Here is a 53304-nt window from a genome sequence, read left to right as displayed (position 1 = left end):
CAGACCCCCCCCCCTTCTTCCCAGCAGTTTATTTTAAGCCTTAAAGTTCCTGTCATTTTCTCATCAATCCACAGAATTTCTCTTTCTTTTTTTTGGACTCACTTTCTGTTATGATTTCTCAGAAATCTTCTCTCTCTCTCTGTGTTAAGGCTCACATTTGCGCAACAAATACCCTCTGCCAAGAACTATGTTAAGCTGTTTTTCTAATCTAATCACATTCTGTTACGATTTCTCAGAAATCATGTTTCTCTCTCTCTCTTTCTCGCAATTGCAAATAGTACGAATGGGAAGGGAAAATAAATACACATAAGTATAGGTTGCAGCTCTCTCTCTCTCTCTCTCTCTCTCTCTCTTCCATGTCCTCCACATGTTAGTCCAGATCTGAGTCAGGTCGTGGAACAATGTCACAGCAGAATCAAATCAAAATCACATTGTATTTGTCACATGAGTTTGAATACAATGAGTGTAGATTTTGCTGTGAAATGCTTGTTGATGAACCCAACCTGACCATGCAGAGTAAAACACATTAAAACAGCAACTCAAGAGGAAGGAAATACACAACAATGGAGCTATATACAGGAGTACCAGTACCAGATCAATGTGGAGGTATATACAGGGAGTACCAGTACCAGATCAATGTGGAGCTATATACAAGGAGTACCAGTACCAGATCAATGTGGAGGTATATACAGGGAGTACCAGTACCAGATCAATGTGGAGCTATATACAGGGAGTACCAGATCAATGTGGAGGTATATACAGGAGTACCAGTACCAGATCAATGTGGAGGTATATACAGGAGTACCAGTACCAGATCAATGTGGAGGTATATACAGGGAGTACCAGATCAATGTGGAGGTATATACAGGAGTACCAGTACCAGATCAATGTGGAGGTATATACAGGAGTACCCGTACCAGATCAATGTGGAGCTATATACAGGAGTACCAGTACCAGATCAATGTGGAGCTATATACAAGGAGTACCAGTACCAGATCAATGTGGAGGTATATACAGGGAGTACCAGTACCAGATCAATGTGGAGCTATATACAGGGAGTACCAGTACCAGATCAATGTGGAGCTATATACAGGAGTACCAGTACCAGATCAATGTGGAGGTATATACAGGAGTACCAGTACCAGATCAATGTGGAGGTATATACAGGAGTACCAGTACCAGATCAATGTGGAGCTATATACAGGAGTACCAGTACCAGATCAATGTGGAGCTATATACAGGGAGTACCAGTACCAGATCAATGTGGAGCTATATAGAGAGTACCAGTACCAGATCAATGTGGAGGTATATACAGGGAGTACCAGTACCAGATCAATGTGGAGCTATATACAGGGAGTACCAGTATCAGATCAATGTGGAGGTATATACAGGGAGTACCAGTACCAGATCAATGTGGAGCTATATACAGGGAGTACCAGTACCAGATCAATGTGGAGGTATATACAAGGAGTACCAGTACCAGATCAATGTGGAGCTATATAGAGAGTACCAGTACCAGATCAATGTGGAGGTATATACAAGGAGTACCAGTACCAGATCAATGTGGAGCTATATAGAGAGTACCAGTACCAGATCAATGTGGAGCTATATAGAGAGTACCAGTACCAGATCAATGTGGAGCTATATACAAGGAGTACCAGTACCAGATCAATGTGGAGGTATATACAGGGAGTACCAGTACCAGATCAATGTGGAGCTATATACAGGGAGTACCAGTACCAGATAAATGTGGAGGTATATACAGGGAGTACCAGTACCAGATCAATGTGGAGGTATATACAAGGAGTACCAGTACCAGATCAATGTGGAGGTATATACATGGAGTACCAGTACCAGATCAATGTGGATGTATATACAGGAGTACCAGTACCAGATCAATGTGGAGTTATATACGGGAGTACCAGTACCAGATCAATGTGGAGGTATATACAAGGAGTACCAGTACCAGATCAATGTGGAGCTATATACAGGGAGTACCAGTACCAGATCAATGTGGAGGTATATACAGGAATACCAGTACCAGATCAATGTGGAGGTATATACAGGAGTACCAGTACCAGATCAATGTGGAGGTATATACAGGAGTACCAGTACCAGATCAATGTGGAGGTATATACAGGGAGTACCAGATCAATGTGGAGGTATATACAGGAGTACCAGTACCAGATCAATGTGGAGGTATATACAGGAGTACCAGTACCAGATCAATGTGGAGGTATATACAGGGAGTACCAGATCAATGTGGAGGTATATACAGGAGTACCAGTACCAGATCAATGTGGAGGTATATACAGGAGTACCCGTACCAGATCAATGTGGAGCTATATACAGGAGTACCAGTACCAGATCAATGTGGAGGTATATACAGGGAGTACCAGATCAATGTGGAGCTATATACAGGGAGTACCAGTACTAGATCAATGTGGAGCTATATACAGGAGTACTAGTACCAGATCAATGTGGAGGTATATACAAGGAGTACTAGTACCAGATCAATGTGGACCTATATACAAGGAGTACCAGTACCAAATCAATGTGGAGGTATATACAGGGAGTACCAGTACCAGATCAATGTGGAGGTATATACAGGGAGTACCAGATCAATGTGGAGGTATATACAGGGAGTACCAGATCAATGTGGAGCTATATACAGGGAGTACCAGTACCAGATCAATGTGGAGCTATATACAGGGAGTACTAGTACCAGATCAATGTGGAGGTATATACAAGGAGTACCAGTACCAGATCAATGTGGAGCTATATACAGGGAGTACTAGTACCAGATCAATGTGGACCTATATACATGGAGTACCAGATCAATGTGGAGGTATATACAGGGAGTACCAGTACCAGATCAATGTGGAGCTATATACATGGAGTACCAGATCAATGTGGAGCTATATATATATATGGAGTACCAGATCAATGTGGAGCTATATACAGGGAGTACCAGTACCAGATCAGTGTGCTGGGGTACGAGCTATTTGAGGTAGATATGAACATGAAGGCAGGGTATAGTAACTAGGCATCAGGATAGATAATAATAAGAATAAAACAATGAACAGAGTAGCAGAAGCATATGATGAGTGTAAAAGTGTGTGTGTATGTATGTTTGTGTTGTGTCGGTATGTGTGTGTGTGTGTGTGTGTGTGTGTGTGTGTGTGTGTGTGTGTGGGCAATTAATTAACTATTTATCAGTCTAATGGCTCGAGGGTAGAAACTATCTGGTAGCCTGTTGGTCCAAGAGCTGATACTCCGGTACCATTTGCTGGACGGAAGCAGAGTGAACTATCTATGGCTTCAAGTTTGGGGTCATTTTTGGGGCCTTTCTCTGACACGCCTGATATAGACGTCTGGGATGGCAGGGAGCTCGGCCCCGGTGATGTACTGGGCTGTTGGCACTACCCTCTGTAGTGCTTTGCGGTCGAGAGCAGTACATTTGCCATACCAAGCTGTGATGCAGCCAGTCAAGATGCTCTCGGTGGTGCAGCTGTAGAACATTTTGAGGATCCGATGGCCCGTGCCAAATCTCTTCATCTTTTGAGGGGGAAGAGGCACAGTCATGCCCTCTTCAGGACTGTGTGGGTGTATGTAAGCCATGTTAAGTCCTGAGTTATGTGGATGCCAAGGAACTTGTAGCTCTCGACCTGCTCCACTACAGCCCTGTCAATGTGAATGGGGGTGAGCTCCCCTCTTTCTCCTGTATTCCACGATCAGCTCCTTGATCTTACTGACGTTGAGGGAGAGGTTGTTGTCCTTGTTGTCCTGGCACCACACTGCTAAATCCATAACCTCCTCCCTGTAGGCTGTCTCATTGCCGTCAGTGATCAGGTCTACCACTGTTGTGTCATCAGAGAACTTGATGATGGTGTTGGAGTCGTTCCTGGCCATGAGGTTGTAGGTGAACAGAGAGTACAGGAGGGGGACTAAGCACACACCCCTAAGAGGCCCCCGTGTGGAGGATCAGTGTGGCAGCAGTGTTGTTGCCTACCCTCACCACCTAGGGCCGGCCCGTCAGGAAGTCCAGGATCCAGTTGAAGAGGGAGGTGTTCAGTCCCAGTGTCCCTAGCTTGGTGATGAGCTTGGAGGGGACTATGGTGTTGAACGCTGAGCTGAGGTCTATGAACAGCATCCTCACATAGTTATTTCCCCTCTTGTCCAGGTGGGAGAGGGCAGTGTGAAGTGCCATTGAGATTGCGTCATCTGTGGATCTGTAGGGGGGGCGGTATGCAAACTGGAGTGGGTCCAGGGTGTCTGGGATGATGGTGTAGATGTGTGTCATGACCCGCCTTTCAAAGCACTTTATAATTACAGGCATTTAGGCAGGTTACCATGGAGTTCATGGGAACAGGGACAAATGGTGGTCAGCTTGAAACATGTTGGGATTATAGACTGGGACAAGGACAGATTGAAAATGTCAGTGAAGACACTTTGCCAGCTGGTCAGCTTTGAGAACACGCCCTGGAGTTCCATCTGGCCCGGCGGCCTTGCGATCTGAAAATCGAGGTCGAAGGTTAATAACTGTCGATCTGATGTCCAGTAGTGCTTGACGGTCATATGTGATAATGGTATGAACTCCCTGTACAAGAAAAGTAAAGATGAAACATGGGAAAAAAGTCACAAACTAGCAAAGTGGGTTTGGAACTCATAAGACGTTGCCTTTCTCCATCTGTGCCATCTGTCTCGTTAATGTTACACCTGAGACTCACAAGGTAGTTTCAGATCAGATGTCACTTGTAACACATTTGAACCACATAGCAGGGGGGCATGTGTTAAAGGACGCTCACTGCAAAAAGTGTATTGATTAAATTCCAAGCTGTGGGGGGGGGGGGGGGGGTCGACCCAGGTTTACACTGCATACATTCCAAGCTGTGGGGGGGGGGGTCGACCCAGGTTTACACTGCATACATTCCAAGCTGTGGGGGGGTCGACCCAGGTTTACACTGCATACATTCCAAGCTGTGGGGGGGGGGTCGACCCAGGTTTACACTGCATACATTCCAAGCTGTGGGGGGGGGGTCGACCCAGGTTTACACTGCATACATTCCAAGCTGTGGGGGGGGGGGTCGACCCAGGTTTACACTGCATACATTCCAAGCTGTGGGGGGGTCGACCCAGGTTTACACTGCATACATTCCAAGCTGTGGGGGGGTCGACCCAGGTTTACACTGCATACATTCCAAGCTGTGGGGGGGGGGGGTCGACCCAGGTTTACACTGCATACATTCCAAGCTGTGGGGGGGGGGGTCGACCCAGGTTTACACTGCATACATTCCAAGCTGTGGGGGGGGGGGTCGACCCAGGTTTACACTGCATACATTCCAAGCTGTGGGGGGGTCGACCCAGGTTTACACTGCATTCAGAAAGTATTCAGACCCCTTGACTATTTCCACGTTGTTACGTTACAGCCTTATTCTGAAATGGATAACATTCATTTTTCCCTCAATCTACACATAATACCTCATAATGACAAATCAAAAACAGGTTTTTAGAAATGCTTGCAAATGTATTACAAATAAAAAACAGAAATATCTTATTTACATTAGTAATCATACCATTTGCTATGAGACTCGAAATTGAGCTCAGGTCCATCCTGTTTCCATTGATCATCCTTGAGCTGTTTCTACAACTTGATTGGAGTCCCCCTGTGGTAAATTATTTTTGATTGGACATGATTTGGAAAGGCACAATCCTATATAAGGTCCCACAGTTCATGTCAGAGCAAAAACCAAGCCGTGAGGTTGAAGGAATTGTCCGTAGAGCTCCGAGACAGGATGGTGTCGAGGCACAGATCTGGGAAAGGGTCACAAAAAAAGTCTGCAGCATTGAAGGTCCCAAGAACACAGTGGCCTCCATCATTCTTAAAATGTAAGAAGTTTGGAACCACCAAGACTCTTCCTAGAGCTGGCCGCCCGGCCAAACTGAGCAATCGATGGAGACACGTCAGGATCGAGGGAAAGATAAACAGAGAAAAGTACAGAGAGATCCTTGATGAAAACCTCAGACTTGGGCAAAGGTTCACCTTCCAACAGGACAACACGACCTTAAGCACACAGCCAAGACAACGCAGGAGTGGCTGCGGGACAAGTCTCTGAATGTCCTTGAGTGGCCCAGCCAGAGCCCTGACTTGAACCCGATCGAACATCTCTGGAGAGACCTGAAAATAGCTGTGCAGCGTCGCTCCCCATCCAACCTGACAGAGCTTGAGAGGATCTGCAGAGAAGAATGGGAGAATCTCCCCAAATACAGGTGTGCCACGCTTGTAGCGTCATACACAAGAAGACTCGAGTCTGTAATCTCTGCCAAAAGGTGCTTCAACAAAGTACTGAGTAAAGGGTCTGAATACTCATGTAAATGTGACATTCGTTTTTTATTTTTAATACATTTGCAAAAATGTCTAAACTTGTTTTGCTTTGTCATTGTGGGGTACTGTAGATTGATGAGGGAAAAAAAACGTAACGTAACAAAACATGGAAATATCAAGGGGTCTGAATACTTTCTAATCCACTGTGTCTCAACTGTCCCGTTGCAAAAACTACAGAACAAATACTCCTCCACTAGCATGGTCTCAGATCTGGTTGTGGTCTCAGATCTGGTTGTGGTCTCAGATCTGGTTGTGGTCTCAGATCTGGTTGTGGTCTCAGATCTGGTTGTGGTCTCACATCTGGTTGTGGTCTTGCAACATTGCTCATTGTCAAGCCAATAAATGACAAGGAGTTGGCATGATATCACAAACAGACTGGCACTCCAGCTACTCATCCACTACTATACATATGAAAATCAAAGTTTGATACCAAAAAGTGCATTAACCTCTTTAGGAAAAAGTTTAAATCTCGCCGGTTTCTACATGTAGGTTAGAAAACACAATTTAGATTGCAAGGGTGGGATTGAAACTTCTCTTTTACAGTAAATGCCAGTTCAGTATTCCCTGGTGCATTCATGATACAACTACTTCCCCTGCCGGATATTCACTGCAAGTTCAGGCCTCCATGTTGATTTACCATGGCACCTGGCAGTTAAAGCGATGGGCCAGTCACGGAGAGGTTGCTGGTTAGAATCCCAGCTCAGACTAGGTGAAAACTCTGTCAATGTGCCCCTGAGCAAGGAACTTAATCCTAACTGATCTTGTAAGTCGCTCTGGATAAGAGCAGCTGCTAAATTAATCAAATGTTTAAAAAAAAAAAAAGTTTTTTAAATGTACCTGTTGCACAACGTTCGGCGCAGGTGTTGGTAAGTGGTTCTCCATACACCTGAGCCGAACGTTGTGCAACAGGTAATTCGTATGTTTACCCAAGTAGTTAGATGGTTTGTCATTAAATGTATTAGATAGACATGCTTCTAATATCCGTACATTATTGACCGGTGACTGACAATTTGAAGTACGTTAGCTAAAACGAGGTGACGTCAGACCGTCTATTTAAATAGGCAATAGAAAAAAAGCCTGTCATGTTCATTGATTGGGTTAAGACCAACCGTCACTCCAAAACTAGCGGACCTACAATTCTTTACATTTTGCTTTCAAATGACAGATTTTTGATTTCAACATCCTTTATTTCACCCGTCCTTGAAAATGTTTACATTCTCATCTTTATTTTTCATCTTCACGATTTATTTTATTTTGAATTCAATACATATGGCGTGAAATTGACCCCATAAGAGCGTTCCACAGGGATGCTGGCCCATATTGACTACAATGCTTCCTACAGTTGTGTCAAGTTGGCTGATGTCCTTTGGGTGGTGGACCGTTCTTGATACACACGGGAAACGGTTCGAGTGTGAAGAACTCAGCAGCGTTGCAGTTCTTCACACAAACCAGTGCTCCTGGCACCTACTACCATACCCCGTTCAAAGGCACTTCAATCTTTTGTCTTGCCCATTCACCCTATGAATGGTGCACATACACAATACATATCTCAAGATTTAAAAATCATTCATTAACCCATTTCCTCCCCTTAATCTACACAGATTGATGTGGATTTAACACGTGACATCAATAAAGGATCATGGTTTTCACCTGGTTTCACCTCTTCAGTCTGTCAGCTCCTCGGGATCCCAGGGATTACACGTTTTGGTTTTTGCCCTAACACTACACAGCTGATTCAAATGATCAAAACTGGATGGCGAGTTGATTATTTGAATCAGCTTTGTAGTGTTAGGGCAAAACCCCCAAAGTGCCCTCTTGGGGTCTCGAGGACGTAGTTTGGGAAACGCTGGTCTATATCATGAAAAGAGCAGTACTTAAGTAAACAGCTAATGGGGATCCTAACAAAATACCACAATTCCAAATACTACCTTTTGCCTGGTCAAACTTCTGCGACAAGCGTTTCGCAGTATCTGCAATGACATCTGCAAATCTGTGTACACAACCAATAAACGTTGATTTGACACATTCAGACATGTCTATCCAGTCATTGCAGAGGTGTGATGCATATTCAAAGTATTGGAACAGCTGGTTAGGGGTCTAGAACAGGGGTGGGAATTTTTTTTGTCTCAAGGGCCACATCAGAATTTCAAAATTCAGAAAAGCTGCAGTTATTTGAAAATGGTCCATTATATTTTCTACATACTCTCTATCTAGTTTTAGACGTTTTCTACATACTCTCTATCTAGTTTTAGACGTTTTCTACATACTCTCTATCTAGTTTTAGACGTTTTCTACATACTCTCTATCTAGTTTTAGACGTTTTCTACATACTCTCTATCTAGTTTTAGACGTTTTCTACATACTCTCTATCTAGTTTTAGACGTTTTCTACATACTCTCTATCTAGTTTTAGACGTTTTCTACATACTCTCTATCTAGTTTTAGACGTTTTCTACATACTCTCTATCTAGTTTTAGACGTTTTCTACATACTCTCTATCTAGTTTTAGACGTTTTCTACATACTCTCTATCTAGTTTTAGACGTTTTCTACATACTCTCTATCTAGTTTTAGACGTTTTCTACATACTCTCTATCTAGTTTTAGACGTTTTCTACATACTCTCTATCTAGTTTTAGACGTTTTCTACATACTCTCTATCTAGTTTTAGACGTTTTCTACATACTCTCTATCTAGTTTTAGACGTTCACGAGTGGCCTGGAGTGTTTACATTATTTATTTTTTAACCCAAAAATAATTATTCCCCCCAAAGCGTTAATATTTTTTATTCAAACCTCCCGCCGCCCAGGGGGATGTATGTCGTCCACCCCTCGTTCAGAAGAACTTTAGGGCGGTTGCAGTCAGTGCAACAGGAGTGCTATCAATGTAATAGCCGTTAGAGGGCGCTATTCCGTCCCTTTTTTCTAGAAAACGCCAGCTACCAAGGAAAGGGTGGCTCCACCAAGATACTGGAGGAGAAAAAAAAATATGCTAGTCGGTTAGGTAGGAGTCGCCGCTCGGATCAATCCATTACCAGTACTCGTCCTATTTGAAGACCCCGGGTAAAAGTCGATACGTTTCTGAAACGGTGGTGTTGATAGGTGATGCTGGGAGTAGTAGAAATGACGGGCAGGTAAGAGTTTGGATCCAAGTAAGAACACTCGAATTTCACAGCAGGTTACCATGCTAACAGCTAGCCGGGCAGCTAATGTTAGCTAATTTGTTCGGTGCGGTACTGTATGTGATAAAGTGTAACACCTAGAGTGATTTTGTTTTTAAATGATAGGCGTGGGAATCGTCTTGAAACATTAAATAGCTTTTAAATAAAGTTAACTAACTAGTTAACCTGACTGCTACAGTAGGCTAGTAACGTCAAGTGAGTGGACGTGTGTGTTGTGAACTTGCTAACGTTAGCTACTTCAAACTCTGTTTTTCCCCTCTCTAGCTTGGTAACGTTAGCCTCTTAGTTGGTTAGTTTCTATAACCCTTTTAGGTCGAAACATTCAATCAATTTTAAAATTTAAACCAGTTTTGATTATTTGGATCATTACACGCGGTCTATTTGTAGACGGTGTTGTAATTTCTTGGCACTTGATTTGGGGTGTAAACGTTAGGAATTAGCCAATGAGTGTTGAGGCGACACAGTACAGTACGTGTCTCTGATCAATTAAGTGATAAACCAACACTGAATACCACCAGACAGCTATGATCTATCATGTCTGTCTGACTGCTCTCAGATGACCAAATTAGGACACAGACCCTGAGCAACGTGTGTGTCTCCATGGTGACAGCAGTGTTCTGTGAGTAATATGATTTGCGTAAGCGACTGTCTGAGGGACAAGGCCCCGCCCCTAAAACCATGCTTGTCTTTGTGTCCCAAATGGCTCCCTATTACCTATGTAGTGCACTATCTTTAACCAGCCATAGGGCTGTGGTTAAAATTAGTCCACCCTATAGGGAATAGAGTGCCATTTGGGATGTACTCCCACTCTGCACAACACTGATCTGTAGTAGAGAGGAACGTGTATTGACCTTTGCCAGTGTTATTTCTGTAGACTCTCAAGGCAGATTTCCAACAGCCCAGCAGTTCCCTGTTGGAGTAACTTTCTCTTTGGATTTCTTTTCACATTGCATTGGCCTATTCAAGCCCCCTCCAGGAGAACCTGCTGCTGTGTGGTAGCCAGAGTGCCAGTCTCTTGTCGTTATTGTGCCAACTCCTTGCCAATCACTGCAGTCAGTTGAGTTGCGCAAGACCACAAACAGATTTGGGCTAATTTCACAGGGATTTCTGTGTCAAAGTGATCAACAGAAGAGCAGCAAATAATTCTGGAGTCGTCGTCTGTTCTGATCTTCATACTTTCATTTTTGTCACCATAGCAACATGGCGAACGCCCTGGCGAACGCGTCGTGCGAGCGCTGTAAGAGCGGCTTCGCCCCGGCAGAGAAGATCGTCAACAGCAACGGGGAGCTGTACCACGAGGGCTGCTTCGTCTGCGCACAGTGCTTCCAGCAGTTCCCCGAGGGGCTCTTCTATGAGGTAGACTAACACAGGGCATAAAATGTAGGGTTGCAAAATTCCTGTAATTTCCCGCAAAATTCCCAGGTTTTTCCAAAAATCATGGTTGTAGGATTCTGGATTTCTGGTTTATTCCCTCCAGGATTTCTGGAGAACTGGGGAATTTGAGGAAAGTTGCCACTATTCAAATGTCAAACTGTTCAATGTTTGGGTTTATTGTGTTTGGTGAAGCACCCTTTTTCTCCTGACAGTTTGAAGGCAGGAAATACTGTGAACATGACTTTCAGATGCTCTTCGCTCCCTGCTGCCACCAGTGTGGTGAGTACACACACACACACCACAAACGCGTACACACACATACACACACACACACACACACACATACGCATACATACATACACACACACAGATACATACACACACACACACACATACATACACACACACACACACCAAATCTCTTTGTAAATCCACTGTGTGTGTTCTCATGTTGTATTGGTGGGTCGGTGTTCTCAGGGGAGTTCATCATTGGCCGTGTGATCAAGGCCATGAACAACAGCTGGCATCCTGATTGTTTCTGCTGTGACATCTGCCAGGCTGTGCTCGCTGATGTCGGCTTCGTCAAGAACGCTGGCAGGTGAATCTCCAACCAATCACACTGCACATTATGCAGGGGAGTCCCCAGCCAATCACACTGCACATTATGCAGGGGAGTCCCCAACCAATCACACGGCACATTATGCAGGGGAGTCCCCAACCAATCACACGGCACATTATGCAGGGGAGTCCCCAACCAATCACACTGCACATTATGCAGGGGAGTCCCCAACCAATCACACTGCACATTATGCAGGGGAGTCCCCAGCCAATCACATTGCACATTATGCAGGGGAGTCCCCAGCCAATCACACTGCACATTATGCAGGGGAGTCCCCAACCAATCACACTGCACATTATGCAGGGGAGTCCCCAACCAATCACACTGCACATTATGCAGGGGAGTCCCCAACCAATCACACGGCACATTATGCAGGGGAGTCCCCAACCAATCACACTGCACATTATGCAGGGGAGTCCCCAGCCAATCACACTGCACATTATGCAGGGGAGTCCCCAACCAATCACACTGCACATTATGCAGGGGAGTCCCCAACCAATCACACTGCACATTATGCAGGGGAGTCCCCAACCAATCACACTGCACATTATGCAGGGGAGTCCCCAACCAATCACACTGTACATTATGCAGGGGAGTCCCCAACCAATCACATTGCACATTATACCATGGTAGATGACTATTTAACCAATCACAAATCAACTCACAATAGTATGTTTGTATAAAACAGTGGTGTGAGAAAGTATTTGCCCCTTTTTTTCTGATGTTCTCAGTTGGTTGATATTTGTAAACCCAGGTTCCCTTTATCTAATATCAGGTTTTGGTTGAAGATCTGATAACATTCAGTATCAACAATATGCAAGAGACCATCAGAAAGGAGGCCAATACTTTCCCAACACTGTAGATAAAGTGTAGTAGCAACTTCTACTGTTTCCACCCTTTCCCTGCCTTGTCCCTGTCCAGTGAGACATGTTGGATGTACGTACCCATCCTGCTTTGTCCCTGTCCAGTGAGACATGCTGGATGTACTTACCCATCCTGCTTTGTCCCTGTCCAGTGAGACATGCTGGATGTACTTACCCATCCTGCTTTGTCCCTGTCCAGTGAGACATGTTGGATGTACGTACCCATCCTGCTTTGTCCCTGTCCAGTGAGACATGCTGCATGTACTTACCCATTCTGCTTTGTCCCTGTCCAGTGAGACATGTTGGATGTACGTACCCATCCTGCTTTGTCCCTGTCCAGTGAGACATGTTGGATGTGCGTACCCATCCTGCTTTGTCCCTGTCCAGTGAGACATGTTGGATGTGCGTACCCATCCTGCTTTGTCCCTGACATGTTGGATGTACGTACCCATCCTGCTTTGTCCCTGTCCAGTGAGACATGCTGGATGTACTTACCCATCCTGCTTTGTCCCTGTCCAGTGAGACATGCTGGATGTACTTACCCATCCTGCTTTGTCCCTGTCCAGTGAGACATGTTGGATGTACGTACCCATCCTGCTTTGTCCCTGTCCAGTGAGACATGTTGGATGTACGTACCCATCCTGCTTTGTCCCTGTCCAGTGAGACATGCTGCATGTACTTACCCATTCTGCTTTGTCCCTGTCCAGTGAGACATGTTGGATGTACGTACCCATCCTGCTTTGTCCCTGTCCAGTGAGACATGTTGGATGTACGTACCCATCCTGCTTTGTCCCTGTCCAGTGAGACATGTTGGATGTACTTACCCATCCTGCTTTGTCCCTGTCCAGTGAGACATGTTGGATGTACGTACCCATCCTGCTTTGTCCCTCCCCTCTCCCTGTAGTAAGGAGCTGTAGTAATGTTTGTCCCTCCCCTCTCCCTGTAGTAAGGAGCTGTAGTAATGTTTGTCCCTCCCCTCTCTCTGTAGTAAGGAGCTGTAGTAATGTTTGTCCCTCCCCTCTCTCTGTAGTAAGGAGCTGTAGTAATGTTTGTCCCTCCCCTCTCCCTGTAGTAAGGAGCTGTAGTAATGTTTGTCCCTCCCCTCTCTCTGTAGTAAGGAGCTGTAGTAATGTTTGTCCCTCCCCTCTCCCTGTAGTAAGGAGCTGTAGTAATGTTTGTCCCTCCCCTCTCTCTGTAGTAAGGAGCTGTAGTAATGTTTGTCCCTCCCCTCTCCCTGTAGTAATGTTTGTTCCTAACCAGGCACCTGTGTCGACCCTGTCATAACCGTGAGAAGGCTAGAGGTCTGGGGAAGTACATCTGTCAGAAATGCCATGCCATCATCGAGGACAGCCCCCTCATCTTTAAGAACGACCCCTACCACCCCGACCACTTCAACTGCAACAACTGTGGGTCAGTACGCTTCACGTCTCCCTCCTGATATCTGACATAATGTGCTCCTGATTCCATTATGTGGTTCAGTCAGTATTTGGAACTAATGAAAGCAAGAGTGTTTAAGATGTTACCATTTACCCTGCTACAAAACCACTGTGTGTGTGTTTTGTGTAATATAATGTTTGTCCCTCCCCTCTCCCTGTAGTAAGGAGCTGTAGTAATGTTTGTCCCTCCCCTCTCCCTGTAGTAAGGAGCTGTAGTAATATTTGTCCCTCTCCTCTCCCTGTAGTAAGGAGCTGTAGTAATGTGTGTTCCTCCCCTCTCCCTGTAGTAAGGAGCTGTGATAATGTTTGTCCCTCCCCTCTCCCTGTAGTAAGGAGCTGACAGCAGATGCCAGGGAGCTGAAGGGAGAGCTGTACTGTCTGCCCTGCCATGATAAGATGGGGGTGCCGATCTGTGGCGCCTGCAGGAGGCCCATCGAGGGACGCGTGGTCAACGCCATGGGCAAGCAGTGGCACGTCGAGGTGTGTGGTCAGAAATGACATGATGGGATCTAGTGGTATTTTAGACATATTTGGACTCAAACGTAATGGGTTAGTCAGATGTTTGTTGAGTAAGCTTTTACAAAGAAATGATATGTTACATTTTAATAATTTCCTTCGTGTTCAGAGAGCGTATGTTTGATTGGACTGTGAGTAACTATCTGCTCTCCATCCTGTGACACCTTTTCCTTCCAACACATTCCTTCATCCTTTATTCTTCTCTACATCCTCATCTTTGTGGCTTCTTTTATCCCTCCCTTATCCTTCTCCCCCCTCCCTTCTCCTCCTTACCCCCTCCTCCTCCTTACCCCCTCCTCCTTCTTCCCCCTCCTCCTCCTCCTCCCCCCCTTATCCTTCTCCTCCCCCTCCCTTCTCCTCCTCCCTCCTCCTCCTCCCCCCTCCATCCTCCCCCTCCTCCTCCTCTCCCAGCACTTTGGGTGTAGTGTATGTGAGCGATCGTTCCAGGGCCATCCCTACTATGAATGTAAGGGCTATGCCTACTGCGAGTGGCACTTTAACATGGTGAGAAGGTGTTATGTCCCAAGTGGCAGTAGTCCCTATGTAGTGCACTAAGTTTTAACCAGAGCCCATAGTGTTCTGGTCAGAGTTAGGGCCCTGTGTAGTGCACTACTTTAACCAGAGCCCATAGTGTTCTGGTCAAAGTTAGGGCCCCATATAGGGAATAGGGTGCCATTTGGGACACATACAAGGAGAAAGGAGGTCTTTCTACTCCCACACATAGAAACTGCACTGCAGGAAACAACATTGCATAGCTAGCTACACAACTACACTCTTCAGCCACAAACACCCGTCATATGTCAATAGAAACAAGAGGCACACCGTTACCACATTCACAGATAAGTTATTCTTACCCAGAAATACATGGGTGTGGGTGTCTAAACGCATGCACATTGTTGCATTTTAATCTCTCACAACTTTACAGTACTGATGAATACACGACAAGTAGTCTACACTGCCTGGCCTGCCTGCAGTTGACATTCTCTCCACTAGAGGCCACTGTTCCGCTGCCTGTCCTGAATGACTGCTGTGTGTGTGTCATGCATCTTTCTGACCAAGCCCCGTTGAGTTACTTGGGCCAGTTGTATTCATAAAGCTCTCAGAGTAGGGCTGATATAGGGTTAGCTTAGTCTTTAAAGGTCCCAAACAGTCATTCTGATTCCCATGTAAAACAGCATTTTGAGTGACTAAAATATCACCCATAATATTTGTTTTGGATAGAAATGCTCAATGTGAGGGAAAAGTGCTCTATCTCTAACTACCAGGAAGTTTGAAAAGACAGGCTGAGTGGGGAGCTTATTCTTGTGAGCGCTCCTTGACTGACAGCTCTGAGAAACCCCGACGTCAAACAACTTAGATACAGTGTTGCAGTAAAATCATCTCAAGCAAATGTGGTGATACACAACGCAACTCAAACATTGAAGTTGCATCAATATCATAAAACAAAAAAAACACCTCTCCCATTTGGCATGTCTGTTATGATGTGGTTCACATGACAACGGCGTCTGAATTTCTAACAACCCCCATTTCATGCTGGCTGAAGACCCAGCTAGTCCGTAACTAGATAACACCAGACACCGATGAAGACCCAGCTAACCAGTAACTAGATAACACCAGACACAAATGAAGACCTAGCTAACCAGTAACTAGATAACACCAGACACAGATGAAGACCTAGCTAACACCAGACACAGATGAAGACCTAGCTAACACCAGACACAGATGAAGACCTAGCTAACACCAGACACAGATGAAGACCTAGCTAACACCAGACACAGATGAAGACCTAGCTAACACCAGACACAGATGAAGACCTAGCTAACACCAGACACAGATGAAGACCTAGCTAACACCAGACACAGATGAAGACCTAGCTAACACCAGACACAGATGAAGACCTAGCTAACACCAGACACAGATGAAGACCTAGCTAACACCAGACACAGATGAAGACCTAGCTAACACCAGACACAGATGAAGACCTAGCTAACACCAGACACAGATGAAGACCTAGCTAACACCAGACACAGATGAAGACCTAGCTAACACCAGACACAGATGAAGACCTAGCTAACACCAGACACAGATGAAGACCTAGCTAACACCAGACACAGATGAAGACCTAGCTAACACCAGACACAGATGAAGACCTAGCTAACACCAGACACAGATGAAGACCCAGCTAACACCAGCTAACACCAGACACAGATGAAGACCCAGCTAACCAGTAACTAGCTAACGCCAGACACAGATGAAGACCTAGCTAACACCAGACACAGATGAAGACCTAGCTAACACCAGACACAGATGAAGACCTAGCTAACACCAGACACAGATGAAGACCTAGCTAACACCAGACACAGATGAAGACCTAGCTAACACCAGACACAGATGAAGACCTAGCTAACACCAGACACAGATGAAGACCTAGCTAACACCAGACACAGATGAAGACCTAGCTAACACCAGACACAGATGAAGACCTAGCTAACACCAGACACAGATGAAGACCTAGCTAACACCAGACACAGATGAAGACCTAGCTAACACCAGACACAGATGAAGACCTAGCTAACACCAGACACAGATGAAGACCTAGCTAACACCAGACACAGATGAAGACCTAGCTAACACCAGACACAGATGAAGACCTAGCTAACACCAGACACAGATGAAGACCTAGCTAACACCAGACACAGATGAAGACCTAGCTAACACCAGACACAGATGAAGACCTAGCTAACACCAGACACAGATGAAGACCTAGCTAACACCAGACACAGATGAAGACCTAGCTAACACCAGACACAGATGAAGACCTAGCTAACACCAGACACAGATGAAGACCTAGCTAACACCAGACACAGATGAAGACCTAGCTAACACCAGACACAGATGAAGACCTAGCTAACACCAGACACAGATGAAGACCCAGCTAACACCAGACACAGATGAAGACCCAGCTAACCAGTAACTAGCTAACGCCAGACACAGATGAAGACCCAGCTAACACCAGACACAGATGAAGACCCAGCTAACCAGTAACTAGCTAACGCCAGACACAGATGAAGACCTAGCTAACCAGTAACTAAATAACACCAGACACAGATGAAGACCTAGCTAACACCAGACACAGATGAAGACCTAGCTAACACCAGACACAGATGAAGACCTAGCTAACCAGTAACTAGATAACACCAGACACAGATGAAGACCTAGCTAGCCAGTAACTAGCTAACACCAGACACAGATGAAGACCTAGCTAGCCAGTAACTAGCTAACACCAGACACAGATGAAGACCTAGCTAACCAGTAACTAACCAGTAACTAGATAACACCAGACACAGATAAAAGGGGACACGAGTGTCTTTACCATAGATGAATAGTGTAAACTTGTAATTATATTTGATGACACCCTACAGGCACCAGTAGAGTAGCTGTATAAACCACACCCCTCCACAAACACACCTTCTCCGATGTTGGTTACAAAGCGGTACTTATTTAAATTAGGTAAGAGAATATCATGTTACCATTGGTGTATTAAAATTAGTTAGGGTGATGTCACCCTATGTAACAATGAATCCAAGTGTTTGACATGGGGGAGGGGACCAGTAGCTTTATGACTTTATCAATGTAGGAGCAATGGTCATTTTTCATACTTTAACCTGGTTTCATTCAAATATCATCCAGTTTTATGATTTTTTTTGTGTTTTTTTTGACGGTTCATGACCTTTAAGATCATAATGAATAACATATGTACAGGTAGATCACCTGATCCTAGATCAGCACTCCTACACTGATACTCTTTGTGAATACGTGCCCTGATGGCAGCTGACTAGAGTTACCAAAGTTAGCTAACTTAACTGCTTGTGCCTGTGAGTAGTTAGCAATATGCTAACGCCTGTGTTGTGGTGTCTGCCTGTGACGAGAGTTAGCTATTAGCCATGCTAACTTGGGATGCTACTTCCCTGTGACTACAGTTAGCCATTAGCCATGCTAACATGTGATGTTGCCTGGTACTACAGTTAGCCATTAGCCATGCTAACATGTGATGTTGCCTGTGTTTGCAGCATTTTGTGTGTGCTAAGTGTGAGAAGCCGTTCCTTGGACACCGCCACTATGAGAGGAAGGGTCTGGCCTACTGTGAGACCCACTACAACCAGGTAATACAACTATGATCTGACTGAGACCCACTACAACCAGGTAATACAGCTAGGATCTGACTGTGAGACCCACTACAACCAGGTAATAAAGCTATGATCTGACTGAGACCCACTACAACTAGGTAATAAAGCTATGATCTGACTGTGAGACCCACTACAACCAGGTAATAAAGCTATGATCTGACTGTGAGACCCACTACAACTAGGTAATAAAGCTATGATCTGACTGAGACCCACTACAACCAGGTAATACAGCTATGATCTGACTGAGACCCACTACAACCAGGTAATAAAGCTATGATCTGACTGAGACCCACTACAACCAGGTAATACAGCTATGATCTGACTGTGAGACCCACTACAACCAGGTAATACAGCTATGATCTGACTGTGAGACCCACTACAACCAGGTAATACAGCTATGATCTGACTGTGAGACCCACTACAACTAGGTAATACAGCTATGATCTGACTGTGAGACCCACTACAACCAGGTAATACAGCTATGATCTGACTGTGAGACCCACTACAACTAGGTAATACAGCTATGATCTGACTGTGAGACCCACTACAACCAGGTAATACAGCTATGATCTGACTGTGAGACCCACTACAACTAGGTAATACAGCTATGATCTGACTGTGAGACCCACTACAACCAGGTAATACAGCTATGATCTGACTGTGAGACCCACTACAACCAGGTAATACAGCTATGATCTGACTGGGACCCACTACAACCAGGTAATAAATCTATGATCTGACTGTGAGACCCACTACAACCAGGTAATGGTACCCTATTCCCTATGTAATGCACTATGTTTGACAGGTCCCATGGGGCTCATGTCCACAAACGTTCGTGGGATAGGGGTTGCTGAGTAACACAGTTGTTGCATGTTGTTCTGGCTGGCACTGACTGAGATGTAAAGTTTGATAATGGTTAAATCAAGTGGTGTATGTTTGGTGAATGAAATGCTCATCTCTGCCCGTGTCTCAACCCTCTAGCTCTTTGGTGATGTGTGCTACCACTGCAACAGAGTGATTGAAGGAGACGGTAAGCATCAACTGTGTTTTTTCATTTTTGAAAGAATTGTTTTAGAAGGATCTAAAGCCATAATGGACTTTCTGTTCCTGTAGTGGTGTCGGCCCTGAACAAAGCATGGTGTGTGAACTGTTTCTCCTGCGCCACCTGCAACACCAAGCTCACCCTCAAGTATGTTATTATTACATTATTATATATCAGTGGTATTATACTGGGCTCTTTCCTAACCCTTTAGCTCTTCCTGTGTGCCGTTGTCCCGCCTTCCTCTAATCTGTGTCCCAAATGACACCCTATTCCCTATAAAGTACTGTGTTTTCTCCAACCTTCTATTGGACACAATCTGTTTTTTCCTCTTATTTTCTCTAGGCTTCTTACTTCTCCACCCTGTGCTTTTTCCATCCTCTGGTTTCTCTTCTCTCTCTCCCCCTCTGGTTTCTCTTCTCTCTCTCTCCCCTCTGGTTTCTCTTCTCTCTCTCTCCCCCCTCTGTTTTCTCTTCTCTCTCTCTCTCCCTCTGTTTTCTCTTCTCTCTCTCTCTCCCTCTGGTTTCTCTTCTCTCTCTCTCCCTCTGGTTTCTCTTCTCTCTCTCTCCCCCTCTGGTTTCTCTTCTCTCTCTCTCTCCCTCTGGTTTCTCTTCTCTCTCTCTCTCTCCCTCTGGTTTCTCTTCTCTCTCTCCCGCCCTCTGTCTTCTCTTCTCTCTCCCTCCCTCTGGTTTCTCTTCTCTCGCTCCCTCTGGTTTCTCTTCTCTCTCTCCCGCCCTCTGTCTTCTCTTCTCTCTCCCTCCCTCTGGTTTCTCTTCTCTCTCTCCCCCTCTGGTTTCTCTTCTCTCTCTCCCCCTCTGGTTTCTCTTCTCTCTCTCCCGCCCTCTGTTTTCTCTTCTCTCTCCCTCCCCTCCCTGTGGGGTAACAGAGACAAGTTTGTAGAGGTAGATCTGAAGCCTGTATGTAAGCACTGTTACGAGCGGATGCCTGAGGAGCTGAAACGCAGACTGGCCCGACGCGAGAGGGACGCCTCAAAAGACCGCAAAAAGAAACCTGTTATCTGTCTGTAGACTTTTCCAGTCCTCTTCCTGTCATCTTCACTATCCTCCTCTCGCTCATTTCCATCCATGGGTTAGTAATTCCACTTCCTGTCATCTTCACTATCCTCCTTTCATTTCCATCCATGGGTTAGTAATTCCACTTCCTGTCATCTTCATTTAGCTTTTCCTCTTATTGTCTTTCCTTTTTGTTGTTTTCTCCTCTAGTTTGCTTGATCTGTTCTGTCATTGCTCTGTCATGTTCTTCTGTTATGTGACAATGGATTGCGTCCCAAATGACAACCTGTAGGCCCTGGTCCAACGTAGTGCACTATAAAGGGAATAGGGTGCAATAGGGCCCTGGTCCAACGTAGTGCACTATAAAGGGAATAGGGTGCAATAGGGCCCTGGTCTAAAGTAGTGCACTATAAAGGGAACAGGGTGCAATAGGGCCCTGGTCCAACGTAGTGCACTATAAAGGGAACAGGGTGCAATAGGGCCCTGGTCCAACGTAGTGCACTATAAAGGGAACAGGGTGCAATAGGGCCCTGGTCCAACGTAGTGCACTATAAAGGGAACAGGGTGCAATAGGGCCCTGGTCCAACGTAGTGCACTATATAGGGAACAGGGTGCCATTTGGGACGTACTCGTTGTGATGAAAGGTGTAATGTGTCATCTTCCACATACATATGATATGGAGGTCATTTCCCTTAAAAATGAAATATTTAGTGTTGGTTCCACTTCAGTACATCTGACTGTATTTCTCTCCTGTCAGGGTAGTTGTGTGGTCGTAGTGTAACTTGCTAAGGATAGAAACCTGCATGCGCTGCTGTTCATGAGAATACACAAAAATATATATATATATATATATATATATATATATATATATATTCGTAAAGCACATTTCATACACAATGGAGCCCAAAATGCATTACAACAATACTGACTGTGTCTCCCCTGTCCTCTGTTGACAGGAACAAGTTTGTGGAGTTTGACATGAAGCCTGTGTGTAAGAAATGTTATGAGAAGTTTCCTCTGGAACTGAAGAAGAGACTGAAGAAACTGGCTGAGACTGTCGGACGCAAGTAGACCTCCGAGTCCCAAGGGGGCGACACTCGACTACATGTCCAGTAGCTTTCCCAAAGTCCCAGAAACTCTGGAAAATTCCCTGACTTTCCCGGATGTCCTGCTTATTCCCTATTGATTCTGGGGATCTTCCATTTCGGAGGTTTCTAGAAACCTGGGATTTTAAGAAAGTTACTGGAGGTTTGCAGGTTAGCAACGCTGAACCCTGTATTAACCTTAACAAGTGCCCAAATTAGTCAAAGGAATTGTATAAACGTGTCAGATTTAGACTCAAAATCCTGTCTGTTCCAGTATTTTAGTATTTGACGTCCTCCGGTACTCAGTATAACGTGTTTTAATCTTTTTAATTGATTATTTTTGTGCACGTGGCTTTTGCATGTGGAGCTGTTTTTCAGATGTCCAGAGTCTTATTCAAACAATATAGAACCTCATTCTGCCTGACAATGACCTATGAAAGCATGGGGGGGGGGGGGGGGAACGATGTAGAACCTGAAATGCATTTAGACATTGTTAAGATATAATACATATAACTGATCTGATGTAGTTTGGCCGCGAGCGGACCAAGTGAACAGCATTATAAAGGGTTAATGACGTCTAACGAAATACTTGCACACGGTCTTAAAGAGATGAGAAGGTGCTTGTAGTACTCTTAAAATAGCTTTTGTCTTGTGCCTTGGGTATGAATATACACAGAGTATACAACATATTTCCATGGCATTGACTGATCAGGTGAAAGCTATGATCCCTTATTGATGTCTCTTCAATCAGTAGATGACAGATTTAAAGAAAGATTTTTTTAGCTCGGTACTAGTACTAATGTTTGGTAAGCTCAGTGTATATTTTATACTGCATTATATACTGTAAGGGTGTCAGATAATATGCATGTGGTTGTCCAATGATCCAGACTTACTACAACTGCCTTAATCAGAGAATATTCCTCACTTCTGTGTAAGAATGAGAATTCTAGCTGTGTATCAGAATGTGGAGCCCATGAGTCTGGTATGTCATCTAGGAGTCTGGTATATCATGTGTGAGTCTGGTATATCATGTGTGAGTCTGGTATATCGTGTATCCTAACATTTGCTTGTAATAAAATAAAATGTCATGGGTTTGTTTGAATATTCCTCCCAACCGTTTCAGAGGAGGAGAGTTGGAAGGAGGATGGACACGTCTCAGCATGCTACTCCCTTCTGTTCCGTCACTGTGAGTCGCTGACCTGTATAAACAAGTTAGGGGAGTGTTTCAATGGAGCACTATGGCTTAAGTTGAATTAGCTAGATGGGTATGATAAATATACTGTGTAAAGGTCTTAAACTAATAGTTGGGTTAGATGAATTAGCTAGATGGGTGTGATAAATATACTATGTAAAGGTCTTAAACTAATAGTTGGGTTAGATGAATTAGCTAGATGGGTGTGATAAATATACTATGTAAAGGTCTTAAACACACTAATAGTTGGGTTAGATGAATTAGCTAGATGGGTGTGATAAATATACTATGTAAAGGTCTTAAACTAATAGTTGGGTTAGATGAATTAGCTAGATGGGTGTGATAAATATACTATGTAAAGGTCTTAAACATACTAATAGTTGGGTTAGATGAACACTGCTAAAGGAGGCATTTTTGCATAAAGAGAAATAATGGGAGATGCTTTATGAATTTGTTGACTGAAACAAATCTAGTTTTATAAGACAATTTAATAAACATGTTTCAGAGTTTGTCTATGAATAAACAAAAGTTATGTCGTAAAAAAAAAGAAATGGTGAAAACTGATCATCACTTGTGGTTTCCCACAGAAAACTGATCATCAATTGTAGTTTCCCACAGAAAACTGATCATCACTTGTAGTTTCCCACAGAAAACTGATCATCACTTGTGGTTTCCCACAGAAAACTGATCATCAATTGTAGTTTCCCACAGAAAACTGATCATCACTTGTAGTTTCCCACAGAAAACTGATCATCACTTGTAGTTTCCCACAGAAAACTGATCATCAATTGTAGTTTCCCACAGAAAACTGATCATCACTTGTAGTTTCCCACAGAAAACTGATCATCACTTGTAGTTTCTCACAGAAAACTGATCATCACTTGTAGTTTCCCACAGAAACCTGATCATCACTTGTAGTTTCCCACAGAAACCTGATCATCACTTGTAGTTTCCCACAGAAAACTGATCATCACTTGTGGTTTCCCACAGAAAACTGATCATCACTTGTAGTTTCCCACAGAAAACTGATCATCACTTGTAGTTTCCCACAGAAACCTGATCATCACTTGTAGTTTCCCACAGAAAACTGATCATCACTTGTAGTTTCCCACAGAAACCTGATCATCACTTGTAGTTTCCCACAGAAAACTGATCATCACTTGTAGTTTCCCACAGAAAACTGATCATCACTTGTAGTTTCCCACAGAAACCTGATCATCACTTGTAGTTTCCCACAGAAACCTGATCATCACTTGTAGTTTCCCACAGAAAACTGATCATCACTTGTAGTTTCCCACAGAAACCTGATCATCAATTGTAGTTTCCCACAGAAACCTGATCATCACTTGTGGTTTCCCACAGAAACCTGATCATCAATTGTAGTTTCCCACAGAAACCTGATCATCACTTGTGGTTTCCCACAGAAACCTGATCATCAATTGTAGTTTCCCACAGAAACCTGATCATCAATTGTAGTTTCCCACAGAAACCTGATCATCAATTGTAGTTTCCCACAGAAACCTGATCATCAATTGTAGTTTCCCACAGAAACCTGATCATCAATTGTAGTTTCCCACAGAAACCTGATCATCAATTGTAGTTTCCCACAGAAACCTGATCATCAATTGTAGTTTCCCACAGAAAACTGATCATCAATTGTAGTTTCCCACAGAAAACTGATCATCAATTGTAGTTTCCCACAGAAACCTGATCATCAATTGTAGTTTCCCACAGAAAACTGATCATCAATTGTAGTTTCCCACAGAAACCTGATCATCACTTGTAGTTTCCCACAGAAAACTGATCATCAATTGTAGTTTCCCACAGAAAACTGATCATCAATTGTAGTTTCCCACAGAAACCTGATCATCACTTGTAGTTTCCCACAGAAACCTGATCATCACTTGTAGTTTCCCACAGAAAACTGATCATCACTTGTAGTTTCTCACAGAAAACTGATCATCACTTGTAGTTTCCCACAGAAAACTGATCATCACTTGTAGTTTCTCACAGAAAACTGATCATCACTTGTAGTTTCTCACAGAAAACTGATCATCACTTGTAGTTTCCCACAGAAAACTGATCATCACTTGTAGTTTCCCACAGAAAACTGATCATCACTTGTAGTTTCTCACAGAAAACTGATCATCACTTGTAGTTTCTCACAGAAAACTGATCATCACTTGTAGTTTCTCACAGAAAACTGATCATCACTTGTAGTTTCTCACAGAAAACTGATCATCACTTGTAGTTTCCCACAGAAAACTGATCATCACTTGTAGTTTCCCACAGAAAACTGATCATCACTTGTAGTTTCTCACAGAAAACTGATCATCACTTGTAGTTTCTCACAGAAAACTGATCATCACTTGTAGTTTCTCACAGAAAACTGATCATCACTTGTAGTTTCCCACAGAAAACTGATCATCACTTGTAGTTTCCCACAGAAAACTGATCATCACTTTCAGTTTCCCACAGAAAACTGATCATCACTTGTAGTTTCCCACAGAAAACTGATCATCACTTGCGGTTTCCCACAGAAAACTGATCATCACTTGCGGTTTCCCACAGAAAACTGATCATCACTTGCGGTTTCCCACAGAAAACTGATCATCACTTGAGGTTTCCCACAGAAAACTGATCATCACTTGCGGTTTCCCACAGAAAACTGATCATCACTTGCGGTTTCCCACAGAAAACTGATCATCACTTGTGGTTTCCCACAGAAAACTGATCATCACTTGTGGTTTCCCACAGAAAACTGATCATCACTTGTGGTTTCCCACAGAAAACTGATCATCACTTGTGGTTTCCCACAGAAAACTGATCACTTGTAGTTTCCCACAGAAACCTGCAGAGGGAAGCAGTTCCACCCAGTCAAACGTCACACGACATTGAGTGAACGAAAGGTCAAGGACACCTGCTCTTTCTATGACACAGACTGACCAGGTGAAAGCTATGATCCCTTATTGATGTCACTTGTTAAATGGTCAACAAATCAATGTAGATGAAGAGGAGGAGACATGTTGAAGGATTTTTAAGCCATGAGATAATTGAGGCATGGATTGTGTATATGTGCCATTCAGAGGGTGAATGGGCAAGACAAAATATTTAAGTGCCTTTGAACGGGGTATGGTAGTAGGTGGCAGGCGCACCGGTTTGTGTCAAGAACTGCAACTCTGCTGGGTTTTTCACTCAACAGTTTCCTGTGTGTATCAAGAACAGTCCACCACCCAAAGGACATCAGACCAACTTGACACAACTGTGGGAAGCATTGGGGTCAATATGGGTCAGCATCCCCGTGGAACACTTTTGGCACCTTGTAGAGTTCATAGCCGTCAAATTGAGGCTATTCTGAGGGCAAAAGGGGAGGAGCAAATCAATATTAGGAAGGATGATCTTAAAGTTTTGTCCACTCAGTGTATATTGTTACGTGAGAAGCCTCATTCAACACTATGGTCAAATCCAAGGTCATCTCAATATCTTTACAGTAGAAGTGAACAAAACACAGCAAAACTGACCAGATGTACACTGATCAGTAAAGAGAGGCTAACATTCTATAACGCTCCCTTTCCCCTGCATTGTTCTCTCACAGTGAGAAACTATAGGATTACAATAAAGTGTGCTAGGATTTCTTAATAACTTTATCAAATTCACTGATCCACTCTAACCATTAGGCTACCTGCGACCCATGAAAATAAATAAAACAGGTAAAACACTGTGAGAGATTCGTGTGCAGAAGATCTACAGGTGGTTTTGAGGGAAGGGGTTCCATCCTCCCAGGTAGATGGCCTGTTGTAGGATCGTTTAGGGCCAAAGTAAGTGGGATGGGGTGGATGTTTTTTGGGGGGATAGTGTATAGGTGTACAGATACATCCTTGGTGGTTGGGGGGGGAACAGGAAGTTCCGGGCAGGCTCCTTAACTGTGTTGTCAAGAAGATAACTTTTGTGTCGGGTTCAAATGTATTACTACGTATGTAATAGCACATTTAAACTTTCTAATATCTAATTTAAGATTTTCACATTTTTGTTTGTAACCAAAATCCACAATCCGACCTGCGAAAGGTAGCAATACGCAACACAGCGTCTGCCCGAAATGTACATAAAGAATAAGATGTCGCCATAGATAGAACAATGAGACAGACATTTCACCGGATGCATAAATGTGAAGCATCTGCTTTGTGAGAGGAAGCCCATTGGCTTGCAGTGGGAGAAGTTGGAAAGAGGTGGATTTTTGCCGACATTCTGCACATTTTCTCATCGATGAAATTTGATTTCGATACAGTTTTCTGTTCCCAAAACTAGAATATGAACAGAGTGGACTAAGTTGTGTAGACTTTACCCTTTGCAACGTTTTTAAAAATCGCGTTGTTTAGAAAGAGTCAGTTATTGCACACGCGCACTTTACAGAGTAGGCGTTCCCTAAAGGAAATCTGCAGATGCGTGCTAGAACGCGCCAATCGGATCTCGCTATCTCATGCTTGGCTCTGGCCACTTCTTCTTCCTTGTTCTGCCCTCTATTACTCATTTGTTCCCGTTGGAACCGACAGGCTGTGGTATATCTTAGTTTAGTTGTAAAGATCTTCAATCTCACATTTGCACGGTGGTATCACATACACATCTTTGGTGGTAGTGGGAGAACAGGATGTTCCGGGCAGGCGCCTTAACTGTATTGTCAAGACGATAACTTTTGTGTCGGTTTCAAATGTATTACTACTGGTATGTAATAGCACGTTCTAATATCGAAATAACATGTCATAACATGCTAGGTAACAAATAACTTAAAGTTGTATCACGTTTGGTAAACGTGTTATTTTTGTGTCAAGCCGAGTGAGTGAAGAACATGATCAAGTCACATAAACTAGAGACTGGGTTTGTCTGACTGTACATAATTTCTCAAAAGGTAATTTAATAAAAAATAAAAGTATTTGATATTTCTGAGTACGTTTTGTGTAAAATTCACAAGCTGGTAAAATGGATCAACAGACCTCGGTGCAGGCAGTGCTCGTGCATCAGAGAGAGACAACTTCACAGCTACACTACTGGCTTGAAGATGAATGTAATGTTTATCCGTTTTTCACATGTGTAGCAATATTCAGACACATTCAGTTTTTTCTTTCTATATCTATAATTGCTACTATGGTGTGAACGGGGAAATACAAATGTTTTTTTGTGTTTTTTTGTGAAATAATACAGTGAAGACAAGGTTATTCCAGGAAATAGTTCATTGTGCTGCTTAATTAAAACAACAACTGCAACCTAAATGGTTTTGGGTCTTTTATGCGTTTATGTAAATGTAGAAAATCTACTCTAAGTGTATTTACGTTGTGATTTAGTGTGTAATTGGTGTCTAATGTGAATTAATTAATGTTTTGTTGTCAATGCTTAGCTACCTGATCTATTGAAATTAGATCATTGAACAAGAAAAAATGGAATGTAATTTTAGAGAATAAAGAAAGTTTTTGTGTCGTTGCTCATTATTACTGCAGTGTTGTTTCTCATTATTACTGCAGTGTTGTTTCACATTATTACTGCAGTGTCATTGCTCATTATTACTGCAGTGTTGTTTCTCATTATTACTGCAGTGTCGTTTCACATTATTACTGCAGTGTCATTGCTCATTATTACTGCAGTGTCGTTGCTCATTATTACTGCAGTGTTGTTGCTCATTATTACTGCAGTGTTGTTTCTCATTATTACTGCAGTGTTGTTGCTCATTATTACTGCAGTGTCGTTGCTCATTATTACTGCAGTGTCATTGCTCATTATTACTGCAGTGTCGTTTCTCATTATTACTGCAGTGTCATTGCTCATTATTACTGCAGTGTCGTTGCTCATTATTACTGCAGTGTCGTTGCTCATTATTACTGCAGTGTTGTTGCTCATTATTACTGCAGTGTTGTTTCTCATTATTACTGCAGTGTCGTTGCTCATTATTACTGCAGTGTCGTTGCTCATTATTACTGCAGTGTCATTGCTCATTATTACTGCAGTGTCGTTGCTCATTATTACTGCAGTGTCATTGCTCATTATTACTGCAGTGTCGTTGCTCATTATTACTGCAGTGTTGTTGCTCATTATTACTGCAGTGTCGTTGCTCATTATTACTGCAGTGTCGTTGCTCATTATTACTGCAGTGTCGTTGCTCATTATTACTGCAGTGTCGTTGCTCATTATTACTGCAGTGTCGTTTCTCATTATTACTGCAGTGTCGTTTCACATTATTACTGCAGTGTCATTGCTCATTATTACTGCAGTGTCGTTGCTCATTATTACTGCAGTGTCGTTGCTCATTATTACTGCAGTGTCATTGCTCATTATTACTGCAGTGTCGTTGCTCATTATTACTGCAGTGTCATTGCTCATTATTACTGCAGTGTCGTTGCTCATTATTACTGCAGTGTTGTTGCTCATTATTACTGCAGTGTCGTTGCTCATTATTACTGCAGTGTCGTTGCTCATTATTACTGCAGTGTCGTTGCTCATTATTACTGCAGTGTCGTTTCTCATTATTACTGCAGTGTCGTTGCTCATTATTACTGCAGTGTCGTTGCTCATTATTACTGCAGTGTCGTTGCTCATTATTACTGCAGTGTCGTTGCTCATTATTACTGCAGTGTCCTTGCTCATTATTACTGCAGTGTCGTTGCTCATTATTACTGCAGTGTCGTTTCTCATTATTACTGCAGTGTCGTTTCACATTATTACTGCAGTGTCATTGCTCATTATTACTGCAGTGTCGTTGCTCATTATTACTGCAGTGTTGTTGCTCATTATTACTGCAGTGTTGTTTCTCATTATTACTGCAGTGTTGTTGCTCATTATTACTGCAGTGTCGTTGCTCATTATTACTGCAGTGTCATTGCTCATTATTACTGCAGTGTCGTTGCTCATTATTACTGCAGTGTCATTGCTCATTATTACTGCAGTGTCGTTGCTCATTATTACTGCAGTGTTGTTGCTCATTATTACTGCAGTGTCGTTGCTCATTATTACTGCAGTGTCGTTGCTCATTATTACTGCAGTGTCGTTGCTCATTATTACTGCAGTGTCGTTTCTCATTATTACTGCAGTGTCGTTGCTCATTATTACTGCAGTGTCGTTGCTCATTATTACTGCAGTGTCGTTGCTCATTATTACTGCAGTGTCCTTGCTCATTATTACTGCAGTGTCGTTGCTCATTATTACTGCAGTGTCGTTTCTCATTATTACTGCAGTGTCGTTGCTCATTATTACTGCAGTGTCGTTGCTCATTATTACTGCAGTGTCGTTGCTCATTATTACTGCAGTGTCGTTGCTCAGTATTACTGCAGTGTCGTTTCTCATTATTACTGCAGTGTCGTTGCTCATTATTACTGCAGTGTCGTTGCTCATTATTACTGCAGTGTCGTTGCTCATTATTACTGCAGTGTCGTTTCTCATTATTACTGCAGTGTCGTTGCTCATTATTACTGCAGTGTCGTTTCTCATTATTACTGCAGTGTCGTTTCTCATTATTACTGCAGTGTCGTTGCTCATTATTACTGCAGTGTCGTTGCTCATTATTACTGCAGTGTCGTTGCTCATTATTACTGCAGTGTCGTTTCTCATTATTACTGCAGTGTCGTTGCTCATTATTACTGCAGTGTCGTTGCTCATTATTACTGCAGTGTCGTTTCTCATTATTACTGCAGTGTCGTTGCTCATTATTACTGCAGTGTCGTTGCTCATTATTACTGCAGTGTCGTTGCTCATTATTACTGCAGGCCGACTCAGATCAAGTCTGAGGCCGGTATCATCAACAGTGAGGACAATCCCAGCCTGCCTCTCTCCTTCCACACTGAGTCCAAACCTACAGTCACTGGGTCCTGATTGTGACAGTGGAGCCCAGTTTGCACTGCAGGATCCAGAGATGGCATCAGTGAAGCTGGAAGACTGCAGTCAAACACTGGAGCTGAATGTCAACATTAAAGATGAAGAAGAGGAGGAGAAGATTGGGGAATCTGTTTATGATGGTAAGAGCAGGTTCTATCTAACTAAATGTGTGTTGTTCATTCCAACTTCCTACTGTGTATGAAAAGTTACAGTAGAACTGTTTCAATGAGAAGGTCATGTTATTTCATGCTAATGCTAATTAATTATTTGTGTAAAACTAACAATGAAATACAACCCGGACTCATCCTCTGGCTTAAAAACAGAAGTTCAAACTCTTGCGCTATGGTAGTGTAACCGATGTGAAATGGCTAGCTAGTTAACGGTGTTCGCGCTAAATAGCGTTTTAATCAGTGACGTCACTTGCTCTGAGACCTTGAAGTAGTAGTTCCCCTTGCTCTGCAAGGGCCGCGGCTTTTGTGGAGCGATGGGTAACGATGCTTCGAGGGTGACTGTTATTGATTGATGTGTGCAGAGGGTCCCTGGTTCGCGCCCGGGTATGGGCGAGGGACGGTCTAAAGTTATACTGTTATAGTAGCTCAATGTATGCAGGGTTGGGTGGGTTACTTTCAGGGTGACAGCTGCACTTAAATAAAAAAAAACTACTTTTTAACTAGGCACGTCAGTGAAGAACACATAAATGGATTAACATAAATGTACAGTACCAATCAAACGTTTGGACACACCTACTCATTCCAGGGTTTTTGTTTATCTAAAAAAACAAACGATTTTCTACATTGTAGAATAATAGTGAAGACATCAAAACTATGAAATAACTTTCAAGCAATGTATAAGAGAGTTATACTCCAGTCCAGTAGGTGGCGGTAGTGCAACATTTATTGGATGTCAACAGCCGTTAAACATAATCGAAGAACTCACCTGTAATGTGCCACGTCTACCACAACCTTTCCTATCGTGTTATCACTACAGCATTTTAGGAAGCCATTGTTCAAAGTGTGTTCATGCATACAGTACAATGGGAGGGGGGTGTGGCATGCACAGGAGAACCAGGAAGTTGATCTCTGCCGTCTATTTAGGACTGGGATCCAATTCGGAGTTAACAGATTAACAGTGAGGACAAACCTAGTCTGCCTTTCTCCTTTCACATCGAGTTCAAACCTTCAGTCACTGGGTCCTGATTGTGACAGTGGAGCCCAGTTTGCACTGCAGGATCCAGAGATGGCATCAGTGAAGCTGGAAGACTGCAGTCAAACACTGGAGCTGAATGTCAACATTAAAGATGAAGAAGAGGAGGAGAAGATTGGGAAATGTGTCAATCATGGTAAAAGCAGGCACTATCTTCGTAAATTAGACCTCCATAATTTATGACCCAGTCTAATGCTAGGTTGAATTCTGCTTCTATCGGGAATGGCGTCGTGTGGGAGAGCGGTTTGCTGATGTTAATAACGTTGTGAACAGAGTGCCCCGTGGTGGTGTTGTTATGGGCAGGCATAAACTACGGTCAACGAACATGATTGCATTTTATCGATGGAAGTTTGAATGCACAAAAATACCGTGACGAGATCCTGAAGCCTACTGTGAGACCTTTAAAAAATGGGCATCTGGGACCAAGAGATGCATATCTGCATTCCCAGTCGTGAAATCCATAGATTAGGGCCTAATTAATTTCTTTCAATTGACCGATTTGCTCATATGAAGTGTAACTCAGTAAAATCAATGAAATAGTTGCATACTGCATTTATTTATGTTCAGTATACATAGTCTACTACTCAATGGGGTAAACATGAACGACAACAACAAAGGGACACAGTGACCTTCGCTCCCGCTTGACAAGCACTACTCTGGCAACCTAGTATGAAGTAGTTGCCTAGTAGCCATGGCAACCTAGTATGAAGTAGTTGCCTAGTAGCCATGGTAACCTAGTATGAAGTAGATACCTAGTAGCTATTTTCAGGGTGACAACCTTTTTAACTAGGCACGTCAGTTAAGAACACATTCTTATTTACAATGACCGCCTACACCTGGACGACGCTGGGCCAATTGTGTGCAGCCCAATGGGACTCCCAATCACAGCCGGTTGTGATACAGCCTGGATTCAAACCAGGGTGTCTGTAGTGACTCCTCGAGTACTGCGATGCAGTGTCTTAGACCGCTGAGCCACTCAGGAGCGCATGATAACCATCAATCTTTTTTTTATTTTTTTTATTTTAAATAAAGAGTTCAGTTTTATAGCTGAAACTGTACAATTATTTGTGTAAAACTAACAATGAAATACAACCCAGACTCATCCTCTGGCTTAAAAACAGAAGTCCAAACTCTGGCGGTATGGTAGCTCAGTGTACGCAGGGTTGGGTGGGTTACTTTCTAAATGGAATCTGTTACAAGGTACCTGTCCAAAATTATAGTCAGTAACGTAATTTTTGGATTACCTCAACTCAGTAACGTAATCTGATTACATTCCGTTACTTTTAGATTACGTTCCCCCTTAATTAAGAGGCATCAGAATAATACAAATGTATGTTGCCAATTGAATGACGTCTATTGCAGGATAAATCAATGTTAAAGTTTACATTGCTGGCAATATATGGATGTTACATGTTACTTTATGGGTTGGTTATGTATGCCTCTTCCAACCCATTGCTTTCTACTACATATACATTTATACTACTACATATGATTAAATTATATCTTTACATTAAACACCAAAGTCTATCAGAATTCCAGTCATTCCAATAAATGTTATACCCCTTGATCTTCAACAATAGGACTTGGAAGTATAGATTAGCCAAATAGTTTTACCTGAGCACGACCCCAAAACTAAGGACTTATTAGCCAGCTCTACTTTTTATTGTCTCAGAGGACTGATTTAGTTGAAAAATAAATGCTGCGCTCGTGGAATGGCAAAGCTGTCATCAAGGCAAAGGGTGTTTACTTTGAAAAACATAAAATCTATTTTGATTTGTTTAACACTTTTTTTTTTTTTTTGGGTTACTACATGATTCCTTATGTTATTTCATAGTTTTGATGTCTTCATTATACTAAAATGTAGAAAATAGTAAAAATAAAGAAACCCTTGAATCAGTAGGTGTGTCCAAACTTTGACTGGTACTGTGTGTATATAGAATGTATAAATCCCTAAACAGATTGCCCCTCTTTAAGTCTATCAAAAGTGTGCAAGTTTGAGCATGTGTCCATTAGGCCTATGGATGTTTTTATTTTTATCAGCATGAATTAGATTGAGCATTAAAAACCCCACTTTTATTCTATAGGCTGGGATCCACACTATGCTGCTGTTATTCCCTAGGCTGGGATCCACACTATGCTGCTGTTATTCCATAGGCTGGGATCCACACTATGCTGCTGTTATTCCATAGGCTGGGATCCACACTATGCTGCTGTTATTCCATAGGCTGGGATCCACACTATGCTGCTGTTATTCCATAGGCTGGGATCCACACTATGCTGTTGTTATTCCATAGGCTTGGATCCACACTACGCTGCTGTTATTCCATAGGCTGGGATCCACACTATGCTGCTGTTATTCCATAGGCTGGGATCTGCACTATGCTGTTGTTATTCTATAGGCTGGGATCCACACTATGCTGCTGTTATTCCATAGGCTGGGATCCACACTATGCTGCTGTTATTCCATAGGCTTGGATCCACACTATGCTGTTGTTATTCCATAGGCTGGGATCTGCACTATGCTGTTGTTATTCCATAGGCTGGGATCTGCACTATGCTGTTGTTATTCTATAGGCTGGGATCCACACTATGCTGCTGTTATTCCATAGGCTGGGATCCACACTATGCTGCTGTTATTCCATAGGTTTGGATCCACACTATGCTGCTGTTATTCCATAGGCTGGGATCTGCACTATGCTGTTGTTATTCTATAGGCTGGGATCCACACTATGCTGCTGTTATTCCATAGGCTGGGATCCACACTATGCTGCTGTTATTCCATAGGCTGGGATCCACACTATGCTGCTGTTGCAAGAGTGAATTTTTCATGGCTGTCCACTGGTTTCAAAATCAATGATTGACAGGCAACATAAACTTCTTGAATTAAACCATTATTGGATTCAAATACACATTTAGATTTGTGAACAGCCATCCACAACAACCACAATCCGTAAGGCGCTAATAGCTGAATGAGAGAGCAGCAGTGTGATTCACATCAATGCGTTATGTAGATAACAATAATAAGTGATATCCGTATCACTGTAGACCACGGTATCCTTACCTCCAAGCGTTTATTCAAGTTGGATAATTTGGTGTGTCATCATAGTGGTCTCTGACTTGTGGTCATCATCTGGTGTGTCATCATAGTGGTCTCTGACTTGTGGTCATCATCTGGTGTGTCATCATAGTGGTCTCTGATTGGTGGTCAGACTCACTCAGGTGGAACAAACTTAAACATGCGCCTTTCTTACAATGCTGATTTGAATGTCATTGAGAATTGTTTTCTCTTTTTCTTCCAGCAAACATAATTTCTGAATTTAAAAGTAATCCTTGAAGTAATCCTTTACTTTTTCAAAAGTATCGGTAATTTGTTTACAATATTTTTTGCAATCCCTTTACATGTAATCTGTTACTCCCCAAACCTGTATGTCTGGTAGTTGTGTGGTAAGAAAAGGAAGAGAGAAACCCCCCACAGTGCAATCAAACAGTCTAACCTATAGCACAGCGCTTTCGATTCACTTCTTTCCACAAGCCCAATACTTTCCTTTCGACACACCCACTCCCTCATTACTCTGGTCGCTCATTACTCTGGTCGCTCATTACTCTGGTCGCTCATTACTCTGGTCGCTCATTACTCCGGTCGCTCATTACTCCGGTCGCTCATTACTCCGGTCGCTCATTACTCCGGTCGCTCATTACTCCGGTCGCTCATTACTCCGGTCGCCGTATTGAGGTGCAGCCGCCCCCTTCTCCATTACTCCGGTCCCGTATTGAGATGCAGCCGCCCCCTTCTCCATTACTCCGGTCTCCGTATTGAGATGCAGCCGCCCCCTTCTCCATTACTCCGCTCGCCGTATTGAGATGCAGCCGCCCCCTTCTCCTATTGGATGAGCCACCGCGGCTCAACTGGGGACTTAAAAAAGACACCAACTTATTCACACAGGAGAGAATCTGACCTGGAGCTAAGAGGAAGTGAAATGATGCGAAGGCATAAGAATGGCGCTTCAGAGATGTGTGTCCCGAGTGGACACTTCGAACAAAGGTGTGGACACTTCGAACAAAGGTGTATACACACAGTTGAAGTCAGAAGTTTACATACACCTTAGCCAAATACATTTAAACTCAGTTTTTCACAATTCCTGACACTTAATCCTAGTAAAAATTCCCTGTCTTAGGTCAGTTAGGATCACCACTTTATTTTAAGAATGTGAAATGTCAGAATAATAGTTGAGAGAATGATTTATTTCAGCTTTTATTTCTTTCATCGCATTCCCAATGGGTCAGAAGTTTACATACACTCAGTTAGTATTTGGTAGCATTGACTTTAAATTGTTTAACTTGGGTCAAATGTTTCGGGGAGTCTTCCACAAGCTTCCCACAATAAGTTGGGTGAATTTTGGCCCATTCCTCCTGACAGAGCTGGTGTAACGGAGTCAGGTTTGCAGGCCTCCTTGCTCGCACACGCTTTTTCAGTTCTGCCCACACATTTTCTATAGGATTGAGGTCAGGGATTTGTGATGTCCACTCCAATACATTGATGTTGTTGTCCTTAAGCCATTTTGCCACAATTTTGGAAGTATGCTTGGGGTCACTGTCCATTGGAAGACCCATTTGCGACCAAGCTTCAACTTCCTGACTGATGTCTTGAGATGTTGCTTCAATATCACATAATTTTCCATCCTCATGATGCCGTCTATTTTGTGAAGTGCAGCAGTCCCTCCTGCAGCAACGCACCCCAACAACATGATGCTGCCACCCCCGTGCTTCACAGTTAGGATGGTGTTCTTTGGCTTGCAAGCCTCCCCCTTTTCCCCCCAAACATAACGATGGTCATTATGGCCAAACAGTTCTATTTTTGTTTCATCAGACCAGTGGACATTTCTCCAAAAAGTACAATCTTTGCCCTCGTGCAGTTGCAAACCGTAGTCTGGCTTTTTTTATGGCGGTTTTGGAGCAGTGGCTTCTTCCTTACTGAGCGGCTTTTCAGGTTATGTCGATATAGGACTTGTTTTACTGTGGATATAGACATTTTTTGTACCTGTTTCCTCCAGCATCTTCACAAGGTCCTTTGCTGTTGTTCTGGGATTGATTTGCACTTTTCGCAACAAATACGTTCATCTCTAGCAGACCGAACGCGTCTCCTTCTTGAGAGGTATGACAGCTGCGTGGTCCCATGGTGTTTATACTTGCATACTATTGTTTGTAAAGATGAATGTGGTACCTTCAGGCATTTTGAAATTGCTCTCAAGGATGAACCAGACTTGTGGAGGTCTACAATCATTTTTCTGAGGTCTTGGCTGATTTCTTTTGATTTTCCCATGTCGTCAAGCAAAGAGGCACTGAGCCTTGAAATAAATCCACAGGTACACCTCCAATTAACTCAAATGATGTCAATTAGCCTATCAGAAGTCTGCCTGAACAGTTGTTAAACAAATTACTTGTCATGCACAAAGAAGATGTCCTAACCGACTTGCCAAACTATAGTTTGTTAGTAAGAAATTTGTGGAGTGGTTGAAAAACGTTTTTTAATGACTCCAACCTAAGTGTATGTAAACTTCCGACTTCAACTGTACCTTTTGTCTCCTGAATACAAACTGAGTAATCATATTCATAGGTCTACATGCTCTTTTGAGAACCTTGATGATCTGGAAATGGAGGTTGAGCCAGTCCAGGATTAAGTGGGCCTACCTGTGGTAGACAGGTGTAGTCAGTGGTACTTGAGTAAAAGTAAAGATGCCTTCATAGAAAATGACTCAAGTGAAAGTCAAACAGTCAAATACTACTTGAGTAAAAGTATTTGGTTTTAAATATATTTAGTAAAAGTACAAGTGTAAATGTTTAAAATTCCTTATTAAGCCAACCAGGCCTCATGTTGTTGTTGTTGTTTACAGATAGCCAGGGGCACACTTACACACTTGGACATCCTTTTACAAACAAAGCATGTGTTCAGTGAGTCCACCAGATCAGAGGCAGCGGGGATGACCAGGGATGTTCTCTGTTTAGTGAGTCTGTCAGATCAGAGGCAGTAGGGATGACCAGGATGTTCTCTGTTTAGTGAGTCTGTCAGATCAGAGGCAGTAGGGATGACCAGGGATGTTCTCTTGATAAGTGTGGGAATTAGACCATTTTCCTGTCCTGCTAAACATTCAAAATGTAACGAGTATTTTTGGGTGTTAGGGAAAATGTATGGAGTAAAAAGTACATTTTCTTTACTGTAGTGAAGTAAAAGTTGTAAAAACAAAAATAGTACTTTACACCACAGGGTGTAGTTGAGACTTCCAACGTTTGCCCTGAGAATCCTATCAGACAGGTAGGAGTCAGACTTTTGGAAAGCGTCGATTCTTGCTTTTTGGCACACCCATACGTTTTGTCAAGTTGGGGAAAGAACAAACTGGGAATGGTTATATCTGTGTTACAAAGTTTCGAGAAGTGGAATTGTTTAGATTTTTTTTTGCTTATCCACCGCCCAGAGGAAGCGGATGCTTCAAGTCACGCGGCTCGGGTCTCAACCTGTGGCGTGCTTTGCTCTCCGGAGTAGGGCCCCGCTCAAAGGGGGGGGATCAGTGGGGTAGAGGGGTATCAAATGAAAAGGAATATTCCTAGTGTTTGTTGCCAGCCGTTTGGTGAGACATAGACCCGGTGGCAATGGCGTGACTGAGAACCCTGTTTGTCTTGAGCTTTGACCGAGTTGCTACCTGAAAAGGTTAGGTTATATTTGGTGTTCTGCGAGGGCCTGTGTTCTGAGTTCATTACGGTGCTTTAGGTGCCAAGGATTCGGACATGTTGCAGCAGTGTGTAGAAGAGGGATCCCACGATGTGAGGAAAGTGCAGGAGGGCCTAGTCAGAGGGAGTGTACAGTTGGGATACAGAAAGCCCTATGTCAACTGTGGGGTTGCCAATGCAGCTGAGGATCTGAACTGGCTTGTGAGAGAGACTGGTTGAAATTGTCATTTTGAGTGGGCAGAACGTTTCCTATGCTGAGACAATAAAGAGAGTAGAGGGTAGCCCAAGGGCAAGGGAGCCTCCCAGTGAATTGGTCTGAAAAGAGAAAGATCCAGAGAGGATGAGTTTTAGTAAGGTTGGATATGTTGCGTTTATAACCATGGTGATGAACTGCACTGCACTGGTGGAGTGGAAATCACAGAAGGGACGTGTGGTAGTTGCAGCAGCAGAGAAATATTTGGGTGTGAGATTTTAGTATAGAAGATCTACAGTCAGTTTTGAGGGAAGGGGTTCCATCCTCCAAGGCAGATGGCCTGTTGTAGGATCATTTAGGGCTAAAGTGGTGGGTTCTGGGGGATAGTGTGTAGGTGCAGGAATAGATGGTGCAATTTTAAGATTTTCACATTCTCCTTTCACACATAGTATGCACATACATTTATACTGACTACACACCCACTCTCATACAAGCTGCTGCTACTCTGTTTATCTTATCCAGTTGCCTAGTCCCCTTACCCCTATACATATCTACCTCCATCACTCCAGTATCCCTGTCCCCTTCCCCCTATACATATCTACCTCCATCACTCCAGTATCCCTGTCCCCTTCCCCCTATACATATCTACCTCCATCACTCCAGTATCCCTGTCCCCTTACCCCTATACATATCTACCTCCATCACTCCAGTATCCCTGTCCCCTTACCCCTATACATACAGTGCCTTGCGAAAGTATTCGGCCCCCTTGAACTTTGCGACCTTTTGCCACATTTCAGGCTTCAAACATAAAGATATAAAACTGTATTTTTTTGTGAAGAATCAACAACAAGTGGGACACAATCATGAAGTGGAACGACATTTACTGGATATTTCAAACTTTTTTAACAAATCAAAAACTGAAAAATTGGGCGTGCAAAATTATTCAGCCCCTTTACTTTCAGTGCAGCAAACTCTCTCCAGAAGTTCAGTGAGGATCTCTGAATGATCCAATGTTGACCTAAATGACTAATGATGATAAATACAATCCACCTGTGTGTAATCAAGTCTCTGTATCAATGCACCTGCACTGTGATAGTCTCAGAGGTCCGTTAAAAGTGCAGAGAGCATCATGAAGAACAAGGAACACACCAGGCAGGTCCGAGATACTGTTGTGAAGAAGTTGAAAGCCGGATTTGGATACAAAAAGATTTCCCAAGCTTTAACCATCCCAAGTTGCACTGTGCAAGCGATAATATTGAAATGGAAGGAGTATCAGACCACTGCAAATCTACCAAGACCTGGCCGTCCCTCTAAACTTTCAGCTCATACAAGGAGAAGACTGATCAGAGATGCAGCCAAGAGGCCCATGATCACTCTGGATGAACTGCAGATATCTACAGCTGAGGTGGGAGACTCTGTCCATAGGACAACAATCAGTCGTATATTGCACAAATCTGGCCTTTATGGAAGAGTGGCAAGAAGAAAGCCATTTCTTAAAGATATCCATAAAAAGTGTCATTTAAAGTTTGCCACAAGCCACCTGGGAGACACACCAAACATGTGGAAGAAGGTGCTCTGGTCAGATGAAACCAAAATTGAACTTTTTGGCAACAATGCAAAACGTTATGTTTGGCGTAAAAGCAACACAGCTGAACACACCATCCCCACTGTCAAACATGGTGGTGGCAGCATCATGGTTTGGGCCTGCTTTTCTTCAGCAGGGACAGGGAAGATAGATGGAGCCAAATACAGGACCATTCTGGAAGAAAACCTGATGGAGTCTGCAAAAGACCTGAGACTGGGACGGAGATTTGTCTTCCAACAAGACAATGATCCAAAACATAAAGCAAAATCTACAATGGAATGGTTCAAAAATAAACATATCCAGGTGTTAGAATGGCCAAGTCAAAGTCCAGACCTGAATCCAATAGAGAATCTGTGGAAAGAACTGAAAACTGCTGTTCACAAATGCTCTCCATCCAACCTCACTGAGCTCGAACTGTTTTGCAAGGAGGAATGGGAAAAAATGTCAGTCTCTCGATGTGCAAAACTGATAGAGACATACCCCAAGTGACTTACAGCTGTAATCGCAGCAAAAGGTGGCGCTACAAAGTATTAACTTAAGGGGGCTGAATAATTTTGCACGCCCAATTTTTCAGTTTTTGTGTTAAAAAAGTTAGAAATATCCAATAAATGTCGTTCCACTTCATGATTGTGTCCCACTTGTTGTTGATTCTTCACAAAAAAATACAGTTTTATATCTTTATGTTTGAAGCCTGGAATGTGGCAAAAGGTCGCAAAGTTCAAGGGGGCCGAATACTTTCGCAAGGCACTGTATCTACCTCCATCACTCCAGCATCCCTGTCACCTTACCCCTATACATATCTACCTCCATCACTCCAGTATCCCTGTCCCCTTACCCCTATACATATCTACCTCCATCACTCCAGCATCCCTGTCACCTTACCCCTCCCTATACATATCTACCTCCATCACTCCAGTATCCCTGTCCCCTTACCCCTATACATATCTACCTCCATCACTCCAGTATCCCTGTCCCCTATACATATCTACCTCCATCACTCCAGTATCCCTGTCCCCTTACCCCTATACATATCTACCTCCATCACTCCAGTATCCCTGTCCCCTATACATATCTACCTCCATCACTCCAGCATCCCTGTCACCTTACCCCTATACATATCTACCGCCATCACTCCAGTATCCCTGTCACCTTACCCCTATACATATCTACCTCCATCACTCCAGTATCCCTGTCCCCTTACCCCTATACATATCTACCTCCATCACTCCAGTATCCCTGTCCCCTATACATATCTACCTCCATCACTCCAGTATCCCTGTCCCCTTACCCCTATACATATCTACCTCCATCACTCCAGTATCCCTGTCCCCTATACATATCTACCTCCATCACTCCAGCATCCCTGTCACCTTACCCCTATACATATCTACCTCCATCACTCCAGTATCCCTGTCACCTTACCCCTATACATATCTACCTCCATCACTCCAGTATCCCTGTCCCCTTCCCCCTATACATATCTACCTCCATCACTCCAGTATCCCTGTCACCTTACCCCTATACATATCTACCTCCATCACTCCAGTATCCCTGTCACCTTACCCCTATACATATCTACCTCCATCACTCCAGTATCCCTGTCACCTTACCCCTATACATATCTACCTCCATCACTCCAGTATCCCTGCACATCTAAATATGGTATTGGAACTGACTTTAACTATATATATATATATATATATATATATATATATATATATATATATATATATATATATATATATATATATATATATATAGTATACTTACTTGTGTATTTCCTATTCTTATTTCGCGTCTTTTTTTCTAGTAATATATGGTTATTGATAATTGCATTATTTCGTTTTGAGTTTGCAAGAAAGGCATTTCACTGTGCTTGTGACGTTACAACTGAACTTTAAACATCTTTGGTTGTAGTGGGGGAACAAGAAGTTCCGGGAAGGCCGGAACTAGAAACCTTTTGTGTCCGTTTTCCCATGTATTACTACAGGTATGTAATTGTACGTTTAAACTGTCTAATATCAAAATAACATGTCATAACGTTCCAGGTAACAAATGATCACGTTTGGTAAAGGTTGTGTGTTATTTTGCTTCAAGTGAGTGGAAAACGTGGCTAATACAATTTTATACGTCAGTCAATGAACATATATAATTTATTAAAAGGTCATTTCATAATTTATTTTCGATTTCTGAGCTCCTTTTACATGTTATTGGTTTTGTGTAAAATTCGCGAGTTTGTAAAATGGCTGGGACAGCTCTGTCTGCGTGCGGGCAGTGCAGATGCACCAGAGAGCGACAATTCCACGGTTGCCCTACAGTTGTGAGGCTAAATGCAATGTTTATCTTTTATTTTTGTTTAAAAAAATTACATGTGTAATAATATTCGGACACATTGTATTTCACGTTATAGATAGAAACAATAGTTTTTTTTGTAGATGAAATAATACAGTGAAGATGACGTTATTCAAGAAAATTATTCATCGTGCTTCCTCAAACACTGCAACCTTAATGGCTTGAGTCATTTATGCATTGATGTAAATGTAGGAAATCTACTATAGGTTAAGTGCACTTACGTTGTGTAATTTAAAGTGTGCACTCGTCTAATGTGAAATAATGTTTTGTCAATTGTTACGAATCCCTTTTGGCCCGACAGTCTAGGGGGGATGGTAATGAGACCCGTAACATAACTCATGTAAATTATAATTGTGACAAAGTAAAAGTGTGAACGTAATAACCAGGACAACTGAAATCTACCGTCAAACTCAATGTTTATTTGATAAACACACGGTAATGGGGGGGGAGCAGGAAAAGGGGCTGAGCTGGACCCAAGGAAAGAAACAAATATGCAAAAACACCCCTAAGCTAGACTAGCCTATTTCAACAACAGCTAACTAACTAATCAAAATACAGTGGGTGGTCCGCCCAGTTCTAACTAGTGTATTTAACAAAGTTTACCTACGGGTAGTGTATGCCCATGGGCGACTTGTCTTGGTTTCCCCTTTTCCCACCAGCAAACACCATAAGCAAAAACAATACTCACAGGAGATGACAAAGGGATTTGGAGGTGCTCAAACAAAAGAGAGGTTAATTAATACACAGAGAGCGAGCGAAGAACAGAGATCTACAAACATGGCATTTACAAAGAGATTGAGCTCCAGAGCAAACAAATGATGGGGTTTTTAAACCATGGGGAAGGGTAGGAAACAGGAGGAGGTGTGTCTTCTGATTGATGGGTTGATTGTTGACTGATTGGGGAGTGATGATTTTCACCTGTGAGGGGAGAAGGAGAGAAAAGAAACACACACACACACAGGATACACACACAGGATAATGGTATCCGTAACATCAATGCATAGCAACCTGATTCATTGAAATTCGATAATTGAACAAGGAAAAAACTAAATATTTTTAAGAGAATAAAGTAAGTGCCAGAACTGTCAAGACAATAACTTTTGTGTCCGTGTCTCTTTGTTACTACAGGCCAACGCGGATTAAGTCTGATTCCGGTAACATCCACAGTGAGGACAAACCCAGCCTGCCTCTCTCCTTCCACACTGACTCCAAACCTTCAGTCACTGGGTCCTGATTGTGACAGTGGAGCCCAGTTTGCTCTGCAGGATCCAGAGATGGCATCAGTGAAGCTGGAAGACTGCAGTCAAACAGTGGAACTGAATGTCAACATTAAAGATGAAGAAGTGGAGGAGAAGATTGGGACATCTGTTTCTCATGGTAAGAGCAGGTTCTAAGTGTGTGTTGTTTATTTCAACTTCCCACTGTGTATGAAAAGTTGCAGTAGAACTGTTTCATGATGAACTGTTTCAATGAGAAGGTAGATGTTGTTTCATGCTACTGAGACTTGCATGGTTTGACACCAGTATTGTCAGCATGTTTGATTCACTGGTCTATCTGGAGTGATCAGAGAGTAGACTAAAGAAGTGAAGTAGACAAGGTCAACTTTCTCCCCAGTCTGTGGTACTGAGTATTCTGGAACAGGTTTTCATCAAGGATCTCTCTGTACTTTGCTCCGTTCATATTTTCCTCGATCCTGACTAGTCTCCCAGTCCCTGCTGCTGAAAAACCTCCCCACAGCATGATGCTGCCATCACCATGCTTCACCGTAGGGATGGTGCCAGGTTTCCTCCAAATGTGACGCTTGGCATTCAGGTCAACATTTTGGTTTCATCAGACCAGAGAATCTGGTTTCTCCTGGTCTGAAAGTCTTTAGGTGCCTTTTGGAAAACTCCAAGCGGGCTGTCATGTGCCTTTTTTACTGAGGAGTGGCTTCGTCTGGCCACTCTACCATGAAGGCCTGATTGGTGGAGTGCTGCAGAGATGGTTGTACTTCTGGAATGTTCTCCCATCTCCACAGAGGAACTCTGGAGCTTTGTCAGAGTGACCATCGGGTTCTTGGTCACCTCCCTGACCAAGGCCCTTCCCCCCCGATTGCTCAGTTTGGCCGGGCGGCCAGCTCTAGGAAGAGTCTTGGTGGTTCCAAACTTCTTCCATTTAAGAATGATGGAAACCACTGTGTTCTTGGAGACCTTCAATGCTGCAGAAATGTTGTTGGTACCCTTCCCCAGATCTGTGCCTCGAAACAATCCTGTCTCAGAGCTCTACGGACAATTCCTTCAACCTCATGGCTTGGTTTTTGCTCTGACATGCACTGTCAACTGTGGGACCTTATATACACAGGTGTGTTCCTTTCCAAATCATGTCCAATCAATTGAATTTATCACAGGTGGATTCCAATCAAGTTGTAGAAACATCTCAAGGATGATAAATGGGAACAGGATGCACCAGAGCTCAATTTTGAGTTTCATAGCAAAGGGTCTGAATACTTATATAAATAAGGAATTTATGTTTTTTATTTTTAATACATTTGCAAACATGTCTGTCTCTCACTGTTCAAATAAACATTAAAATGACAGACTGATCATTTCTTTGTCAGTGGGCAAACATATAAAATCAGCAGGGGGATAAAATACTTTATTCCCTCGCTGTATGTCGCCCAATAGAGCCAGAAGAGGACTGGCCACCCCTCAGACTGGTTCCTCTCTAGGTTTCTTCCTAGTGTTCCTGTGTTCTGGGGAGTTTTTCTTAGCCGCTTTCTTATTGGTGTTTTTAAGCTGGATTTCTGTATAAGCACTTTGTGCCAACTGCTGATGTAAAAAGTGCATCAAATGTATTTGATTGACATGTACAATGAGTGTACAAAACATTAAGAACACCTTCCACATGTTGAGTTGCACCCTTCTTATGCCCTCTGCGTCAATTAGTTTGGGCATGGAATCTACAAGGTGTGGAAAGCTTTACACAGGGATGATGGCGCATGTCGACTCCAATGCTTACCAGTTGTGTCAAGTTGGCTAAATGTCTTTTGGGTGGTGGACCCATTCTTCACACACACAGGAAACTTTTGCACATGGAAAAACCCAGAAGCATTGCATTTATTAACACAAACCGGTGCGCCTGGCACCTACTACCATACCCCATTAAAAGGCACTTCAATATTTTGTCTTGCCCATTCACCCTCTGAATGGCAGACATACACAATCCATGTCACAATTGTATCAAGCCTTAAAAATCATTTTAATTCGTTTCTTCATCTACACTGATTGAAGTGGATTAAACAAGTGACATCAATAAGGAATCATAGCTTTAACATGGTCAGTCTGTCATGGAAAGAGCAGGTGTTCCTAATGTTTTGGCGCTCGGTATATATCACACCAACTGATTATTCTGTTGTTCACACAGGAGACCATGTTGAGACATTCTCCACATCCAGAGAGCAACAGCAGGAAGATCACAGAGCTAAGAGGTCTCACCACTGCCCACATTGTGAGGAGATTTTCCCATTTCTATCAAAGCTAAAAATACACCTAAAAATGCACACAGAAGAAAATCTGTATTCCTTCATTGACTGTGGGAATAGTTTCACAACATCAAGGGCTCTGGCAGTTCATCGGAGAGTACACACAGGAGAGAAGCCTTACAACTGCTCTGACTGTGGGGAGAGTTTCTCTCAACAGAGCAATTTAAAAAAACACCAACGTATACATACAGGAGAGAAGCCTTACTCTTGCTCGGCCTGTGGGAGGAGTTTCTCTCAACAGAGCAACTTCAAAAAACACCAACGGATACACACAGGAGAGAAGCCTTACTCCTGCTCTGATTGTGGAAAAGGCTTCACAACATCAACTGAGCTAACAGTTCATCAGAGAACACACACAGGAGAGAAGCCTTACTTCTGCTCTGACTGTGGAAAGAGTTTCTCCCGATTGGATACCTTAAAAGTACATGAACGTGTACATACAGGAGAGAAACCATACTCCTGCTCTGACTGTGGAAAATGCTTCACAACATCATCTGAGCTAACAGTTCATCAGAGAACACACACAGGAGAGAAGCCTTACTTCTGCTCTGACTGTGGAAAAAGTTTCTCCCAATTGGAGAAGTTAAAATGTCACCAGCGAATACATACAGACCAAAAGTCTTACTTCTGCTCCGACTGTGGGAAGAGTTTCACCCGATTGGATACCTTAAAATGTCACCAGCGTATACATACAGGAGAGAAGCCTTACTTCTGCTCTGATTGTGGGAAGAGTTTCACCCGATTGGATACCTTAAAATGTCACCAGCGTATACATACAGGAGAGAAGCCTCATCAGTTCTCTCAGACCAGCTAAGAGTAAAGTCATTAAATCACTTCATTCTCATCTCATAAATGAAGTGGTAACAGTGAATTTGATAACATTTAAGAAAGAATAAAACACTATTGGGATCCTATTGTTTCTCACTGAGAGAGAACTGTGCAGAGGAAAGGGAGTGTTATAGAATGTTAGCCTCTTGTTATTTTGCTGATCAGTGAGCACCTTGTCAGTTGTATTTATTTATTTATTTAATTTAGCTTTTACTCTAAAGATATTGAGAGTACCTTGAATTTGCCCTTAGGGTTGAGTGCCCTCTGAGGCTTCTCACATTGTAACAATGTAGTCTGATGGCTGACTGGGTAGTACTGCTTCCTTCTGTAGTTTTCTGTGGAAATGAGCTGGTAGACACAACATGTGTCAGAGATGGTGTGATGATCAGTTCTCTGTTGGGAATGAGCTGGTAGACACAACATGGGTCAGAGATGGTGTGATGATCAGTTCTCTGTGGAAATGAGCTGGTAGACACAACATGTGTCAGATAGAGATGGTGTGATGATCAGTTCTCTGTGGAAATGAGCTGGTAGACACAACATGGGTCAGAGATGGTGTGATGATCAGTTCTCTGTGGAAATGAGCTGGTAGACACAACATGGGTCAGAGATGGTGTGATCAGTCTTCACCATTAGTTTGGGTGGATTATTTTGTTTTACTACGAAGTAACTTTTGTTTTAATGATACACATACTTTGAAACGACTACATGTTTATTAAATTGTCTTAATAGATTTATTATTTGTCATCAAATGTATTTGGTTAACTGCATTGAACTTAATATGCTAATTAAAAATAAATATTCTACATGAATTTGTGCTGGTCAAACTTTGGGTTATCTATACAGACAATGCAATGTTTTTTGTTTAATTGATGTTATTCAAACTAATTTAAATGTCTATGTATCTACTGAATACATGTCACTACACCTCTACATGCCAATTAGCTAGTCCCCAGTATGTTCTACAATGCATACAAATCATGTTTTGTAGTATAAAGGACATGTTTTCATATTTAAATAAATGTTATTTTATTTTGTAATGTGTTTTCTATGGTGCCAGAGTCCAGGGACAATATTACTACCACAATTCAAGTATGATCCACTTACTATTGGGGAATGGAACCAGAGAGGAAGCTTGTGTTACGCTTTCCCTGCCTCATTATTCAGAGTGGAAGAGCTGTGAACTCACCTGTGGTGGCCCACGTCTACCACAACCTTTCCTAGTGTGTTAGTAAGCACCACAGCATTTTAGGAAGCCATTGTTCAAATTGTGTTCATACACACAGTAACAATGGGAGGAGGGGGTGTGGCCTGCACAGGGGAGGACCAAGAGGTTGAGCTCAGACTTCTATTTCGGACCCTACCCAGAGTTGACAGTGAGGACAAACCCAGCCTGCCTCTCATCCAAACCTACAGTCACTGGGTCCTTATTGTGACTGGAGCCCAGCACCTCTACTTCCTGCGGCAATGCTAATGATTATAACGTTTCCTCATGAGCATAGCAAGTATCCATGGTAGTGTTTATGTTGTGTCATCAGCATAACAGGTATTTAATATTAACAACACCTTCCTAATATTCAGTTGCACCTTTTTTGCCCTCCGATCAGCCTCAAATCGTAGGGGCATGGACTTTACAAGGTGTCGAAAGCGTTCCACGGGGATGCTGGCCCATGTTGACTCCTATGCTTCCTAGTTGTGTCAAGTTGGCTGAATGTGCCTGGCACCTGCTACCATACCACGTGCAAAGGCACTTCAATCTTTTTGTTTTGCCAAAAGTTACTCTCAACTGCAGCGGCAGCTGCTGATTGGCTGAATACCCGGGTCGCGAGATGGTTCGTTGTCAGCAAAGCGGCTTGACAGAACTATGATGCCACGTTTTCGAACCACAGGCGTGAGAACTCGAGCTGTCAGATATTGAAGGCCAAGAGTTTCAAATCGTTTTACCGGAACACGTCTTAACACTTGAAATGATCGTTTTTCACTTATTTCAAGTGTCAAATTTTTAAAAAAATTGTACACGTGATTTAAAAAAAACATGTCCAGTGTCTGTTTACAGGCGATTTGAACACTTATGGGCATGTTTACATGCGTTCATTACTCCTGTTCAGCCTGTCGGGTAAGGAATGACGTTTTTGTAGTCGTTTTTGGATAATTGCCGAAAACTTAGTTGGTAGCTAACGTCACAATTTATGATTTTGTTTTTTATTTTTAAGCATTTATGTATTGCACAAAGGTGTCTTATTTTCAATTAAGCTAGCCATAATTTGTCCTTGTCTGAAGTATTAAGCTAATCACCTACTTTTTCAAAACCCCATTTGTTTGATGAATAAATTAAAGCAATAGCAGTCACTACTTTCCAAACCACAAAGGCTGAAGTCAAATGTTTTATAAACTGTCACCGATGCAGCGGAGGAAGGACCAGGGTGCACAACATTTGAGATAAATACGCTTCTTGTGCGTATGGAAAATATCTGGGGTCTTTATTTCAGCTCATGAAACATGAGACCAATACTTTACATGTTGCATTTATATTTTTGTTCGGTGTATACTTGTTCCCTGACGTTGTCCAAGTTCTGATTTCTCATTCATTCCATATTGCCCACTTCCTCACCAGACAGTAGCAACAAACTATTAGAAACGGTGCTAATTTCATTCATCAACATTTTAGAAAGGGCAGTAGACATTTCCCCGATCATAGTCTAGCTCAAAACTAATGAGACTTTCAGTATGTAACAGTACAAAACATTACTTTTAGCAAACATAAAATAAGTTGACTGAATAGATATTTAATAAACATTTCAAAACAATACATTATACTATAGATCTGCTAAATTACATCCAGCATAAAAAAAACAGAATAAACTAAAATAATTCTGTATTTATTTGATGTAACAATTGTTCATGAAGCAAACATTGTATGACTTGGTGAAGGTGGTAGAAAGAAGCTGTCTGTTTTCCTCCCCCTCCTTCATTCGCGGTGCTCCTTCAACGTAGCATTTGGAGATTCCTGTGAACATCATCATAAACATGTCATTCTGGACTGGAATTTAGACCAGTTGACAATTCAACAGAATTCAGTCTTGTTGATGATCGGTACAACATGAGACAGATCGCAAGCCATGGTGTATGAGTCAATATTACCTGTTTATTACGTTGGTAATTTAGTTTTTAATACCACAAATCCCAGAGGAGCCTTATTGCTATATGGCCAATATACCACGGTTATGGGCTGTATCCAGGCACTCCGTTGCATCATGCAGAAGAACAGCCCCAAGCCGGGGTATATTGTCGATATACCACAAACCCCTGAGGTGCCTTATTGCTTAAATATAACACAGATACATGCGCATGTGAGGTTTTAAATAATGTTACTACTACTAGCTTGCTCTCTCCCTGCTTTTCCTGAACATGTTCATCTGATATAGCTAGTTGTTATTGTTCTTCCTTGCTCATCCAAAGCAGGCTTTTCTCCTCCTCGCTAGTCTTCAGATGCTTGACTAAATGATAATGTTGTGGCTGTAACATGGACATCGCATTAGAACAACTAGATACACTCTTAGAAAAATGGGTTCCAAAAGGCTTCTTCAGCTGTCCCCATAGTATAACTATTTGGTTCCAGGTAGAACCCTTTTGGGATCCGTGTAGAACCCCCTTTCCACAGAGGGTTCTACCTGGAACCCAAGAGGGTTCTTCAAAATGTTATCCTATGGGGACAGCTGAATAACTTAATGTTCTAGATGGCACCTTTTCTAAGAGTGTAGCTTTATCAGATATACATTATCAGGAAAAGCAGCTTATTTAGCAAGCCAATAAAATACCTATTGCATTGGTTCAACCTTGAAATATAACTAAAGATGGAGATCTTACTTTTTATCTCTGTAGCAGTTTGATATTACCTCGTCTGGGCACTGCAACAGACAGATCTTATTCCCCATTCTCTATTGTTTAGATTCTGCAGGGAGCTAGCCTGTTCTCCTAAAACATTAGCTAAGTTAGCCAACTTGAGCAAATAAATCTCCACTTGCTAACTAGCAACGCCAACCAATTACACAAATACAAAGTAAACAATTATTTTCTAAACTAATATTAGTCTCAACAAAATGACAAGTACAAAGAACTATTGTTCTGTTCCACAACGTAACAACCATTAGTTACAGGTTAGACAGAAGACTATTTCTAGATAGCTAACTAGTCATGCTATTTCAATGAAAATAAACTAGCTAGCCAGCGTAGCTTTGTAGTTGTAATGCTATGTGGGAAAAGTCGTTTAAATGTATTCCTCCATTTCTCACCAACGCCTTGCTGTTTACATTCTGTAAATCTAACGTTAATTGACCAATTTTAACAATTTGATCCATATTTAGAAACATCTCCTCCCTCCCCGAGTAAGCGATTCATGTCAGTGTAGGAAAGGATTAAACAGCGTCTGTGCCACTAGTAAGTACAGATAGTATAAATCGCCTCGCACGGTCCCCGCAGCCGGACAACTTTCTCATGGCTTCTGGAGGGAGATGCTGTAGGAATGCTCAACCGGTGTCACTTTCAACCAGTTTTCCTCATTAAGCAGCGTGTCGGAGTCAGAGGTCGAGCCTTCTCTGGTCTCTACTCCTCCCGTTACGGGGTCTAAGACGCCGAAGCCTCCCACCATTAGCTCTGACAAATTGAAAACTCTAGTCATTGGCGACTCCATTACCTGCAGTATTATACTTAAAACGAATCATCCAGCGATAATACACTGTTTACCAGGGGGCAGGGCTACCGACGTTAAGGCTAATCTGAAGATGGTGCTGGCTAAAACTGGCGAGTGTAGAGAGTATAGGGATATTGTTATCCATGTCGGCACCAACGATGTTAGGATGAAACAGTCAGAGGTCACCAAGCGCAACATAGCTTCAGCGTGTAAATCAGCTAGAAAGATATGTCGGTATCGAGTAATTGTCTCTGGCCCCCTCCTAGTTAGGGGGAGTGATGAGCTCTACAGCTGTCTCACAACTCAATCGCTGGTTGAAACTGTGTTCTGCCCCTCCCAAAAGATAGAATTTATAGATAATTGGCCCTCTTTCTGGGACTCACCCACAAACAGGACCAAGCCTGGCCTGTTGAGGAGTGGCGGACTCCATCCTAGCTGGAGGGGTGCTCTCATTTTATCTATGAACATAAACAGGGCTCTAACTCCCTAGCTTCACAATGTCAGACAGCCTGCCAGCTTAGTGGAGTCTGCCACTAGCACAGTCAGTGTAGTCAGCTCAGCTATCCCCATTGAGATCGTGTCTGTGCCTCGACCTAGGTTGGGCAAAACTAAACATGGCGGTGTTCGCCTTAGCAATCTCCCTGGAATAAAGACCTCCTCCATTCCTGCCATTATTGAAAGAGATTGTGATACATCACATCTCAAAATAGGGCTACTTAATGTTAGATCCGTCACTTCCAAGGCAGTTATAGTCAATTAACTAATCACTGATCATAATCTTGATGTGATTGGCCTGACTGAAACATGGCGTAAGCCTGATGAATTTACTGTGTTAAATGAGGCCTCACCTCCTGGTTACACTAGTGACCATAACCCCTACGCATCCTGCAAAGGCGGAGGTGTTGCTAACATTTACGATAGCAAATTTCAATTTACAAAAAATAAAAACGACGTTTTTGCAGCCTACTCAATCACTTTTTATAGCTACTTTTTACAGGCCTCCTGGGCCATATACAGCGTTCCTCATTGAGTTCCCTGAATTCCTATCGGACCTTGTAGTCATAGCAGATAATATTCTAATTTTTGGTGACTTTAATATTCACATGGAAAAGTCCACAGACCCACTCCAAAAGGCTTTCGGAGCCATCATCCACTCAGTGGGTTTTGTCCAACATGTCTCCGGACCTACTCACTGCCACAGTGATACTCTGGACCTAGTTTTGTCCCATGATATAAATGTTGTGGATCTTAATGTTTTTCCTCATAATCCTGGACTATCGGACCACCATTTTATTACATTTGCAATCGCAACAAATAATCTGCTCAGACCCCAACCACAAGGAGCATCAAAAGGCATGCTATAAATTCTCAGACAACCCAAAGATTCATCGATGCCCTTCCAGACTCCCTCTGCCTACCCAAGGATGTCAGAGGACAAAAATCAGTTAATCACCTAACTGAGGAACTCA

General features: G+C 42.8%; 2 protein-coding genes across 4 annotated transcripts; both read left to right on the top strand.

The window, feature by feature from the left end:
* Positions 1 to 9308: 9308 nt before the first annotated feature.
* On the top strand, positions 9309 to 23438 carry LOC139372890 (LIM and senescent cell antigen-like-containing domain protein 1). 3 transcript variants are annotated; one of them, XR_011627486.1, is made up of 11 exons: positions 9309 to 9515; positions 10760 to 10919; positions 11150 to 11216; positions 11415 to 11535; positions 13680 to 13829; positions 14185 to 14335; positions 18442 to 18534; positions 19540 to 19588; positions 19672 to 19747; positions 21567 to 23049; positions 23249 to 23438. XR_011627486.1 is itself a non-coding variant. In XM_071112747.1 (10 exons), exons 1-10 carry the CDS (start codon positions 9487 to 9489, stop codon positions 21679 to 21681), a joined length of 1011 nt encoding a protein of 336 aa, XP_070968848.1. In that variant the 5' UTR covers positions 9309 to 9486; the 3' UTR covers positions 21682 to 23438. The 3 variants fall into 3 exon arrangements, 1 of the variants encoding a protein (XP_070968848.1); XR_011627485.1 differs by lacking the exons at positions 18442 to 18534; positions 23249 to 23438 and adding exons at positions 14783 to 14875; positions 20484 to 20686 and having other exon boundaries at positions 21567 to 22840; XM_071112747.1 differs by having other exon boundaries at positions 21567 to 23438.
* An 8310-nt stretch (positions 23439 to 31748) lies between these two features.
* On the top strand, positions 31749 to 48182 carry LOC139372873 (zinc finger protein 79-like). The gene is made up of 3 exons (XM_071112726.1): positions 31749 to 32080; positions 43926 to 44174; positions 46200 to 48182. The coding sequence occupies exons 1-3, from the start codon at positions 31978 to 31980 to the stop codon at positions 47129 to 47131; spliced, it is 1284 nt and encodes a 427-aa protein (XP_070968827.1). The 5' UTR covers positions 31749 to 31977; the 3' UTR covers positions 47132 to 48182.
* The last annotated feature ends 5122 nt before the right edge of the window (positions 48183 to 53304 follow it).

The sequence above is a fragment of the Oncorhynchus clarkii genome, chromosome 18, assembly GCF_045791955.1.
Source record: "Oncorhynchus clarkii lewisi isolate Uvic-CL-2024 chromosome 18, UVic_Ocla_1.0, whole genome shotgun sequence".
NCBI lineage: Eukaryota > Metazoa > Chordata > Actinopteri > Salmoniformes > Salmonidae > Oncorhynchus > Oncorhynchus clarkii.
Note: the sequence above shows the minus strand (reverse complement) of the source record. Positions and strands in the feature narration are given on the sequence as shown.

What these genes read in the sequence shown, in the direction of transcription:
- LOC139372873 (XM_071112726.1), top strand. Translation starts at nt 31,978, where the DNA reads ATGGCATCAGTGAAGCTGGAAGACTGCAGTCAAACACTGGAGCTGAAT. An exon ending in TGGGAAATGTGTCAATCATG is followed by an intron (nt 32,081 to 43,925) that starts GTAAAAGCAGGC and finishes TTGTTACTACAG; the next exon opens with GCCAACGCGGATTAAGTCTG. An exon ending in TGGGACATCTGTTTCTCATG is followed by an intron (nt 44,175 to 46,199) that starts GTAAGAGCAGGT and finishes TTGTTCACACAG; the next exon opens with GAGACCATGTTGAGACATTC.
- LOC139372890 (XM_071112747.1), top strand. Translation starts at nt 9,487, where the DNA reads ATGCTGGGAGTAGTAGAAATGACGGGCAG. An exon ending in CCGAGGGGCTCTTCTATGAG is followed by an intron (nt 10,920 to 11,149) that starts GTAGACTAACAC and finishes TTCTCCTGACAG; the next exon opens with TTTGAAGGCAGGAAATACTG. An exon ending in CAGAGTGATTGAAGGAGACG is followed by an intron (nt 19,589 to 19,671) that starts GTAAGCATCAAC and finishes CTGTTCCTGTAG; the next exon opens with TGGTGTCGGCCCTGAACAAA.